This window comes from Dioscorea cayenensis, chromosome 14 (assembly GCF_009730915.1).
Source record: "Dioscorea cayenensis subsp. rotundata cultivar TDr96_F1 chromosome 14, TDr96_F1_v2_PseudoChromosome.rev07_lg8_w22 25.fasta, whole genome shotgun sequence".
Taxonomy (NCBI): domain Eukaryota; kingdom Viridiplantae; phylum Streptophyta; class Magnoliopsida; order Dioscoreales; family Dioscoreaceae; genus Dioscorea; species Dioscorea cayenensis.
Genome location: NC_052484.1, coordinates 14,911,146 through 14,983,234, shown reverse-complemented (window position 1 = coordinate 14,983,234; position 72,089 = coordinate 14,911,146). Strand labels below are relative to the sequence as shown.

The 72,089-nt window shown below is 36.0% G+C and overlaps 4 protein-coding genes across 9 annotated transcripts in view; 2 read left to right on the top strand and 2 right to left on the bottom strand.

Annotated features, from left to right (window-relative positions):
• The window catches only part of LOC120276533 (uncharacterized metal-dependent hydrolase YabD), a 4,034-nt gene extending 723 nt beyond the window's left edge, over positions 1-3,311 (bottom strand). The window contains exons 1-7 of the mRNA XM_039283293.1: positions 3,135-3,311; positions 2,984-3,057; positions 2,827-2,908; positions 2,078-2,128; positions 1,360-1,460; positions 555-708; positions 267-458 (exon numbers count right to left, since the gene is read on the bottom strand). Of these exons, the coding sequence (XP_039139227.1) occupies positions 267-458; positions 555-708; positions 1,360-1,460; positions 2,078-2,128; positions 2,827-2,908; positions 2,984-3,057; positions 3,135-3,269 (789 nt within the window). The 5' untranslated portion in view covers positions 3,270-3,311. The remainder of the gene's footprint in view (positions 1-266; positions 459-554; positions 709-1,359; positions 1,461-2,077; positions 2,129-2,826; positions 2,909-2,983; positions 3,058-3,134) is intronic.
• Positions 3,312-5,912: 2,601 nt separating this feature from the next.
• LOC120275274 (heavy metal-associated isoprenylated plant protein 39-like) lies at positions 5,913-7,457 on the bottom strand. Of its 2 annotated transcripts, none has more exons than XM_039281806.1 (2): positions 7,254-7,457; positions 5,913-6,714 (listed from the first exon to the last, which is right to left on the bottom strand). In XM_039281806.1, the coding sequence occupies exons 1-2, from the start codon at positions 7,257-7,259 to the stop codon at positions 6,121-6,123; spliced, it is 600 nt and encodes a 199-aa protein (XP_039137740.1). In that variant the 5' UTR covers positions 7,260-7,457; the 3' UTR covers positions 5,913-6,120. The 2 variants fall into 2 exon arrangements, with proteins under 2 accessions (XP_039137740.1, XP_039137741.1); XM_039281807.1 differs by lacking the exon at positions 7,254-7,457 and adding an exon at positions 7,037-7,073.
• Positions 7,458-32,334: 24,877 nt separating this feature from the next.
• LOC120275884 (probable polyamine aminopropyl transferase) lies at positions 32,335-69,104 on the top strand. 5 transcript variants are annotated; one of them, XM_039282609.1, is made up of 11 exons: positions 32,335-32,705; positions 34,987-35,039; positions 35,564-35,623; positions 35,740-35,817; positions 37,322-37,451; positions 37,786-37,838; positions 65,840-66,022; positions 66,549-66,866; positions 66,962-67,044; positions 68,388-68,657; positions 68,990-69,104. In XM_039282609.1, the coding sequence occupies exons 1-8, from the start codon at positions 32,381-32,383 to the stop codon at positions 66,693-66,695; spliced, it is 1,029 nt and encodes a 342-aa protein (XP_039138543.1). In that variant the 5' UTR covers positions 32,335-32,380; the 3' UTR covers positions 66,696-66,866; positions 66,962-67,044; positions 68,388-68,657; positions 68,990-69,104. The 5 variants fall into 5 exon arrangements, with proteins under 5 accessions (XP_039138543.1, XP_039138542.1, XP_039138541.1 ...); XM_039282608.1 differs by lacking the exon at positions 68,990-69,104 and having other exon boundaries at positions 66,549-66,758; positions 68,388-68,881; XM_039282607.1 differs by lacking the exon at positions 68,990-69,104 and having other exon boundaries at positions 68,388-68,881.
• A 330-nt stretch (positions 69,105-69,434) lies between these two features.
• Positions 69,435-71,008, top strand: LOC120276473. The gene is made up of 2 exons (XM_039283225.1): positions 69,435-70,276; positions 70,475-71,008. The coding sequence occupies exons 1-2, from the start codon at positions 70,017-70,019 to the stop codon at positions 70,542-70,544; spliced, it is 330 nt and encodes a 109-aa protein (XP_039139159.1). The 5' UTR covers positions 69,435-70,016; the 3' UTR covers positions 70,545-71,008.
• The last annotated feature ends 1,081 nt before the right edge of the window (positions 71,009-72,089 follow it).

The following is a 72,089-nucleotide window of genomic DNA, read 5'->3' as shown; positions in this document are numbered from 1 at the left end:
AATTAATGGAAGATATCAAAATGTTCATAGTGAATATAATTTGTTGAAGCACAATCTCAACTTTATAATTTTAGGAAAAAAGTGAAGATGGTCCTTGAACTAAGAGCTCAAAAATAAAACATAAACAATGAAAAAATTGACCAGTTTTGGTTCTCATTAAAAAAAAAATCAAAGCAAGCATTACCAAAAATGCAAATATATCATAATCATACGCACTGTGACGAATTGAAATAATATATTATGTACAAAAAGTTCGAAAAACCTACAGAGTGAATGTTTGCTGGATGATTCAGTTCTTGGTTTTGCTGATCCGATGACTCTGAACTTTGATTTTCAGACTGTCTTAGCAGCTCCTGCAAAGCAGAAGTATTTTCTTGAACCAATGACACAGAATTTGATTTGAATTTTGGCAATGCATCAGGTGCATCAGACTCGAGCAAAATTCGGTCCAAAGGTACCTAAATGAACATAGTATATTAGAAGCATGTGATGTGAAAGATAAATTGTTCATTATGGAGACAGGATAGAGCCAAATATAAAATAGATTGACTAACCGATCTGATCATTTTCTTTGCCTTCTGCAAACTCATCGATGAAAGGAACCCAGAGAAGGAAAAATAACAACCGAGCTTTGCTAATTCAGGAACCATCTCAGCAGACCCAAGGTATGAATGCATAATCAGTCCTTCCGGAAAAGGGCCTAAACGTCTTGCATTGGAAAAATAAACTACAGTTGGCAAATTACAGTGTAGAACCAATGAATGTGTGCACGAGACAAACACAATTGACCTAGATATTTAAGAATATTTATAGCATCTATGCCATTTTCACAAAGAGATTCTTCATATGAGAAAAGGTAACAGTAGACAGTCCTTTTTTCCCACATTAACACAAATTTTGAGTACTATCCATGTCCAATAAAAGTCATAGGGATTGCAAAAAGATTTTAATCAAACTTCTTAGTTCAATTCTATACACTAGAAGCCGTATGTTTAAAGACTTCAAGAGTGAAGACATTGTTATCCACACAGCAGGTCACTTGATTAGTCTGGCATATTAAACAGGATGTCTCTATGATTCTTGAAAGAACAACTTCTATAAAATAAGTATAAGCGTTCCCACACTCCCAAAATATATCTTTAGAGATATTCTAAAACAAAAGCATCTTTTAGTCTCTTGTTTTCTCCACCGTCATACTAAGCATTCTCTTGTCAATCACATATATAGAATGCAGTAGTTGGTCAGCACTGCCAGTTTCAAAGAATATTCATATGAATTATTTAGAATAAACCCTACACCCTCAACTGATGTTTGTAAAAGAAAAACCATAAATTAAAGAAACAAATGCTGAGACCTTACTTAAGTATTTCTAGAAGGTCACCAAAAGCCCGCACACAATGAACGGAAGCTGGTCTCTTTAACTCCTTGGCGAGTTCAAGCTGCTGCTGGAACACTTCAACCTGGAGCAAGTAATAAACTGAGAACTCCCCTCTATTCACTTCTTGACCTGACGCACAAGTCAGTAAATAAACCAAACAAAGAATTTGAAAGTTGCATGAAATCAATATTCATAAAATGACATTTATAAAAATTTGAAAAATACACAATCTACAATTTAGGCATAGATCTGAGCTCAAGTGTCATGCTCAAGTAAGTGGGATATTATGTTAGAATATCTGTTTTCCTTGATCACAGCCATTATTTCAACTATATGGAAAGAAACAAGTGTGTGCCTGTCTTCTGCCAAGAAAGGAACTCTTAACCCAAAATGTTTGTGAGATTTCTATTTGAATCAATTGAAAGTTGTCAATCAAGATCGAGCAGGCATCACTTAACACTCACAAGTAACTGTCATGTCAATCAGCCATTTCAGTTCTATAAAGCTGTAAGGATGCTAATGATGTCCACCATTTCTAGAGTGTTTTCATGCATTTATCTTGTACTACTCACTTACAGAGCTCTTTTTGGTAGAGAGAACAAGATAGAAAATTATTGAGAAGAGAAAACAAACAAAAGAGTATTGAAGAAGCGACAAAAAATAAGAGGCTGATAATCAAAGCAATGTGTGAAAATGAACCTGCTCCCCGAAATCAATCGTCTTTCCATGAGAACCTTTATCTAAACCAATCTGCAATTATGAGATGAACATGTAATCAGACAGTACAAGCAACTTAGACATACTAATGCAAAGCAAATAACTAGAAGAAGGACGAAAGACTTCCCAAATAACTTTTCATGAATAGTCAAAATCAACACAAATAAGTGCAGAGAAATTTTTCCCCAAAAAAAAGATGTGTACAGAAGCAGAGGAATGTAATTTAAGTTGAACTTCCTTTCACTTCATCCCAAGAACATTGAGTATGAAACATAAGCATCAAAGATCATGAATTCATGATCGCAAAATATAATACATAACCCACAAGAATAGACCATGAGTTTTAATTCTACAAACAGTAACTGATATAACCATAATCAAAAACAGTAATTGATTGTATCTGAAGAGCAGAAATTATCCACCCAATTAAGTCCCAAAACAGTTATCCAAGTTTTAAGTCTCAAGTTTCGACATAAAAGCTTAAACTTTTATATTCAGACCAACATTTGCTTAATTCCCAGATATGGGACAATCAAAACCAACTAAAATCTTTTCAATTAACATTAAAAAAAAAAAGGTTAAATGGCAGGTTATTGCATCCGAAGACCATAAAATTTTCCACCAACTTCCAAATAAATTATCTACATACCAACTTTCATCATACTCCATATCACACACAATAAACATTTGCTTAATTAATTATCAGAAGGAAAAAAAAAAAAGCAGCTCACTTCCCCAACAGCAGCAGATGGTGTACTTGCAAAGAACTCTCTCAAAGAAAAAAACCAATTTGGGGTTCTCTCAGCCACATACCTGCACAAAACCAGAGTCTAAAAACCACAAAACCCCCCCAAAAAAAAAACCAATGAAATTGAACAGATTTCTCACCATGGATGAAGCCCAAAGTTTGGAACAAGACAAGGGTGTTGCTCCGCCATCTCTTTGACAACACGCCAATCATTCTGAACAAAAAGAACGAAATTTTTCATTAATGACTTAACAAAGAAGGGATTGGGATTGGGATTCAGATCTGAGAGACCTCGGAGACGCCATTGATGGCGAAGCGGAGCACGCCAGAGTGGAAGGCATTGCGGATGAGATGTGGAGCGATGGAGTGGATCCTTGGGTCTTGGAGGTGGCAGTGCGCGTCGAAGAGCTTCACTCCGCTGCTCATTGTTCACTCTTTTTTTCCCTTCCTTTTTTTTCACTCTTTTTTTTCTTTTAACTTCTCTAAATATTTTTTTCTACTCTTTCAAACGTACCCTTGAGGACTCTCTACAATAAACTATAACTTTTTAGTCTAACTACTGATTAAATTCAATTATATTATAGTACTTCTAAACCCTAAACTCTACCCATAATAGGGATTAACATAATTAAATTTAATCGGTAGTTTAACTAAAAAGTTACAGTTTAGAGTATAAGGACACAAAAAATACGTTTAAAAAAGTAGAAGGGCTATTTAGAAAATTAAATTTTTATTTTTATGGTAATATGAATAATTAGTCACCACCCCCTGGAGGGCAAATTCACAAACTAATTTTAAATAGATTTTTTTTTTACTAAGGCAACAGACGATGCCCGCCTCAAAGTGGGTATCAACCAAGGGAAATCAATAATACTACCGACCCACGGATTCAAAGGTCTGTCATTCATCATTCTTATAATATTTCACTACACTAACTAGTGGTTGTTGAATAGATTTTTTAAATAACATAAATGTAAAATTGAGATCCACATTATCATCAATGAAATTTTTTTCTTTAAAAACTTCAAATTCAAACCATATCACTGCTAAACTTTCTAAACTATAAAAAATTATAAAACCCTAATTCTAAAATAATAAGATTTTAAACGTAAATACTACAATATATATATATATATATATATATATATATATATATATATATATATATATATATAATTCTAAAATCCTAATCCTAAGCCCTAAACAGCTAAACTTTAAACCCTAAATCCCAAGCTCTAAACAGTAAATCACAAATCCTTGTATGGAAGTGTTTTTAGTTTATTATTTACGAGTTGGGGTTTAGATGATAAAGATGATGGTGTAAATGCCAACTTAGCATCCATGTTATATAGGAGAACTATTCAGAAACTTCTTATGTAAAAATATCATTAATTTTGTTGCAAATATTCCTATTTGGTAATTGAATTATAAAATTTTTTAATGTGTCACTCAACTTAAAAATAACGGTTATTTTTTTATTATCGGTGCCTTTATCGTTAACAACAATAATCCACATCACTTTTATTTCGCCACATCATCAATGTGATGTGGCTAATGAAGTTTTTGTTTAGTGAATTAATAAACTATATATTGTATTAGTATTGTGCTAACATGACAATCTTATTTAAGTGGGTTGATAAACTACAATATTGTTTTGGTATTGTGATTACGAATTGGTGAATGAGAGTTATATGGACTGGCACATCAGCCCACTGTTAATGACGTAAGTGTAGTGACCAAAATAGTAGTAATTCTTAAGTTAGTAAGCCAATTAGCATTTTTTATAATTCTGTGACACAAATAAGAGTACCCAAATAATTAGTTGACTATCTATATATTTTATTTTTATTTCTATTCTGAACAGTTCTTTTATATATATATCCCTTGTAAAACCCAAACTTACACATAAAACCAACCAACCTACATACATACATGCACACAAGCATACATGCATACATACATATAATGAATAAGGTTTAGGTAGTTTGGTGGTGCATTAGGCGAAGAGTTTTATCATTTGATTCACCCTTATTTAATAATTATGATATTAATAATAAAGAATATGGCTTAGTTCGAAACAAAGCAAGAATTGCATCAATGTTTGATGTTTACTTCTTATTCTTCTTTTAAAAAAAAAAAAAAATTCTAAAACTAAACCTTTTCTTTTTGGTTGAAGAATCAATTCTGAGGTCATGAGCATGCATGCTTTAGCCCTTCTCATGCTTATCAACTTCAACTATTTTAGATAACAATGTGTGTGTTTTTTTCTTTTCTATTAGTTTTATTAAATTTTTATTTGAATAATTTAGAATTAATTTTGTTAAATTTCAAAAAAAAAATAATAATAACCAATCAAGATGGCAATGTTGACTTATTTTATGAATTAAAAATCAAAAACTGGCAACTTGGAATTAAAAGGAAAAAAATTGCTTCAATTAGACTTAAAAACATGCTTGACAATTTTGAATGCAATCTCTGCCTAACAAAATGAATTCACCAAACAAAATTTAATCTAAATAAGTACCAAGTTTGACAAAATTGGCATTCATTGAATCAGGAATTCAAAAGAGAAGAAAGGAAGCATCATTCTTCTCCATCTCAAACATCTTCATAAAGTTTTCTAAAAAACAACATCAAAATTTCACTACATTGATTAATTCACTAGAAAAAAAAAATTTGACAAAATTGATTCTAACTAACTTGTAATTCAAAGTAGAACCAAGAAAATATCATCCATCATCATAAATATATTCAGAAATTCTATGATCAGTAACAGAAAACAATAAACACAAGATTCAAAAACTCAGACATCTGCAGAAACTCTTTAGAAACACAAAAAATATATATATATCTAATCATATACACGCGCATCGGAAAAAATTTAATGGAGAAACAGGATTTCTCCAAACATAATTCACTAGCTCAAACATCTTCAGATATACGAAGAAAAAAAATACTCATTGGTAGCTGCAATACACGAACGGAACAAAATCATACGTTTCATATATATATATATATATATCATCAACAAAATGCATCTAAACTGGAATAATTCTTGGGCCATGTAAATATCTTTAGAAATTCTTGACAACTGCATGCTCAAAAAATAACACATATAACTCACAAGCACTTACATCTTCAGAAACTCTTCAGAAATACGAAAAAAAACACAGGTAGCAGAATACACAAACTGTACAAGATCATATCCCTAACACAAAACTCAATATATATAATTATATATATGTGGAAACAGATACATTACTGAATTGGTATAAACTTAACAGATGACACAGGAATTCGGATTTTCTTCGGCACTGTGATGAACATATGAATGTGTCGGCATGTATTGTGCCGGCGGTACGTATTGTGTTGGCGGCATGTATTGATTATAAGAATGCGTTGCTGGCACATATTGATTATGAGAATGCGTCGACATGAATTGATGATAAGCCTTATAAGCATTGACAAGTTCAGAAATCATCTGTTGTTGTTCACTGGGGGGTTCCTTCTTCTCAGGCTCTTCCTTCTTCTTCTCAGCCTCTTCTTTCTTGTTCTCAGGCTCTTCTTTCTTGCTCTCAGCTTCTTCTTTTTTCGGCTCTTCTTTTTTCGGTTCTTCTTTTTTTGGCTCTTCCTTCTTTTCACCCTCTTGTTTTTTCTCTGGTTCTTTCACAGGTCCGATCGATAAGATCTGAGCATTCCATGTCTTCCTTAGCTTGCTAACAACATTAACAGGGTCTACTATTCCTACCACTGTCATTTTTCCTTCTTTCATGTCCATTGTAAGTGAATCAATTCCTGAAAGTGTTGAGACTGCTTTCATGGCTTTTTGTTTTTCTTTATTATCATGTAAATCCAATCTCAACACTATTACCTGCAGATTTATTGGAAAACAGAATCAATTTGTCAATTTTTTCAAGATTAAAAGATGTAATCAGTATATTAGTAAAAATAAGCAGAATGAACCAGAATCAATAATCAATCCTTTGCTTCTTTAATGAAAAACAATCAAGATAAGAACAAGAAAAGAGCAAGTAAATACAATGAAACAATTCACTTTTTAATCAGTTTTTCATGAACAAAATAAACTAAGAAAAGAAAAGAATGGAAATTTACATGATTTAACAACAAATTACAAAAATGAACAACAATCAAGACAAGAAAAAGTTAATGATCTCAATAGAAATCTCTCTAACCTTCATTTCTCTCTTTTTTTTTTCCCAACCTCAAAAAGAATCTGAAAAAACTATAAAATTTTCCATGATTTAAACAATCAATCAATTCATGCTTTGATCATTGGCAAGTTTGAGATCATATCCAAAACAACACAAAAAAGAAACAGAAATTTCTATCATTTAACCACAAAAACAAGTAATGAACTCAAAATGAAACTCAAACAGAAGTCTATCTTACCTTCATTTCTCTCTTCCTAGAACTTGGAAAACAAAAAATAAACTAGAGAAAGAGAGGGAGAAAGAGAGGAAGAGAGAGTCTTAAAAGAAGAAAATAATGGTGATGAAATGAGAGAATGAGGAAAGAAGAGACAGATATAGTGGGCAAACCAATGTGGGATGGACAATATTTGGAATTTTGGAAGTGGGAAAAAAAAATCACATGAAACAAGATGTAATAAAAAATGAAAACAAAGAAAATCAATAAAGAAATGATTATAGTGTATGTGTGTGTGTGTGTGTGTAAATGAATTGAAAAACATTGAGAGGTTGGAATATTTGGTTATAAAATTAAAGTGTGACAAGGATTTAATTTGTCAATAACACGTCAGATTCTTGAATTCTTGATTTTTAAGTACTCAGCCGTCACACCCGACCAACCCATTTGATTGATTATGAATTCAAAAATCTTTGTAACTTTTTAATTGTAATCTATTTATATATATATCATGGGGTCCTTGACCCATTGGTTTTCTAGATTTCATAGGAGTTATAACCTCTAAACCAGTCTCACAAAAATTCGAACTCAAAATCATTACTTAAGTAACTTAAACCTTTTATATTTCTATATTATTATAAAAAAAACAATAATTACTTTTAACTGTAAAATGTGATAAGCCACAAATTTTCAATAATTGAATTGATAGGATTCAAATCCACCACCTTGGATTTGTTTCTCCAAATTTATAATTTTAATAGTTAATTTGGGGATTTTTTTTAAATAAATAAACTGTATTCATTAAGCAAACAACTGAAACAAAACATATATTAAATGTATGCAAGACAAAAAAATAAGAGAACACCACTGATACAAAAACAACAAAAAAAAACATGCAAACAGAAGAAAGAGACAGAGCTACTAGAGATAGTGTAGGTTTACTCCTACCGCCTAAGCTATGAGTCGCTCCTCGATGACTTTTGCTTGCGGGGTGATAAAACTCCATCATTAAATATATATATATATATATTAAATAAAAATAAGCAAATTAAAAAATATATTATATACAAACTAATATATATTATTGAGTGTAATTTAATCTAAAAACTTAAGTTGGTAGGATGAGAGAGTCATGCTTGAAAATTCGAATCTATATTTTTTTAAAATTCATGATATAGATATGACACTTTTAGTCATTCTAATAATCAACAAATAGCGAATAAAAATTAAATCAACCAAGGAAATAAACTACTAGGTAAATAGAAAAACACGGACTCAAAATGAATATATATGGAGATTATTGATATATATATATATATATATATATATATATATATATTATCTTTGAACCACTAACTTCTTAAAGTTATTGGCAACTAGCTTGATCAACATACTGAAAGTTGTATAGGAGACTAGATTTCTCCCAACAGATGTCTTTCCACATACAAAAATTTTAATTTAAAATTAATTATTTAAATGACAAAAAAAATTTATTATTTGGACCGATTTCAATTGCTACATGCTTGTCATAGATCCTCCTATTTTGTTATAGCTCTGATTGAATAACTTAAAGATTGGTTTTAATCGCTTTTACTGATGTGATAACTAACATAATAAAAAATGTGGCATATTTTTTTTTTAGCAACTGAAATAAATAAATTTATTTAATTTAATAATTAAAAGAAATGTCTAATTATTATTAATTTGATAAACTGTGACAAACATGTGAGGGATGTGCATTGGCAAGAATAAACTCAATAATTTCATCTACCTTCATTTTGTATGAGTTTGAAGTTTGATTTTGAATTCTCTTTAAAATAAATATTTTATTAAAAAAAATTTATACCAATAAATCAAAAGACTTGTAATTATAATTAAAATTTTATAAGATGAAATAAATAAATAAATAAATAAATAAAGGTCTCAGTCAGAGGATGCAAAATGGAAGACGTTGTTGGGACAATGACAACAGTTAGAATAATTTTTTATTTTTATATATATTTCTTAAAAAAAACAATAACAGCTCCCATAAGACCACAAATTTTTTCACCTGTCAATGATGTCATGAACACTAACAAAAGGAATTTTTTAGATAGAAACATTAAACCATGCGTACAATTTACGAATTTAAAAGTAAAAATTGTTTTCAAATTTGATTAAACTTTTGAGTTGTTTTGATTCCATTAAATATAGTATCAATTTTATTAATGGTTGTTAAAACATTATTGCAATAATTTATTTGGTATTTATTTGTTTTTAAAAACTCTCGATTCACTAGTTTTAAAAACAAGTTTTTTTTTTTTTACAAAAATGGAAAGGGCTTTATACATTAAAACGTGAGCACGGGCCGAAAATTGATTATCTAATTAACGCGTTCTCATATGTGATATAGAGTTTTGATAGCAAGCTCACATCCACAATTGTGGATCCATTATAACCATTACATCTAGCGTGACTTTGAACTCAAGACTTCTTAAACATATATTATTGGTTTTTTACAATGGAGTTAATATTGTTGGGTTATAAGTTTTTTATAAATAATATTTTATTATATAAATGAGTCTATATAGTTTAATAATATATTGGATTATGATTTTTTTTTTTATTTTAGAAATAATTGGTACATGATTAAATTATAGAAAAATAAAAAATAATTAAATAAAATACTTATTTGATCTCTGGTTGATTATCCCCATGCAACCCCAAATTAATATTTAAATAAATAAATACTTGTCATCCATGGAAGAAAGATTGACCCAAAATTTTTTTTTAATAAAATAAAATAATAAAATTCTAAACAATTTCTCTACACTTTTAATATATTTTTATTTCTTTTCACCTCCATACCCATAATATTTTTATTTTAACTCACATAAACTCATAAAATTAATAAACAATACATTAATATAAATCTTATTTAGATTAACCCAAAAAAATTGATTTAGATAAAACAGTATATATTAAAAATATTGTCTTATTTCTTCAAGTATATTGCTATAATTTGACGTACATATCTTTACTATCATTATCAACAATAACATTAATACCGCATTTATAGATGTCCTATTCTATTGCTTTCTAATCTAGTCATCATTTTATAATTTATATATATCTATGTTGCACGTGCCATAGATAGCATGAATGACAACATAAATGTATAAATAAATATAAATATGCATAATTATTATTAAAATGAAAAATATAAAGAGATGAAGTGATGAAGATGTTAATAATATTCATGATGATTATTATCATTATTATTAAAATGAAAAAAAAAGAAAAAAAAAAGAAGAGGTGATGTGATGGAGATGCTAAAAAAAAAGAAAAGGAGAAAGAAAGAAGAAAGCAAAGGAAGGGATGACATGATGTTGCACGGGTGACCGGCCGGCGCCGGTGAAATGTACGTTAGTGAGTGCAAACAAAAAGTCGGTGGGCCGTGCTTATCTTTCCGTCCCCACAAAAGGACACCGCCTTTTGCCAACCCAAACACTTCAACACCATAAATCTTTCCTTCCGTGATGTGATGTCCAACGCCATATTGCTTTTCATTGTTTTTCTCATTAATTAGGTTTCAAGGGTCCGGTTATTATTATTATTTTTTTTATTTCTCAAATAATTTTAATTTTAATTTTAATTTTAATCCCGTCAATCTGATATGGACTCACCAACTACTTGTTGGTCTATTTGCGTCGGATTACTTGTTTAGAAATGTTTGTGTCCTTATTTGCATGAGTTGAGTGAGAGTACATATGTATTAAGATATTAACTTCATATTTGTGCACATTCTTGACGTGATTTATATATATTATGTTAAAAACAAAAACTCACATTAATTCCAAAATAATAATAATAATAATAATAATAATAGTGGAGGAAAAAATTAGAATAAGTAACACTAATTTGGTCTAGTGGTAATTAACCATGACAGTAGATGGGCATGTGTGGGTTCAAAACATCATGCTTCTGTAGAATACTATTTATTCAATATTAATTATGGCTAGTACATATAATAAAATATTATTTATTTAATGTTGTTAAGCGCACGTGAAAAGTTTTTATTGTTCTTGCATGTTAACTCAATCTATATAGTAAATTTTTAAAGGATAGTTAAATCACCGTAACTGATACATCTCTGTGTTTTTTTATTCCGTTTTTATTAAAAAAAAAAGGGAGAGGTTAGATTAAACAATCCAGTTGGTTGTGCAATATAAATATTGTTTAGAGTTTAAGTAATAAATTATCATGGGAAACTTTGACTTTTTATAAATTGTCTATACAAAATTTTGAGCTTTCTAAAAATCTCTCATTTTGCAATAATCAATTGCTATTGCAATGATCATGGAGGACTCTTTTGTTTTTGTTTTTCTAATTTTTGCTGCTTTCTCACCAACTAAAAAACAAGTGAAATTTCCACTTCAAATTTGCTAAAAAGATAGATGGTTGATAAATCAAGGTTTTTAGCTCAAGTTGTGAGCATGAATCTTGACCGTCTAAGAAACAAAAGATATATAAAATTAGACACGTGGACAAGTCGTGTGCCTAATTGGCAGGGGGTAACAAGTCATTTACAAAGATAAAAGTATATTAAAAAAAACCTCTAATATATATAAAAGATATAAGGATGTAATCACATAAAGCAAAAAATTGTTATACAATTAAAAAAAACAAGCATAATATCCAAAATAAAGACAAAAAAAATAATCAATTTGTTATTCACTTCATCTGGTTACATCTGGTTACATCTATTAAATTTTCTCAAAAATATCATGAGAAAATAAAAAGACAAAAGAATATGAAAAATATGAGTTTTAAGGAGCTCGGGAGACGAAAAGATTTAAGAGCTTGGTGAGATGAAAAGTCTGTCATTAATGGGCATCTACTAATTAATATTTCATAACAAAATTTTTTTTTTTTAACAAACGAAATTCAATTAATCAATCAATCTATGTGGATATATATATATCAGCAAATGAATTAAGAATTTGTTAGGCCAAATAATACCCCCTCCGTTCTTTATTATCTGTCATAGTTAACCGAATCTCACGTACCAAAAATTTTAGCTAATTCACAAAATTTTATAAAGAATTAGTTATCTTTCCAGAATTATCTCTAATTTATATATTCCCATTTTCTCTCATATTTAATTCAAAGAAGAGAATTGAATATAGTGTTAAGGGTAATTTTAGAAAAAAAATAATAAATACTTGTTGATGTTAAAAATAACAGATAAAAAAAACATGGATCTGTGACAGATAAATAGGAATGGAGAAAGTACAAAATTTCCAATTTATTTTATCTTTATCTATTTATTTTCCATTGTTCTGGATAAGTGTTCATCACAACCCTTGACATTTGAGTCCTAGTAAAGTACAAATAATCGGTGCTTCTATCCATATGAGATCAAAGAGATGATTGTGCATATGTTGGAGGCTAACTCTAAAAATTAAGGCTATATTATATCATTGGATGAAAAAACTAGGGCTGATGTGTTGGTGACTGGGCTTCATTGGATTCTCATGCCATTGGCACTATCATTCTCAATGGATCTATATTTGGATCTACCATATAGTTTTTGTTTTAATTCTCATTAATAATTATTAGTGGTATGCACTTGTTTGTTTATGGGTGCCTAATCAGCTTGTTTAGAGCTTTCCAATGTGATTTATCATAAATTAGTACATAGGAGTGTTGCACAACCTTATGATTTGTTAATTAATTGGAGAATTCACCTTTGGTAGTTAGAGTGCAAATAAGAGACTATTTGGCACTTGTTTTCTGTTTCTGATACAGTAATATATATATATATATATATATAATTATTTACAGATAGGGGTTTGTCCGCATGTATGTTTTTCATTTATCAGTTAAAATGAAAAGTTTTTTTAAAACATTTTGATGTGCTAATTTTAAAAAATAAGTTTAAAATTATTTGGTTTGTTTATTTGTTTTCTCTTATTTTTAGAAAAAATTAGGAATGCAAGCATCCTTGTAATTGGGTGTGACAAAAGGCGTTGGTGTCAACATTCAAATCTCACTTGATGTAGTGATGGTAACGGATTCCTAGTTGTGGGTGCGGGCTTACAGCTCAATTCCTGCGTCATTTGGAAATTCGTACAGTTGGATGTTCAATTCTCGACTGTTGCTGGCATACTTTAATAGAACTAGTTATATTTGTCAAAATAAATGAATAAATAAAAATATTGCTAGGAGCCCTTTTGATAAAATTTCTTCCATTTTACTTAGAAACCATTGCTCCTTATTTTAAGGCTTCGTAGCAAATGGCTAATTTTACATATAGAATATCTCTTATTCTTTTATTATTATTATTATTATTATTATTATTATTATTATTATTTTACAAATGCGACAAGCACCAAATTAAAGGATTGATAGATACGGAAGAAGTGCACCAGTATGAGATAAATAACCTCCTAGAGATAAACCCACTGCCATGCAACTCTGGAGGGGAGGACTAGAGGTATTCCTCACATAGGACTCCCACAGGGGATCTAGGTCAATGCGAGTTGGGAGGCTCAAACTCGAGACCTCTCAATCTTACACGGTAGTGACCTCTAGGATAGCCCACAATTTCTATATCTCTTATTTCCTATAGTATAAAATTGCAAACAAAATAGACTTTATTTTTTATAAATCTTACTCCCTCCGTTCCTTTTTATATGTCACAAATCTATGTTTTTTTTTTATATGTCATTTTCTAACATCAAAAAACATTTATTATTTTTTTTCCAAAATTACCATTAACACTCTATTCAATTCTCATCCTGGAATTAAAAATGAGAGAGAAATGTGGAGATATAAATAAGGGGTAATTTTGGAAAGATAACTATTTTTTTATAAAATTTTGTGAAATAACTAAAGTTTTTTGGTGTGTAAGATTCGGTTAATCACGATAGATAAAAAAGAACGGAGGGAGTATTACAAGTCACATATTAAAATTATTTGTGTGATCGGATTACAAAGCATATCCAATAATTAAAAAATTTGGATACTATAGTATATTTTTTAAAAATCATTTACATACCTGATGATAAAAATAAAGATATTTAATTATTTAATTATTATAATGACGAATAAAACATGTATATTTTATAACAAAAGCATTTTGATACGAAATGTTTTAAATAGATGAACTTTGACGTAGTATGAAGCGAAGATATAGACTCCAAATAAACTCGGACCTAGCAGACGTCTAGATTGGCTGGTTTTGCCCTGGGGCCTAACGAGGGTGCCAAGTTTTTACTGAGGATGCTATGTAATGAGCTCAGAATTAGTCTCATATTCGCTGATTGATGAAGAGTCTATGTGCATATATATGGTGAGCAACCCTCTCACAAGGCCAATCTTCGGGGTTCACCATTGTGTGCAACATCACCACTAGTTTCTTAGAAGTCAAGGACTTTATATTGTTCAAGATAGATATTGAAATCTCTACAAAAGAATAGACATTTTATAGTACTTTTTTTTTGTATACAAAAAGTTTGTATTTGAAATTACTTAAGCAGCCGATATATTTACCACTTGGAACAATGCCAATTATTTTATTTTTTATATGACTGCATTTCAAATGAAGATTTTAAACACTTAGTTAAATAATAATTCTTGTAGAGTTGAATTAAGAATTTAAAGAGATTTAAAAATACTCAAACAATGAGTTTTTGAAAATGGTATAACCAAATATTTCATACAAGGCTTTTTTGTTTTTTGTTTTGGTTGGAAATGTGAATAAACCTCATAGATTATAGCAAAAGATATGTACAAAGGTAACAAAAGGTACATTGCTGTCCACTAGTAGTGGAGGAGCTTTAGAAAAAACAAGAACAATTCTACCACGATAGTAGAAGGGAGAAACTACAAATAGGAATACATGTAACACATATAGACAAAAACCGGAAATGCTGAGGAATGCTGAGGGAGAAGAATGGAAGATAGAACATTGCCCTGAGTGGCAAGAAAGCTCTAACTATGGGATTAGCTTGAATTTATATCAATCAATTACTCCCTAGGACCACTCTTGCCACCTTTACGGGCCTTAGGAACTCAAGGCTTCTTTTCATGAAAATGGCCGAGTCTTCCACTCTAGTCATATTTCTTGATAATTCCTCTAAATAAGAGATCACAAGTCTTCTTGTAGAATGTGGATAAATATCTTGAGTGGGTACCATACTATGGTCATTTTTCATTTTTGAGCATCAAACTTCAATTTATATTATCTTGGTCACTCAACTTTAATTTGCATTCACCGAGAGGGTACCAAAAATATTTCGGGGAGAATTTGATGACATGTAACCCGAATTTTCCATGTTAACACCAATTCGTTGTGCCATCTATGTAAGTGGACATGACTTGTCATCAAAAAGGGCCATATGGCCACTCTTATTGATACAATACATGCCATATTAGCCTAATGACCTTGTCAATAAGAACAGCCACGTGACTCTCTTTGATGATGTGACATATCCACCTATGTAGATGATGCGCGAACTGGTGTTGATGTGATAAATCCAGTATATATGTCATCAAATTCTTCTCATTATCCCTTTGGTACCTTCCCAGTGGACACAAATTAAAGTTGAATAACCAAAATGATACAAATTGAAATTCGATGCTCAAAATGAAAATGACCATAGGACGGTACCCACCCAAAAAAATTAACCTTGCAAAATGTATAGCTTTACAATTAAAAAATAGAGATGTGTTTTGAAAGGCAATGGAAAGACTATTGAATTAACTATAGAAACAAATACAAAATAAATTCATATCAAATTGCAAATTCCCAGAGAGCACCTAAAAAATTGTGGTACAAGTCGAGTCTATGGATGTTCCCAAAGAAGTTCCGTGTGCGCTCAACAATAGGGCATATAAGAAAAAGATGGTCAATTGTAGCAGTTGGAAGCATGTTGTACCTCTTACTTATAAGATTATCAAGTGTAAGAATCTTGCTATCCTAGGCCAACTAGTTGAAAATATTAACTTTATTTAGATAATGACACTTCTATATTAGCTAGGTTGGAGAAATTCCATTAGAAGTGAGGTACGTACCACATCTTGGTGTCTTTGCTTACTCTAGGTATCTTGATCCCTGCCTTGATGTTTGACAATGAGAGGACCCAATATTGAACTAGTGGATAAAAAAGTGGAGATGAGGTCCTTGATAATGCTGATTGGGTGATGAGAATTTTGAATGCCTCAAGCTAGAGGTATATAGGTGTGCATCCATTGAGCCAATGATTAAACCAAAATAAGGTTTTGGCACTATCCTTCATGATTGGGATAATGTAGGCTCTGAATACAAATTGATAGCTAAGAATACTAGGCCAGAAAAATTATTTTCTTTTGAGTTGTCTTCGGAAAAGATTCCAAATATGATTATCAAGGAAGTAGTTGAAAAGGATGACTTAGGGCTTGCACTAATTTGCATCTATTGTGATCTTCCACCATCATTTGCTATTTGTCAAGAAAAGAAATTTTGAAATCCACAAGATTAAGAATACCCTAGCCTCCTTGGCCTTTGGATTTGTGTATACGTTTCCAATTTACTAGCCTACACCCAAAGAAAGTCTCTTCGGATCCTATTGATAGTTGTATAGACCCAACTTGGAAGTTTAGAGATAGACATCTAGTAAGTCAGTATGGAGGTGAGAACTAAGTTGAGAAGGAGATCTTGTCTCCTATAGATAGTATTTTGATTTTCCATCTAGATAATCTTAACTTGATCCTCAAGATGAGTTTCTCTTAGTCTTAGTGACTCGGGCATCTCCCAAAATAGGGACACCAAGGTTTGTTTTGGGGAGAAGCCCGCAGAGTAGTTTATACCTGTGCTTTTTTACTGGAGAATATTTGGCTTGATTTTGGAACAAAATTGGCCAACTTGTAATAAGTATGCCCTGAAGTACGCCCATGCTTTGGAGAGCATGAGCCTGCTTGGAGACCCCTGCCCGTGCTGAGTGTTTTCTAAAATTTCAGAGATTTGCACGGGGTGAAGCACACCCGTGCTTTCCTAGCAAAGTCCAGATGTGCCCTTTATTGTAGCATTTTTATTGTAGCAAAGTTACTGTAACAGTGTTGCTATGGCAGTGCATAGGGTGAAACCCACGCTTTGCTTTTCTAGCCTAAATTTAAAGACATTCTGAGCATTTTTGTAAACCCTAACCCTTACCCCTCCTTCCCTCTTCTTTCTTTCTTTTTCTTGGTGATCTCTTGGAGCTAGAAGAGAAGTGCTAGCCTTGTTCTTCCGACCTAGAAGCCAAGATCCATCCATTTTAATTCTTGAATCCTTGTTGTTGGTGGATGAATGATCTAGGGCTTGATTCATGTTCTTTTTGTTGGTTATTACTTTGGAAACTTGTGAATTTGATTTAGGATGTTATAGCTTCCTTGGATTGTTGAGTCCTTGAACCATTGCTTGCTAGGGTTCTTGAGAACTGTACTAGTACTATAGCACCAATTAAACTTGGTTGTTTCTTGGAATTCTTTGGTTTAGAGTGAAGTTGAAACCCTTTGAAATTCATTGGGAACCTTGGCAGTTAGTCTTGAGCCAACCCTAGGATCAAATTAGGGTTTCATGGCATTTATAACCTAGGGTTTCTTTCTTGCTTTCTTTGTGCAATCCTAGTTTTTTTGTTGTGTGTGTGTGTGTGTGTGTGTTTGTTTGTTTGATTAGGTGGTGAAGGCTCATCACGAGGCAAGGAGCCTACGGAGGAGTAGCGCTTGAGGTTTCTCACCTAAGTTGTGAGTGGGGTATATATTGCATAACTCTTTTAGAATATTGATTTGTGAATTTTATATTCTTTAAATTGAAAACTTTCCGTGGTTTTATAGCCGTGTATCGATGTTTCGATGAAATATTGATATGGCTGCTTTATAAGCAAGTGTGTGACTATTTGATGATTATGAGCATGGAAATTTATATATGTTTGTTTATTGCATTGGAAGCAAGGTTTGACACTCTTAAGCATGCAATTCTTGTGAATTTTATTATATGGAATGATGCTTATTCCTGGCATGTGGTTATTATACTGTTTATGGAACTTGGTTTTATATTGTTGTGTTGATATTATTGTTACACCTACGGGTGGTTGATGGTGACGGGGTTGTAACCCACTTGCTGCAGTAGGGGGTTCCCACAGGCCAGCCTTTAGAAACTTCGTGATTCTCATTGAAACCCTAATTTGAAGCATTGTATTATTTATGATGGTTATGGATTTTACTGCATTTATATATGTATGCTGTATGTTAAATCATTTTAGGTTGTGTATTCTTTTTGTAAAAGATTTATTGTGTTGCTTCTTCGGCTTGTTTTGGTAATGTTCGAGAATTGTGCTAACCCACTCACTGAGTGACTTAGATTACTCACCCCCCTCCCCCTCTTTCTTCTTCCCAGATTTTAGTAGCCAGTAGTGTGCCGGCGAAGCGGTGTGTTGGGCTTCCATTGTTTTCTTTCATTCATCTTTAGTTTATGTATGTTATCTTTTGAGCATGTACTTATTGTATTAGCACCTGGATCAACTAGTGTGTTTGAACTATTGTATGCATTGTTTGTATGCTTGTCTAGTTTTTGAAAACTTCATTGTATTTATGACGAGTATGTTCCATTGAACTCTACTTTCCAGTTATTATTGTTACTTCCTCTGTGTATCTGTGTATTCCTATTGTGTACATTCTATTCTGCGTTGCTCATTCTAGGAGTTTTATTAGCCTTGCGATGACTTAATGGTAGAGTGGTGGGGTATCCCTCCTCGAGTTGTCACACGGTTGTTGTGTCTCTCGGCCCGCGGGTCTGAGCGTGACAGAAAGGCCTGGAGTTTGCCCAGATTTCATGGAGTATAGACTGGGTTTTTGAAGGTTGTTGGATAATCCCAATATGCCCTCAAATAGATAAAGAATTAGGGTGCATTTGATACGTAACTAAGTACAGCACAGCTGCACAAGCAGTACAGAAACATAACAAGTAGTTGTGGTACAACACAACTACTTGTATTGTACCTTGTTTGATATCTTATGGACAACACAAAATTTTTTGTACTGTTCTTCGTTTGATTCTATAAGTACTGGACAAAATATTATAAAATTACTTATGATACCCTTTGTACTGTCCTATGTTTGTTTTACAATAAACAACTTCACAAGTAAATTTCAAAGTTTTTCTCAATTTCAATTAACCTAATTATTTTTTTATAATTAATTAACTTATTAAATCATAATTATATTGTTTAATTTTTAAAATATATGCAAAAATATTGTATTGCTAAAAAAATACATGATAAATTCGGTTAATATGTCAATCTACTAAACAATAAAATTTGTTACCCTATAATCTTATTAAATACACTATAATCTATAATCCATATAACCTAATTTATAATTAATAATTTTATTAAATCACAATTGTATTTTTATATTATATACACTAATTTAAAGAAAATCAGCTTCCAAACAATTAATTTTCACATTGTTTGTACTATATAAACAAATTTACAAAATGTCAAGAGATTAAATAATAAAATTTGTAAATATGATCTTAAAAAATTAGAAAATTTAAGACTATATGTAATAATTTGTAAAAAAATTCAATTTGCCAAGCAATAGACTTTATATACAAAAATTAATTTGTAAGATATCAAGGAACAAAACAATAAATTTTCATAAATATTGTTATTTTTATGTGCATCAACATGAAAAAAAATATAATTTAATTTATTTAAGAAAAATGGGGGCAATGTGCATCAACGTGTACCTAATATATATATATATATATATATATATCAATTTTTTGTTCAAAAAAGCAGGGGTATTGTTTTATTTAAAAAAAAAAAGCAACAATGTGTATTGACCTATAAAAAATATATACATAAAGCAGGGCCAATGTGCATTAACCTGTAAAATATTTTCTTATTAGAGGGATATACACGACTATGGCCCCAACTTGGCCTTAACCTACCTTTGTCTTGATCTTAGAAACCAAGTTCCATATTAATATATATATATATATATATATATCAATTCTATTACATGAATTTTTGTAGCTTTTTACAAACAGTGGTTAAATCAAGAATGAACCAAATTCAACAAATAGAATATGTAACAAACTACTATTAATAAAATATAATTACAACATATATAATTGTCAACAACTATAACAAAATAGGCCGCAATGAAACCTATAAAAGTTTGTCAACAACTATACAAAAAACCATAAAATTTCATCATGAAATAGAAGCTTTGAGTAGCCACATCAACTTAAAGACACACATCCATAGATACAAAAACATCAACTTCACAAAAGCTGCTCACCTTTCATACTGTGCAAAGATTATGGTAATCCCATAATTTTTTTCACAAAACTTATCCTTTGGACACCATTCAGCTCCCAAAAATATTTCTCATACTCAGGCTTATGAGAGAACTTGATCATTAAATCAACCTCCTCATCCTCACTCAAACCAAGCTTTTTTACCTCTTTACCTAAGTTTCTTGCCATATGAGGGTCTGGCATTTTTTTTTCACTATAAGTAATATGTCAAATCTTATTGCAGACATATAACTGTCCATATTCTCAATAAACTTGTTTGCAACATCCAACATTTTTTGATGTTTTAGTGGAGGTCTAGAAACATTAGGCCCATTAGATATATGATTCTTTGTAGGTACCGCCAAAGTACTCCCCTCATCAAGCTCTAAATCAGTCTCAATGACATTATTTGTGTCATCATTCAACCCTTCCACAACATATGGAGTTGTCTCGGCTCCTCGCCCATTAGCACGGTCTTTACCAAAAATACTATTAGATTTTATATTTTGGTACTAGTGGGCCCTATATGGGCTTTATATGGGCTTAGGGGTCTTACACCGAAAAGTCTCAAGACTTAGTGGCTCAGCCCCTATATCTATATATAAACTCATTACACTTCTATCATACAACCGATGTGGTACGATATTTCCAACACCCTCCCTTAAGTTCAACTGGAACATTATTTTCCAGTTGAACTTGCTCAGACTTGTACACTAGAGGTATGTTTTTACCAGAACTTGTACACTACTTTGTGTCTCAGAGGCCCTACACACATGGACTTGTACACTACTTATGTCTCAGAGGTCTTACTCACATGGACTTGTGCACCACTTGTGTCTCAAAGGTCCTTTTTTTTAATATATATTGGGCTCTTCTATATTTCTCTGATACCATGTTAGATTTTATATTTTGGTACTAGTAAACCCTATATGGGCTCTTTATGTGTTTAGGGGTCTTACACCAAAAAGTCTCAAGACTTAGTGGCTCAACCCTTATATTTATATATAAACCCATTACACTTCTATCACACAACCGATGTGGTACTATATTTCCAACAAATGCCTTGCAATCTTTCGAATTCTTTAAACTCCTTATTTGCATGATTTCCCACCTTTGGATGTTTCTACATGTTTTAAAAAAATTGTGAATTAGATTACTTGTTGAGAAAACACACACACACACACACACACAGAGTAGCTATCACATAATAAATGCACACTAAATTTAAGAATAATAATAATAATATATGTACCTGTTGCTATTCTATCAAAATCTGCTCACTATCAACTATGATGCACTTTCTTATATCATCCCAACCAAAACCGCTTGTATTCTTCATGTCCACTACTTCATTCAGTTTTATAGACCACCTTTTCATTTTGTTAACTACTTGCTTGACAGTAATGATAATACTAGGGATGCTAATCATCATTCTTTTTGTAGCCTCCCTATGTGTGCCAGTCTTAAATGTCCCATTATTTCCCTTGTAGTCGGCCAATACTAATTCTTCCAAAATTGATAGTAAGGTATTCTCCTCATTCTCTGTCCAATTTCGTCTACATTTTTTCAACAGGCTATTCATCTCAATGTTTCCAGTTCCTTCATTCTCCATTTTGAACTATCTTGAAAAATTAATTTACTTTTTAATGGATTTAAAGTGATAAACACTTTATTATAACATAACAAATATATATAGAACTATTGAACCAAACTTAATATTAAGAAGTATGAGAGTAGGAAAAACCTAGAGAGGAAAGTGATGAATGGTTGCAAACAATAACAAAAAAATGCAAAGCCGTTGGAATGACCCAAAAACATGCCTTTTTCCTGTAATTTATGCATTACAAAATTTTAGAATAAACAATAATCACTAGTAGAAAACATGGCTTTTAAATTTAACAGTAAATATGGCTTTCATATAATCAACTTTGAACTCCATATGATACAATGCAGAATACAAAAAAACAAAATATAAAATTAAGTACAATTATGGATATTGCCAAAAAAGTGTAGCTCAAACACATAAAAAAGAGACTCCAATAATTAAGCAACATTCATTAGAAGGTTAGCACATAACAAAAGTTACAATTATTAGCTGACTCATCCAACACTAGTGTTCAAGCTTACGCCTAAAATCATGCCACATTTCTTATGCAAGGCTATCTCTTTCTTTAGTCCACTCATTACTTGGCTCAACAGTTTCGACTAATGGTTCCTCGCCTATTGGCATCTCATTATCTACAAGTGGAGTGAATTCCTCAAGATCTACCACCACTTTGATACGAATAAAATTGTGTAGTAAACAACATGCTAAAATCATTCAACTTTGTATCCTTATAGGGTAAAATGAAGGACTCCTAAGTATACCCCCCATTGTTTCTTCAAAAGTTCGAAGTATCTCTCTATAACATTTCTTGCTTGAGTATGCTTATAATTAAATAACTCTTCATGATTTTGAGGCGGGCATCTACAGGTGGCCCAATCTAAATATGGTACCACTTATCTCTATACAGGAGAAGAAAACCTTCCCCATTTGTGTAACTACCATCAACAAGATATTATGAACCTAAAAAGGTTAAAATCGATTTAGTATTAGGATTTCCAAAATGTTTAATAACAAACTATACACAATAAATATCAATTATTTACATACCAACTGGGACTTTCAAACAGTTTTGCCTGATTATTGCATCATGTAGTACCCTAGAATCTGAAGCCGATCTTTCCCATCCAGCTAGTACGTAGATAAAAAGCATCTCTTTGGTACAAACTCCTAAGATAGTTGTTGCAAGTCCACCTTTCCTTGTTTGATACCTAGGTCTTTCGGCTGCATTTGGTATTACTGCTATATAAGTACCATCAAACGCACCTAAACATCCCTACAAGTTCATTAGAAAATTATAATTTTATTGACTTACGTTTTATATTTTACATTGCTTAAATAAAATATACCTTGAACCAATTCCATTTGCTTTCACTGCTATTTTCTGAAATTGGTTGTGGCTTGACAAATAATTCATCTTGTAACCTTAAAACAGCAGCTAAGACCCTATAACAATATCTACTAATAGTTTGACCCGATCTAGAGAACCTTACTTGAATACTCCTGTTCTTTGTGTGGTGAGGTAGTATATTTAAAGAAACAATAACTTGCTCTTCAATTGTAACTCTACCAACTTTGTGTGAGGCATTGTATTTCCCCCGAATAAGAAAATATTTTACAGGTTAATGCACATTGGCCCCATTATATATATATATATATATATATATATATATATATATATATATATATATATATATATATATATATATATATATTACAAATTAATACACATTACTGGCTATTTTATTTTTTTAAATAAAACACTACCCCAAATTGATATATTAGGTACACGTTGATTTTGTGTGTGTGTATGTGTTGGTGGTGGTGGTGGAACCACCACCCTCTTTGGCCCCAACCAACCAATGTTATATATATGTTTATATATATTAGAGGGACTCGGGGAGGGAGTTGGAACTTGGAAGCACCACCCTCTCTACTCACACACACACACACACACACTCACTCTCTCTCTCTCTCTCTCTCTCTCTCTCTCTCTCTCTCTTCTATATATATATATATATATATTAAAAAGGGGAAATTTTTTATTAGTCCTTGTAACTTTTTGAATTTCCATTGCAGTCCCTCTGACATTTCAATTTTTCTTGCAATTCCTCTTTTTCAGTTTACTTATTTCTCAATCCTTGCATCAGTTTATTTTATTTAAAAATCCAATTTTACCCCACTTAAAAAATGTACTTCCCATTAATTAAGTATATTTTTTATTTAATATTGTGTGTTTATGTATAACTACATAAATTTTTATTTAATATGTAGGGTTTCTGTTTAATATTTGCTTTTGATATTTAATATCTTAGTTTGTTGTTTATTATTTTGTGTTTTCATTTCAAATTTCTGAAAGGCATTTTTGACAAAAGTACTGAAAAGTAAGTTGTTAGAGGGTGTCAGAAAAAGTAAGGACTTTTTGAGGATATGAAATAGTCCAAGGATTTTTTGATCAGGTAAGAAAGTTAGAGGAATGATATAAACAATTTTCTCTATTAATAATTCATTGGATCTTTATGTTCATTTTTCTAAAAATATTAATTTTTTACAAATTAATACTGATAGTTTAAAAAAAATAGTGTTTGGAACAAAAATAATATTTATTATTTAGAAATTTTATAAATTGGTTTATATAATATAAAAGAAATTTTTTTCAAACAAATTATTGTTTGGCCCTTCATTTATTACAAATTAGTTATATAGAGTAAAAATTAGAAAAAAATTACAAACATTTATTGGTTAAACCCCTGATTTTTATTAGTTAAGATATAACACATAAATATATATTTTTTAAAAATATTTATATAAATATATATTTTTAGAAAATATTTATAAAAAATTATTGTTTGGCCTTTAATTTTTTTTATTTTGTCTTGCATAAAAAAATTATAAATGTATTTTTTTGTGTAACAATTGGATCGGTCAAACAATAATAAATATGTTGTTCAACTAATCTAATTATACTTTTTTAAACTAAAAAACTTTAAATTTTTTTATAAGCACCATTTTATTGTGCTTCTGCTTCCGTCACTGCTTTGATGCACATTGCCCCCGCTTTTCTTAAATAAAAAATATTATATATTTTTTTTTCATGTTGATTCACATAATATAAAACAATTATTTTTTTAGTAAAAATATTTTTGAAAATTTATTGTTTGGTTCCTTGATATCTTACAAATAAATTTTTATATATAAAGTCTATTGCTTGGCAAATTGAAATGTTTTACAAATTAGCACATATAGTCTTAAAAATTTATAATTTTAAAAGATCATATTTACAAATTTTATTATTTAGTCTCTTGACATTTTGTAATTTTGTTTATATAGTAAAAACAATGTGACAATTAATTGTTTGAGACTTGATTTTCTTTAAATTAGTGTATATAATATAAAAATATAATTGTGATTTAATAAGATTATTAATTATAAATTTGGTTATATTGATTATAGATTATAGTATATTTAATAAGATTATAGAGTGACAAATTTTATTATTTAGTTGATTGACATATTAACCGAATTCATCATGTACTTTTAGCAATAAAATATTTTTGTATAGATTTTAAAAATTAAAAAAAATATAATTGTAATTTAATAAGTTGATTAATTATAAAAAAATAATTAGGTTAATGTTGAAATTGAGAAAAACCTTGAAATTTACTTGTAAATTTGTTTATTGTAAAACAAATATAGGACGGTACAAAGCATATCAAAAGTAATTTTACCATATTTTGTCCAGTACTTGTAGAAATCAAACGAAGAACAGTACAAAAAATTTTGTGCTGTCATAAGATATCAAACAAGGTACAGTACAGTAGTTGTGTTGTAAACAACTACTTGTTCTGCTCTATACTTAGTTACGTATCAAACGAACCCTATGAAGATGAGAAAGGGTGATATCGGAGGAAGAGAGTGAGATGCAAGGTTGGGGACTTGAGCGTTGTGGGATGTGAAATACATGATTGTAATCTTTAATCTTTATTAAGGGTAATATAGTCTTTTAGTTGTGTTGTACCACGATAAATTTTTTGTATCAAGCTTTTGGTAATACAAATTTTTTCCTACTTGTGTTGTACTGTGACTTTGTCTTGTGTTGTACACTTAATCTTTTTACAAATCAAACGGGAAACAAGAGAAGTTGCGTTGTCCTGTACCTCAAAATTTTGCGTATCAAACGGACCCTTAGTTTTATAATCCTAAGCTCTTTCTTACCCTCAGTAGTTAGATGATAAGGTTGTTTGCATCTTGGAGGTGGCACATTTTCCAATATCTCCTGAGTGAAAATCTGATGCAGATGGACTTCGGAGTCAAACAAGGCGCGTCAGATAGTCAACAAAATTAACCCGGTTTAGTGACTTTATCATGGAGTAAATTGTGGAGGGCGGTCGTGTCGTGCATGGAAGGAAGATATTTGAGAGTTAGTGCATGGATGGAATTAGTGTATGGGATATGGATGGGATGTGTTTGGGTGTTAGTGTCTGGAAAGAATACTAGAGTTATTTTGTCAGAGGACTGATGAAATCCTCATAATATTACTGGTAAAGTAATGGTATTAGTAAGTGACTTATAACCAGATAACATGTGTCACCTCTGGTTGGAGTTTGTTATGATATTAATGAATGAAAGATGATAGTGGGAGGGGATAGGATTATTCTCCCAACTTTTGCTTACTTTTCTCTCTTCAGTCTCCTTTCTCTCCCTATCCCCTGCTTTTTTCTCACCTCCAACTTCTCTTTTCCAGAACCACCTTTGAGATCTTGGTTAGAGATCAATCGACTGGATATTGTAACGATCATTATAGCGTGCATCATTTGGTGCTTTCATTGAGTCTCGACCACTGATGACGGAAGGTATGACGACGCGCGCTCGAGCTGTTGACGAGTAGTTGACGGCTATAAACGAGCAGCTATGCAGCAATCACTCCATACTTACCAAGATCGATTCATTCTGTAATACTGTCCAGCAGCATTCCAACACTCTGGAGATGATCTAGAAGTCCTTGGCCTCACAACAAGCTGTAATGACGGATATGATGCTCCATACAACCATTGCTTCCACTTCCATAATCACCGACAACATCTCTACGAGCCCCTTTACTTCCAGGACTGATGCACTCTCAAGCCTCACTTTTATTACCCTCATCTCATTTGCCAAAGCTTGAGGTACCTCTGTTTACAGGGGAGAACGTTCTCAATTGGGTTTTCTATATGCATGACCCTGTACTCCAATGGTTCCACTGGATGGATACCACCAACCAGTTGTCAACCTGGGAGGAGTTTATACGACGTATAGAGTTGCGGTTTGGACCATCATCCTTTATGAACTATGAGGCTCAACTCTACAAGCTTAAACAACGTTCCACGATTGATGCCTACCTTGCGGAATTTGAATGTCTTTCTACCAAGGTGTCGGGCTTGACTCTTGATAACTTCTTGAATTGTTTCTAGTCTGGGTTATATGATGACATTCAGCGGGAGTTATATATCTTAAAGCCAGTTGATCTCCATGACGCTATCGGCTTAGCAAAATTGGTAAAAGATAAGTGTAATGCCACGGGATGGCAAGTCGCACTACCACCGGTGAATCGTATCTCTCATCCTCAACAACCACAGAATCAAACAACTAATAGGCCTCCACCCCTGCCAATTAAATGGTTGACATCGACTGAGATGGTTGCTCGGCAAGAGAAGGGACTTTACTTCAACTGCGATGCAAAGTTCACCCTTGGCCATCGTTGCCGACCGCTGCAATTTCTATGCTTATTGGCTGAGGCTGAGGAAGAAGAACATAACGAGAATGGCGACCTCGCATAGATTGTACTCGACAATGAACAAGCACTACCGGTTGATGAGGGATTAGAGTCGGCACCTCGCATCTCCTACAATGCCCTAACCGGACAATTAGTACCATCCACTCTTAAGCTTGCTGGTAAGATTAATGGGAACGAGGTGGTGGTCTTGATTGATGGTGGCTCTACTAATAACATCGTCCAAGCTTGACAGGCTTCCCACCTCTCACTCACAATACAACCATCCCAACACCTTCGGGTTACAGTAGGCAATTGGGAGTCACTTGACTATGTGGGAGTTTGCAAACATGTATCCTTGACGATTGACAAGTCAACCTTTCCAGTTGATCTTCTCCTCGTAACCATCTATAGGGATGGATGTAGTCCTTGCCGTCCAGTGGAAGCTCGGGTTGGGACCAATCACATTCGATTACCATCAACTTTGGATAGAATTCAAGTGGGAAGGTGAAAGCGTCAGGTTTCATGGCATAACACAACCAACCCTTCATTATATGGTTGCATCCAATTTGAGTAATATGAGCGTCCAGGATGAAACATAGTTTTTCCATCTTACTATAGAGAAACACGTGACTAACTTGACTGTAGTCATTGGACAAGAGTCCCCACATCCATTTGTCAGTCGTCTTCAAGAGTAACTTGACCAATTTGATGATATATTTGCTTCACCCGCTAGACTTCCACCACCCTGCACACTTGACCATCATATTCCCCTTATGCCCAGAGCATCGCTGGTGAATGTCTGGCATTATCTCTATCCTCACTTTCAAAAAATTGAGATGGAAAAGTTAGTTGGCGAGATGCTCACTGAGGGGATCATTATAATGAGCACCAGCCCTTTCTCTTCCCCTGTTCTCTTGGTCAAGAAGAAGGATGGTTCGTGGCGCTTCTACGTTGATTATCGGGCGCTCAACGCCATCACCATCAAAGACCTCTTTCCTATTTCCACCATCGACAAGTTGCTTGATGAGCTCACCGGTGCCCAGGTATTTTCTAAACTGAATCTGCGTGCAGGATATCACCAAGTTCGTCTTCATCTACCAGACAGGGAGAAGACGGCGTTCCGAACTCATGAAGGACATTACGAGTTCCTCGTAATGCCTTTCGGGCTCTCCAATGGCCCTCCACCTTCCAAGCTTTAATAAACTCAATATTTTGACCATTCTTACGCAAGAGTGTTCTAGTCTACTTTAATGATATACTCGTCTTTAGTCCCTCTTAGGAACGCCATTTGTACTGCCTCTGGGAAGTATTTACTCTCCTTCGCTCTCACACTTTGTATGCGAAGAGATCTAAATGTCAATTTGGTCATTCTGAAATTGGATACTTAGGTCATCAAATTTTGGCAAACGGTGTCACAGTTGATCCTGAGAAAGTTGCCGATATTCACGTATGGCCTCTTCCAACATCTATACGTGCGCTTCGAGGACTCCTGGGCCTTGCCGGTTACTGTTGGCACTTCATACGAAACTACTCACAAATTGTTGCACCTCTCACCGAGTTATTACGAAAGAACGCATTTGTTTGGCATGATGATGCCACCACTACTTTTCAGAACTTGAAAAACGCCTTGATGCAAACCCCAGTACTTGCTTTACCCGACTTCACAAGGCCATTTGTGGTGCATATTGACGTCTCCGGAACAACATTGGTGCTGTCTTAACCCAACTTGATCACCTAGTTGCATATTTTAGCAAACAGTTTTCGCCACGCATGCAACACTCCTCAGCTTATGCTCGAGAAATGATGCCTATTACAAAAGCCATATGCAAATGGAGGTAGTATCTTCTTGGTTAGTAATTCACTATTAACACCGATCACCAAAGTCTTCAGTCTCTTCACAACCAGATTATTCAAACACCGGAATAATACCGGTGGTTATCTAAACTGCTCGGGTACGAATTTGATATCATATACAAACCAGGTATGCACAACATTCCTGCAAATTCTCTCTCTAGAGTGGATCCTCTATCTCTCCAAGCTTTCACTACCAGTTCCCAACCATTCACTGCACTTTGGGAGGCTCTTCGACATTTCTATAAGACTCATCAACCCATGACTGTGCTCCTTTAAGCTGTGCGTGATCAATCGGCTGCCCATCCTGGATACACAATCCGTGATGATTTGCTTCTTTTCAAAGGTCGCATACTCGTTCCCCCAGAGTTTGCACTATAACCATTATTGTTGCATGAATATCATCAATCTCCTGTGGGGGGACATGCAGGCATTCAACGCACTTTCGCAAGGCTTTCCTTTGTTTTTTATTGGCCAAAGATGCATCGATCAATCCACGACTTCATTGCTCGCTGCGTTCCATGCCAAACATCCAAACCATTTAATCGTGCATCTCAGGAGCTTCTACAACCGCTCCCTATACCGGGCCAAATATAGAACTTCATTGTGCTTGACTTCATCACTCACCTTCAGTGTCATCTGGCAAGAGTACCATCTCATTGTCGTGGATTGACTCTCAAAATACGACCATTTTTAGCACTAGGCCCAACCTTTATAGCTCCTCAAGTAGCTGCTGTCTTTGTTTACAATATAATGCGTTTATATGGCATTCCATCAAACATTCTATCGAATCGAGATCCCATCTTTATAAGCGCCTTCTGGCATGAGCTATTTAAGCTGCACGGAACCGTACTCTCCATGAGTAGTGCTTACCATCCACAATCGGATGGCCAAACAGAGGTTTTGAATTGTTGCTCACAGGACTATCTTCATTGTTTAATCTCTGAGCAACCTTCAAGATAGCTACAGTACTTACCATGGGTGGAGTGGCATTATAACACTTCGTGGCACTCGGCAATCCGAATGTCACCTTATGAAGTTGTGTATGGACGGTTGCCGCCATCACTATTAGATTACCTTTCTGGCTCCTCAACCATTGCTTCAGTAGATTAGCTACTCTCAGCTCGCACCGATCTCCTCCACGATCTCTGGTCTAATCTGTTGCATGCCCAAACTCAGATGCGTAACCAAGCAAATATAGGGCGTTCAGACATCTCATTTTTAGTTGGTGAGTGGGTTTTCATGAAGTTGCAACCCTACCGGCAAACATCTGTTTCTACACACCAACGCACTCACAAACTCTCGTTGCGTTTCTTTGGGCCCTTCCAAATTTCAGAAAAGATTGGTGCCATAGCGTATCGGTTGTCACCATCGACTGCTCGACTCCATGATATTTTCATATATTGAAGCTTAAGCGATGCTATGGGGATTTGACCTCACAACTCTCTCCTTTACCAGCCACTTTTATGAATGATCAACCCATTGTACGACTTGCGGCCGTGCTCGACCGTCGTATAATCTTACAATGAGGATGCCCTCTTTCCCAGCTTCCCATACGTTGGGAACACCAGCCACTCTCAGACACCACCTGGGAACCAACGGACTCTATACGTGTTGAATTCCTGGACTTTCACTTTGAGGACAAGGTGGTCACTCAACAGGGGGCAAATGATGCAGATGGACTTCGGAGTCAAACAAGGCATGTGAAATAGTCAACAAAAAATTAACCCGGTTTAGTGACTTTGTCATGGAGTAAATTATGGAGGGCGGTCATGTCGTGCATGGAAGGAAGATATTTGAGAGTCAGTGCATGGATGGAATTAGTGCATGGGATATGGATGGGATGTGTTTGGGTGTTAGTGCCTAGAAAGAATACCAGTGTTATTATTATCAGAGGACTGATGAAATCCTCATAATATTAGTGGTAAAGTAATGGTATTAGTAAGTGACTTATAACCAAATGACATGTGTCATCTCTGGTTGGAGTTTGTTATGATATTAATGAATGAAAGATGATAGTGGGAGGAGATAGGATTATTCTCCCAGCTTTTGCTTACTTTTCTCTCTTCAGTCTCCTTTCTCTCCCAATCCCCTGCTTTTTTCTCACCTCTAACTTCTCTCTTCCAGAACGACCTTTGAGATTTTGGTTAGAGATCAATCGACTAGATATTGTAACGATTATCATAGCGCACCAGAATCCATATAGAGGATCCCAGAGGTATAGGCATACGGGAACATCAAGCTTAGAACATCGATGACTAACCCAAGAGTGGAAAGAGAGGATCATCCTACATTCCTATTTGACACTGGTTGTACTGGTAATCGCATGAGGAGTCATTTATGTGTATGGATGCTCTGGAGGTACACAGAGATGTTTTTGGTCTTCCAACCTTGAGATATTTTTAGGAGTGAATTATTGCTACCCCTACCAATATTTAAATAAAATAGTATTCTTTTAGGAATAAGTTATTTATTTATTTATTTTAAAAAAAAAAAACACTTGAGCTAATTGTCTTTAATTCTTATTTTTCTTAAAAATAAAATAAAATAAAACTTTTGCTGAAAAGCAAGATAAGATGATACCTTGTGATACTCTGCAGCAGCAACAGCACTACAAGCTCAACTAGCAACCGTCAATGGCGATGCCAATGTCCCTGCAAATCTCCATGAATCCTCCTTCATCTCTCCCTAACCAACATCTCGCTCTCCATTTTTCTTCTCCTCAACCTCACTCCCACCTTCTCCCCTTCATGCGCCGCAAGTCCCGGCCAAGAACTCGTCTCCGACTTCCTTGCACTCCTAGAAGAGCTCTGGAAGAGCCGGCGATGCCTCCGGGGTCGGCAGCGGCGGAGGAGGATGGTGATGCTTCATTTTCGGTGGTCGCGGCCTTGCAGAGCCAGTACAACGAAATCGTGGTCGTTGACACTCCTGAGTCTAGGTTCCTGCTTCTTGATTCCACTCGTATGTTGATTCTCTTTGGTATTTCTTGTTTGTTTTCGTTTGGCATTTCATTGAATGGATTGTGTTCATGGAAACATGTTATTGTAGTTTTGGTTCATGTCTAGTTTTGCTTCATTTTGTAATGCATTGTTTTGTTTGAATTGACACTTGTTCATGGAATGGTTGCTTGGTTTTGTTGATTATTTTGGTTGGCCATTTCAGTGAGTGGAGTATGTTCATCGGTTCATGTTAGCTGCTTTATGGCTTTGAAACATGCATGCTTTTGTTTAAATTGAAATTTGTATGTGCATTCCCATTGGCCTCTTTAGTTGCTTGTTTTCTTTGTTGATTGTTTCAGTTTGGCATTTCATCCAATATGTTGTGTTCATAGGTTCATGTTGGTTGCTTTATAGCTTTGATTCATGTCTTTGGGATGCATACTTTTGTTTAAGTTGATACGCGTATGCTAATTCTGTTTTGCCTTGTCAGTTACTTCATTTATTTATGATTTTGGTTTGGCTTTCCTTTGAATGGGTTGCACTAAGTGTTGGTTGCTTTATAGCTTTAATTCATGTCTCAATTTAATTCATTCTGCTACCACTGTAATGTTTACTTCTTGTTAAATCTGTAGAATTTCTCCTGGTTTAAGTTGGCAATTGTATGCCAGTTCCCTTTGGCCTTGTTATTTGCTTGTTTTCATTGGTAATTTTAGTTTGGCATTTCATTGAATGGATATGTTCATGGCATCCTTTTACTTGCTTTATAATTTTATTAACTCCTCATTTCAGTTTATTCTGTTAAAGTGGAAAGTATACTTTTGTTTAACTTTTCATACATTCTAAAGCATTATGTTTATAAAGTCCTGTTGTTTGTCTGCAGCTTTTATTTACAAATAATTATGTGTCAATTCAAGGTGTTACTGTAGAATGTAGACTTTTGTTTAATCTGCAAAATTTTGTTTTTGCATCTTTTTAATGTAATTATTATCTAAATTTGGTTTACAATGAAAAGTCAACATTGAAAATTATCATTTCATTTTTTATGAACTACTGTGAAAATTTTCCATCGGAATGACTGATGTTGTTGGTCAATTGTTATACTTTACACCAGTCCAAGATTAGCCCATTTTCAGACCTATCAAATTGATTCTAGCATAAGTCAATAGAATAAAGGAATTTGTTGTTTTGATGGCCTACCATAGATTTTGTGTCTCTAAGTGATGTTGGTGCTATATAATTTCAAAGGATTTGAAATTCTTTGTGCTTTTCATGGTGTAGGCCATGGTGATTTTAATTTGGAACACCAACCTGATTTTGACCCCGAAAGGACTCAATTGTGAATATTTTTAGATGGATCCCATTGAAATAATTGAATATAGCTATTTTGTTTGACATTTTGAGGCAAATTTGAGATCAAAGAATTTGATGAGGTGTTCATTGAATTTCAGTTTCTGAGAAGCTCACCTTGAAAGTTGGCTTTAGCAAGTCACAGCAGATATATTGGACTGTGGGTACCTTGCAAGTCCAGTAAATAGGATATTGAAAAGTGTAGCGAAGGGCTTGATCACTATTGATGATAAAAAAAATGAAAAGTGAATAATTTACTTACTAAACCTCTGTGTCAAAATGTTTAATGTCTTAAGTAAATACTGCAGTATTTACTTAAGACATGTATTAATTTATAAAATTGCATGTGAGAAGTTTTAGCTAGTATGGCAATGAATAACATGCAATGCGTTGGAAGCTGTTCTAATGGTTGCATGCAGGAATTTGTGGGGAGAAAGTTCTGCAGATAGTGACATTTAGGTGTCACCTGGATTATTTATTTATTTATTTATTTATTGTTTAAACACCACACCAATGAAAGAATTGAAAATTTCATTTTGTCTTCAATGACAGTGAGATGTTATAAATATTCAAGATAAATACTTTATTAATTCTTTTAAGGTAGCACTTAATGTTTTTCCTTGTTGAAGTTGGTGTGTTTTAAGGGATGAAGAGACATGAACTTGTGAAAAAAGCCAGTAGATGGAGAACTTCAGCTCCCTTCTAATCATCCTTGACGATTGTGAAAGATCATGTCGCTAGTCAATAAACTGGCTTCTGTGAATGTTACTTTGCTCCAATATGTTGTTAGATTATAACCTCTTATCAAAATAACATGTCCACGGTTGTAGACAAACTTTTACTGAACACCATGAAAACATCTTCAGACTATCTACCAGAAATTATTCTGATTAATGATGCTTACTGTGGCATATTTTGACCTGTCAGTTCTAAATCATTCTTCCTTTTCTTTGCAGAAAATATTCATAGTCTGCTAAACAAAGAACAGAAGTGGACTGGTTCATACTGGGTAGGGTATAGTTCACGCTCTTTCATTTTAGATAGTAGTATCAAAATAGAACTGTAAATGGTGCTCGTAACAATATCCTGGCACCTTACTTTAAGAAGAATCTAGGTCACATTCTTCTCAACTCAACTGTTAGATTGGGTTTCGGCTAATGTTTGATGAATAATTCATCCAATATTAGCATGAAGACTATTCTTTCGAGATTTCTTTTCAAGAGTTTGAGAAGAATGAGTCCAGGAATATCTTACTGAAAATTCTGTTAGTCAAAATTTAAGGCTTTAAGTTGACGGTAGCTATATCTGGAAGCGCTTGTGCTTTAGCTTTACAATGAGCCACAATCAATCTGCAGTTTTTGTTGTATTTTGATAGTTTCAATTGTGGACAGATATCTTATTTAAAATTCTTTGTATGGTGTTGTTTATGCTTATTATTACCATTACTTTCGACTCTTTGTTTGGGTATATTGGGGTTTTATAGTGGATTACAGAACATAACTTGTATTCCTCTTTGGCAATTGTGCCATGTAGGACGAGTTTGTGAGTCTTCCAGCTATAGTTCCGCCTGGTCCAATTGCAATCTTTGGTTTGGTAATCTACTGCTTATATATTAGTTTTTCTTTTTGTTTTGCTTATGTATGTAATCATTATTTGTGCCTGAAAATTATAAACATGGGTGTAAGCTTTCTAAAATGCATATTTCTCAGGGTGGTGGAACTGCTGCTCAATTGATGCTTCAGTCTTGGCCTTCACTGCAACTTGAAAGCTGGGAGATTGATGGCATAGTAAAGATACTGCTTATTGGTTTTCTATTTTTATTTTCTTGGGTTATATTTAGAAGTTCAATAAATCATTAAATTTCTTAACCTTTCAATGTTTTTTAACTGAATGTAAATATGGACCTGAGGTTCCCTTCCTTTCACATCTAAAATATGTTTCTTTTTTCTTGTTTCTAAAATTGAATATTCAATCAGAAATATATTTCAGGCTGTAAAACTAAGTAGAAATATCATAAAATTTGCAAATATATTGATGGTTGTATTATGTATGTAAAGTAAAAAACTCTGATTGGAACTTAGAAGGATAGTTTTACTTGTTGACATTTGATAAATGGAAATAACAAGATAACTATTTAACAGTCACACAGCCTATTGAAAAAGGGAGCATGGATACAATGATACAAACCTTAATTGCACACTTGAGACAACAAATACTACAAACATTTTTCCTCACAATATCAAAATTTGTGTCTGAGCAATTGAAAGAAAGCAGATGCCTTTTCTATCTTTTCCTAGTTCTCAATAAATGCATTTTTAAAGGATCAACAATAGCTAACATCACCTTGCTACTTCTCAACCACACTCACACATGGTTTTTAAAAGAAATTACATGAAAATATTATGGCTATAAGGGAGGCTCAGAGTTTGTTATCCTTTTGAACTCAATCAACATTTGGCTTGGGTTCAGACTGTCCAAAATTCAAGTTGACTGACCTCAAGGTAGATGTCAATTTTGAAATTTAAATTGTTAATAAAGCATAGGTCACCTGGTTTCAATTTGGGATGTTCAAATGAAGTTAGTTAAATGAAGGATATTTCTTATTGCAACATACAAAGGCAAAGCCAAAATGATTTGCTGTTGTTAGTGGTTAGGTTTCAGTTTGAGACCAGTTAGGAGTTGAGACAGTTACAAAATTGAGCTAATTTTGATTGGAGGTTCTTAGCTTGTTCGTGAATGTTTGGCTTGAGTATAAGGCAATTAACCCACAACTTTAATTGAGAGAGGTTTCACCAATTGTATTGATTCTTGAATTTAGACAAGCTTGTCCTTAAACCCCAGACCTTTCCAAACTAGAGCTTAACCGATAGAATTTCATGCCAAACTAAGCAAGATTGTTCATCAGCTTGATTATAGATGTAGACAACATATTCTAAAGCCTTACAATTATGATACTTGTCATATTTAGGATAAGATCTATGTGTGTTCCATTAGTTATTGCTTTCTTCTAGAAGTGGATGGTAATATAAATATGAGCTCCTACCATATCTTATGTTCATTAATTGAATTTTGACAAAATCCATGAGTGAAGACCTAAATTCTGCATTTGTTGAGACCTTTTTCTGTGTGGCATTTATATTTGTGAAGGTTGATGGATCCATTGGTCCAAAACATTTTTCAAATAGCCAAACATGTGCATCATTGTTCATGCTACTTATAGGTTTATGAATGAGTATTTATAACAAGCAAGCTCCCTTGATATTTATCTAAGGACTACTTTACCAAATGCAGTTGATTGATATAGCAAGGGAGTACTTTGGTCTGTCTGGTTTAGAGAGACCCACAGAAGCTGGTGGTTTTCTTTCTGTTCACATTGGTGATGCACTTTCTCAATCTGCTACAGTTCCTGGAGGATTCGCTGGTAAAACATTTAATTCCTGTCTGCATGCATGCCGTGCCATTCAATTTTTTTTTTACTTTTTTCAGGAATTAGATAATTCTATATTTCTCCAAATACATCCTTTCTTGGTTTTGTTAACCATTAGATGCCTTTTGTTGGTTCATTAAATTGAATCACAATCTTCAGATTCTGACTGTTTTACATCAGTGCATTTTCCCAACTGAAATAGGATATACTTATTATTTTGATTAGTATGCAAAGCACCACCTACTGCTATTTGCTGTCTATATATATATATATATATATTTCTATGAATAAATTTTCTTGGAATGACAGTGGGCGTGCAATAATGCAGGCATCATTGTGGATTTATTTTGTGATGGGAAGATCTTACCACAATTGAAAGAGGTATGCTTTACTGCCCTCATTCTCTCTCCCTTCAAGTGTTTAGTTTATGCTCAAAGTCATGTTCAATTAGGCTATCTCCTATAACAGTTTTCTTGTTATTGTTAATCTAACTGTAAAAGCAAAGTAGTATATGCTAAGTTGTGTGTGTGTATATATATATATTTATATTTGACTATTCTAGTCCTTAATGATGCTTTGGTGTTCAGAATACAGAATACATAACTTGGTTGCACACTAGTGTCTGAGATTGTCTAATTGAAGGTCAACATCAATTGCTCTCATATACATCATTTATAGTGTTTACTAGCCACACATTACTATAAGTCCTATAGGAACAATCAGTTCTTGATTACTTGAGATTTTTGCTTGTTCAATGTAAAATCACATCAAAAATTTTGGCAGCATAAGAAACATGGTATTTTCCAAAATGCACATTGGTTTTCCCTATTGCCACTTTTCACAGTGTTCATTATGCAATTATCTTTTAACCCATTCAATTAAAAAATAAATAAATAGAATAAAACTATTCTCATATGTTTCTGAATGTGTGTATTTGTGCCATTCAAGAGTGTATGCAATTTTAGACGCCTAATTTCCTGTCATGAAGATAAAATCACGCCAACCATATTCTATTATAAATTTTAAATTGAATTTTCATTACATCCAAGTTGATGTATGCCATTTAAATTTTCTGCAGACAAAGATCAGTTGTTATGGACGTTTGTTATTTTTATTCATTGAATGGTGTTAAGCCACAAGTCATAGTGTCAAAATAATCATTTTTTTTACCAACACCTAGTGTTATTAAGGCGTTCGCCTAGGCCCCCAGGCGCAGCGCTAAACTTCCTTAATGCATCTGAGGGTCTAAGGCAAGGCGCTTTTAGTCAGGCGAGGCTTTTTTGCGCCTTTTTTTGAAGCCCAAGGTGCAAAAAAGGCGCGCCTAATTGAAAAATTGTTGGTTTTCTATCGTTTAAAAGAGCCACAGTTTACTAGGCATGGGTATTTGAAAAGTCTCTAAGTCTATTATAAGAATAGAATCTAATAACTAAACAATAAATATTTCACTATTTTATACAGATCCTCATAGATGGCTATGATTTTGAACAAGGAAAAGAAGATGAAAACATGAATTTAGAGTTTGACATTAATGATGATGATTATTAGCTGCTTATGATTTTAGGAATAAAATTCTGACTTTAGATTGGAGGATTTAAATAAAAGTTGGCGCCCAGATTCTCTCGAAGATTTGAATTAAATACTGGTCCCTCATTATAATAAAATAATAAAAAAACAATGAGGGAATCAGTGGAGTGGCATCCAAGGAGTGTTATACCTTGTCCTGATTTAGACCTCGGGCCTATTTAGATTTTTATGCTTGCATTAGGGGTAAAATGGTCATTTAGTAGTAGTGGCATTTTTGCATGTTTGCATAGTAGCTTTTATGTTAAAAATAGGGGGCAATTCCGTCATTTGGATCCATTTTCTATGATTTTTCTGTTAAGAGGGCAATTAGGTCATTTCCTATATTATAAAAAAAAAAGAAAAGATAATGAATGAGAGAAACAAAACCTGGAAGCTTCTTCATCTTCATGCTTTCTCCTTGCTCCTTGTTCGGCCGATCCTAACCCTTGAAGAAAACAATTTTTCTGGCGAGAATTTCCGGCGAACTTAAATACCAAAATCATTCCTCCCTCACTCCCGAATCCGGTAAGCCTTAGATTCAATGTTTTTGTTGTGTATTTCTCCCGTATTTCATTGTTTTTAGAAATGTATAAAAACTTTAAATTCTTCATGGATTTGGTGATTTATAGGCTTAAATTGAAGCCAATGATTTATGATTCATGTATGTGAATGTTGTTGAAGAAAATTTTTGATTTAGAGTTGTAAATTGGGAGAAAACCATAGTATAAGGTTCGGTTTTGCTGTAGCAACTTCGAAGTTACTGTAGCACCGAAATTTTTGAGCCTTTTATGGTATTTCTTTGGTCCACATTGAAGCTCTTCTTACCCTGAACTCATTGGAACTAGGTTTATTCCATTATGAAGTCGTTTGGATCCAAAATGACGATGTTTTGCCCTAAAACCCTAAGGTTTCGTATTAGACATGTATAATTGTATTTTCATGTATTTTCTTTTGGCCATCATTCTTATGTTCATTAGAATCTGGATTCCCTGCTTGTATTTAGGTGGCGAAGCATCCTCTAAGGGGAAGGAACTTGCCGAACAGTGAGCGCGTCTCAGGACGAGACGACTGGTTCTGTGAGTGGTTAAATTTCTAGTCACGCCCCGAACCTAACCGGGCACGTGGCAATCGCCACGACGACAAGAGGTTTGTCCCACAACGGCCCCATCTTCAGGTCGCCGTAAGGCTCAATATAAATCTGTTATCACAATTACATAACTAGATGACAAAATAATAATAAAATATCACAATAGGATTCCCTGATACTAGGGACCCTAAACACAAGTAGCATCAACAACAGTACAAACCAGGGTTTCAGATACAACCAGAGAATACAAATACATGAATCACATATAAAGGTCAAGTCTAGTGGATCCATAAGTTTTACATGCATACTATAACAAACCTAAACAAGAAGTACAGATAAATCACCCTACTGCTGCACAGCACAACTCTGTCCAACGTCGCAGTCTGAAAAGATAAAAGAAAGGGAGTGGTGAGTAACAGAGGTTACCCAGTGAGTGGTGTCAGCATGGATGTAATAGAGTGATAAAGTATTTCAGATAGTAATTCCACATGAATAGTAACATATAAAATCCATTCCAAGTATTCAACATATTAACAAATGACACAAGGTTCATCAAAAACAAATAACATTTTAAAACACAACGAACATAGCTCCAAAACACAGGCTGGCCTAAAACAATTCCCACGCTAATCGTGGCCGCGACTAGCTATGGGACCACCAAGGAGTTTTTTTAAAACTTTTTAAAAATTTTAAAAGAAAAATTGCCTTTCCTTGGTGTTGTCCACTGAGATCCCAGTGTGGTGACCCCAGGTTTCTCACATAAAAGAACCCCTGTCAATGGCTCCGCGCACCTCTTGACCAGGGTAAACCAGGGTTAACCACGCCGCCTCCCATCAGGCCGGACTGTGGAACCTCACATTGCAGTGTCGGACTAAAGTCCGCAGTCACCATCAAAACTGAATGCCACAATATAATTCTTTCCAATTTCCAATTCAAAGAATCCATCACACAATGTTTAAACCAGGAAGTGTACATCAAACCATGTTCCATTTGCATATAAATACGGAAATATACATCAAACCATATTCCATTTGCATATAAATACGGAAATGCAAGTAAACATGTTCCTTTCAAAATAAATAGGTATAAGCATTCTAGGTTTAACCATTTCAAGTAAATTCGTACTCAAAATATATATCAAGGAAACCAATTTATCATCAAATTTATGTGATAAAACACATGAAGAAATACTTTAGTACTCTTATTAAATCTATGCAATTATAAATTTAACCACTCACAGAACCAGTCGTCTCGTCCTGAGACGCGCTCACTGTTCGGCGAGTTCCTTCCCCTTAGAGGATGCTTCGCCACCTAAATACAAGCAGAGAATCCAGATTCTAATGAACATAAGAATGATGGCCAAAAGAAAATGCAAGAAAATACAATTATACATATCTAATACGAAACCTTAGGGTTTTAGGGCAAAACATCGTCATTTTGGATCCAAACGACTTCATAATGGAATAAACCTAATTCCAATGAGTTCAGGGTAAGAAGAGCTTCAATGTGGACCAAAGAAATACCATAAAAGGCTCAAAAATTTCGGTGCTACAGTAACTTCGAAGTTGCTACAGTGAAACCGAACCTTATACTATGGTTTTCTCCCAATTTACAACTTTAAATCAAAAATTTTCTTCAACAACATTCTCATACATGAATCATAAATCATTGGCTTCAATTTAAGCCAATAAATCACCAAATCCATGAAGAATTTAAAGTTTTTATACATTTCTAAAAACAAGGAAATACGGGAGAAATACACAACAAAAACATTGAATCTAAGGCTTACCGGATTCGGGAGTGAGGGAGGAATGATTTTGGTATTTAAGTTCGCCGGAAATTCTCGCCAGAAAAATTGTTTTCTTCTAGGGTTAGGATCGGCCGAACAAGGAGCAAGGAGAAAGCATGAAGATGAAGAAGCTTCCAGGTTTTGTTTCTCTCATTCATTATCTTTTCTTTTTTTTTTTTTATAATATAGGAAATGACCTAATTGCCCTCTTAACAGAAAAATCATAGAAAATGGATCCAAATGACGGAATTGCCCCCTATTTTTAACATAAAAGCTACTATGCAAACATGCGAAAATGTCACTACTACTAAATGACCATTTTACCCCTAATACAAGCATAAAAATCTAAATAGACCCGAGGTCTAAATCAGGACAGGGTATAACACTCTACCCTCCTAAAAAAAAAATTTTGTCCTCAAAATTTTAGCTTACCCAACTCACTGAATAATTGAGGATATTTCTTTCTCATGAACCGTTCAGGTTCCCAAGTCAACTCCTCAATTTGATCACTTTTCCAAAGAACTTTTACAACTGGCACCACTTTTCCCCGAAGCATTTTTTCTAGCCGATCAAGGATACGAACAGGCCTCACTTCAAAAGTCAAATCTTCTCGAAGTTCAACTGGAGGTGTTTCAAGTGCATGCGACGGATCTGGTACATACTTCTTCATTAACGAAACGTGAAAAACATTATGGATTTTCTCTAACTCTGGTGGTAACCGTAATCTATAAGCTACTGGCCCAATTCTTTCAAGTATCAAGAATGGTCCAATATAGCGAGGATTTAACTTTCCCCTACTACGGAACCGAATTACTCCCTTCCAAGGTGATATCTTCAGGAAAACTCTGTTACCAACTTGGAACTCTAAATCTCTCCTCCTGTTGTCAGCATAGCTCTTTTGCCGGTCTTGGGCTATTTTTAACCTGTCTTGAATTACCTTCACTTTTTCTGTGGTTACCTCAATTAGTTCCACATTTTGCAACTTTCTTTCACTAACTTCATTCCAATAGAGGGGTGTTCGACACTTACGCCCATATAAAGCTTCATAAGGAGCCATATCAATACTTGCATGGAAGCTATTATTATAAGCAAATTCCACAAGAGGTAAGTGCTTGTCCCAACTTCCTTGGAAATCAAGAACACAAGCCCTCAGCATATCCTCAAGTGTCTGGATCTTACGCTCTAATTGGCCATCTGTCTGAGGATGATAAGCCGTACTGAATCTCAAAGTTGTCCCAAGAGCCTAATAAAACTTAGGCCAAAATTGAGATGTAAATCTCGGGTCACGATCAGACACAATTGAAACAAGTACTCCGTGGAGTTTAACAATTTCGCTTATAAATAGCTTTGCTAACCTTTCTAAAGAGTATTTGGTATGAATGGCCAGAAAATGGGCTGATTTTGTCAAACGGTCCACAATGACCCACACAACATCATGCCCCTGAAGAGTACGCGGTAGCCCAACCACGAAATCCATAGTAATATGCTCCCACTTCCACTCTGGAATAGGCAAAGGTTGTAATAGTCCCGCTGGCTGTTGATGTTCTGCCTTTACTTGTTGACAAACTAAGCATCTTGCTACAAATTCTGCGATCTCACGCTTCATTCCAGACCACCAATAATTTTCCCTGATCGTACGATACATCTTAGTGCTGCCTGGGTGTATAGCATAGGCTGAGGAGTGAGCTTTTTCTAAAATAGCACTTCTGAGTCCTGCATCCCTTGGGATACAAACTCTTCCCTGAAATACCAGAATACCATCACTGCGAAGCCCAAAATCGCTAGGTTCACCTTTTTCCAGTCTCTGTATTTCCTTCATTAACTCTTCATCTGTTCTCTGAGATTTCTGAATCTGCTCTAGTAATGATGGTCTCACCACAAAATTTGACAACAAAACTCCCTTTGGCTCGATCTTAAGTCTCACATCCATGTCTCGAAGAGCTGCAAGTTGAGATCGATAAGATGTTGTAGCAGAAGCTAAAGAAGTGGAAGTTTTCCTACTTAGAGCATCTGCTACCACAATGGCCTTCCCTGGATGGTAGTCAATCACCAAATCATAATCCTTGATCAATTCTAACCATCTTCGTTGCCTCAAGTTCAACTCCTTCTGAGTAAACAAATACTTTAAACTCTTATGATCAGTGTAAATCAAGCATTTCTCTCCATCGCCAAATCTTCAGGGAAAAAACCACTACTGCTAGCTCCAAATCATGGGTAGGGTAATTCAACTCGTGCTTCTTCAATTGTCGCGAAGCATAAGCTAGTACCTTCCCATCTTGCATTAATACACAGCCAAGACCCTGTCGTGAATCATCGCTGAACACTACAAACTCTTTGCCACTAGTGGGCAGAGTGAGCACTGGCGCTGAAGTCAGGCGGTTCTTCAATTCTTGGAAGCTGTTCTCACACTTCTCATCCCAAACAAACTTTACATCCTTTCAAGTCAACTGTGACAAAGGTGCAGCAATCTGAGAAAACCCTTCCACAAAACGCCGATAATAACCCGCCAAACCAAGAAAACTTCGAACTTCAGACACATTCTTTGGTTGTTCCCAATCAATGATTGCTTCAACTTTCTTTCGATCTATACTGATTCCTTCTCCAGATACCACATGTCCTAGGAAGACCACTTCATGCAACCAAAACTCACACTTTGAGAATTTAGCATACAACTTCTTTTCTCGAAGGATCTGCAATACTGTACGTAAATGTTGCGCATGCTCTTCTTCAGTTGCTGAGTAGATCAAAATGTCATCGATAAAGACAATTACAAACTTGTCGAGATAAGGTCTGAAGAGTCTGTTCATTAGATCCATAAAAGCAACTGGGGCATTAGTCAGACCGAAAGGCATGACCAGAAATTCATAATGCCCGTATCGTGTGCGAAATGCTATCTTCGGCATATCACTTTCCTTGATCTTCAACTGATGGTAACCAAACCGGAGATCAATCTTCGAAAACACTTTTGCACCACGCAACTGATCAAATAAATCATCGATTCTGGGTAAAGGATACTTGTTCTTGATAGTCACCTTGTTCAACTGCCGATAGTCTATACACAATCTGAAGGAACCATCCTTCTTCTTCACAAAGAGAACTGGAGCACCCCAGGGTGACACACTCGGGCGTATAAATCCCTTATCAACCAAATCCTGCAACTGTATTTTCAGCTCTTTAAGTTCTGTTGGTGCCATGCGATACAGAGGAATGGAGATTGGAGCAGTTCCTGGTAGCAAATCAATAGCAAACTCAAACTCTCGATTTGGAGGCAATCCATGCAATTCCTCAGGAAATACATCCTCGAACTCCTGAACAATAGGAACATCCCTGAGGTTTTGTTCAACAATTCTTGTATCTACTATGTGAGCCAAGTATACCTCACATCCCTTGCGTACAAGTTTCCTTGCTTCCACAGAAGATATCACACATCTCGAAAGAACCTTCCTTTCACCCTCAAACACAATATTCGGTCCATGAGAGGTATGCAAAATTACTTCCTTCCTGAAGCAGTCAATGGAAGCCTTATGCTTATTCAACCAGTCCATACCAAGTATGGCATCAAAATCTCGCATCTCCAAAGGAATCAGATCTGCCTCAAAATCTACACCCTTCACTTTGATAGGACATCCCTGAAAAACTACCTCCCTGATAATCTCTTCACCCAGAGGTGTTTGGATCAGAAGTTCACAGTCTAATGGGGAGGCTATCCTATCGGCTTGACATGAAAATGCAGTGCTAACAAAAGATCTCTCTGACCCTGACCAATTTATTTACAAGAGAAAGTATAAGGCTTTGTCGGGGGGAAGACTGATAGGAAGAAAAGCATAAAGAGGAAGGATAATAATTATAGAAACCTCTGAGGTGAATGTAAGAAATCAACATAATGGAGAAAGAGGAGATCTTCGCAATGTATTTATTGTTCAAGAGATACGGTCCAAGTACGCTTCTTAATTGTATGCACGGGATCTGTCTCGCCGAGGCTATTGAAGACAACCTGCAGTCATGGTTGGACTACGCCAACGCATTACAAAAACAGGAAGAAATAGTAAACCGTATGCTCTGAGTAACAGCAACCTTAGGTAAGCAAGATGCAGACGTCGCCGAAGCATATACAGCTGTGGAGAATGGTGCGATTAAAAAAAAAAAAGATAACATCGGTACGTCAAAGGGAGTAATACAAATAGGGTGGTAAACCACACTGGGAAGATCCAAGGAAGATGAGGCATCAGGAATTATGTAGGCCTAAGTAACATAATGGCCAATAAATAATTATAAAGTTGAAATATGAGAGCATTATGTATTGTAATGATGAAGCAATATAATAATGTAATAATAATGTTGTAGATATGGTATATGTAAGAAAAATACGCAGGAGTGAGCAACGTTGGTGATGGAAAAATAAATAGAAAAAAAACAGACAATCCAAGTTAATATAAATTATACTGAACATAAGCTGAATTTTGTACAACAACCCGAATGACAGAATCAATGGAAATAATATCGAAACTTCGTAAAAACCATATTACATGACAACGAAACAAATGAAGAAAACTAGCGCTCAAAGGTTGGAGGTCTGTCTAGATGGTGAAAAACACCCAACACTTGTGTAACCCCAAGGACCTACAATTTGGAATACCTCTTGATGAACTTTTGGTAGTAGTTGGCAAGCCCAAGGAACGATCTCAACTCTGTGACTTTAGATGATGCCGGCCAGTCTAGGATTGCCTTGACCTTCCTTTGGTCCATGCAGGCCTACCCTTGCGCCATTAAGTGCTCCAGGAACTTGATACTACGCTGTGCAAACTTGCAATTCTCCAACTTGATAAAAAGCTGGTGCTTCCGCAACCTGCAAAACACCTTCTTCAAGAAGAACCGGAGGATTTACTTCCTTGTCAAGTGAAAGGGCTTCCCGGACTCGGAGGCAAGTTGGGAGAAAGATGTTGAGACTTATTATATGTTTATATATTTTTCAGGTTTTTCAAGGGCCTATGGGCAAATAGATAACTATGAAATAGTTCAGGGTTGTTTTTATGAGAGTGAGGTTTAAGGCTCTATATAAGCCCGAAAATTTATCAATGAGAATGAACCAAATTAAAAACAATATTGTATCAGAGAGAAATCTAGCAAAACCCTAACAGTACCGCCGCCGCTACAGTACCGCCGGCCATTTTTTCTCTACTCGGCCACCACCTTTTTCTTTTTCGGTCAATTGAAGTTTGCCTAAGTGGGGGTGGGCCGATACCCCACCGATCCCGAATAAGGGGTTGAGATGGGTTTGAAATAACAGGATTACACAAAGAGGAGCTCTCCAAAAGTCTTACTATATTGGTGTAAATGTGTACAATATATAGGAGCTGAATATTACACGGATGGCTGCACCCGTCCGTACTTCCACATGTCATCTTATGATTGGAGGATTCAAATAAAAGTTGGCACCCAGAATCTCCAAGATTTGAATTAAATACCGGTCCCACATTATAATAAAATAATCAAAAAACAATGAGGTAATTAGTGGAGTGGCATCCAAGGAACTGCAACGATGACTGGTGGGCCCTATAACCAATTTATTTACAAGAAAAAGTACAAGGCTTTGTCGGGGGGGGAGACTGATAGCATAGAGAGGAAGAATAATAATCATATAAACCTCTGAGTTGAACCCAAGAAATCAACATAATGGAGAAAAAAGAGATCTTCACAATGTATTTATTGTTCAAGAGATACGGTCCAAATACGCTTCTTAATTGTATGCACGGGATCTGTCTTGCTGAGGCTATTGAAGACAACCCGCAGTCATGGTTGGACTATGACAACGCATTACAAAAACAGGAAGAAGCAGTAAACCGTATGCTCCGAGTAGCAGCAACTTTAGGTAAGCAAGATGCAGACGTCGCTGAAACATATACAACTGTGGAGAATCGTACGATTAAAAAAAAAAGAAATAGATAACATCGGTATGTCAAAGAGAGCAATACAAACAGGGTGGTAAACCACAGCGGGAAGATCCAAGGAAGATGAGGCATCAGGAATTATGCATGCCGAATAACATAATGGCGAATAAATAATTATAAAGTTGAAATATGAGAGTATTATGTATTGTTATGCATTGTAATAATGAAGTAGTATATGTAAGAAAAACATGCAGAAGTGCGCATTGTTGGTGATAGAAAAATAAACATAAAAAAAAAGACAACCCTGATGCCTCAAGTATGAGACACGCAGGAGTGCGCATTGTATGTGTAAGAAAAACACGCAGGATAGCGACAAATGGAGTCATCCATTGAAGACCGGACAGTCGAGCTGTACGGTCGGCCATGACACTCAAGTATGAGACGCATGACCGAAAGCAAGTGTGGCGACGCGCTGCCAACGCGCCCCCGACATTACTCGTGCGAGCAAACGTTTACGGGCGGAGACTGTCAAGTGCAGCACCGAGCAAGATCCGGTAGGTCGACATGATGACCAAGATCTAGATGCACCGGTGGACAGTAATTCCTGGACCTAGAATACTCACATGTCGCACTGTAGACAGTGGGAGACATTGTAGCTAGTAGAAAACCAAGTAGGAAACACGTAGTGACGGCGGATCTCGGCGAACTTAAACGGCATCGTTTGGTAGCCGTTGGAATGGGATCCGATTCGTTTGCTAGCCTTTGGAGAGGAATTCATAGGAATGCGTTCGTTGGTTAGTCCTTCGATGAGGATCAAGCCTTGGTGCCCTTTAGTTGAATGGGCCTATATATACTCACATTCTCCTTTATAATGATCATCAAGTTCTTTTCTTCAAGACTTCTCCCCTTAAAGAGTCCTAGAGGTGCTCTAGGAAAGGAGACCTTGAGAGATCTTGAGTCTTGGCTTGGGTTGTAAACACTCTTCCAACTAATAGAGAGTTTTCCCCTTTTCTCTCTCATATTCCGTCTCCTCTTTGTTCTTTCTTCTCTTCTTGGCTGTTCCTTGGGAATTCTTAAGGAAAGGTTGACTTGTGTCAAGTAAGTGCCGCACTGGTTAGAACTTTGAAAGGCAACCCCCTGTCAACTTGCGTCGAGCAAGTGCCACACGGGTTAGAACTCCGAAATGTATTCCCGTGTCAAGTGCTTGCTCGACGCAAGTCAGCCTTCGCTCAAGAATTCCCAAGAGACAGCCAAGAAAAGAAGAAAGAACAAAAAGAAGACGGAATATGAGAGCGAAAAGGGGAAAACTCTTTATTAGTTTTAAGAATGTTTACAACCCAAGCCAAGACTCAAGATCTCTCAAGGCTTGCCTTCCTAGAACACCCTTTAGGACCTTCAAAGGAGGAGAACTCTTAAAAAAAAGAACTTGATGAGGAGAACTTGATGATCATTACAAAGGAGAATGGGAGCCTATATAGGCTCATTCCACTAAGAGGGTATCCAAGGCTTGATCCTCATCCAAGCACTAGCCAACGAACGCATTCCCATGAATTCCTCTCCAAAGGCTATCAAACGAACCGGATCCCTTTCCAACGGTTACCAAACAATGCTGTTCATGTTCGCCGGGACCCATCGTCACTGCATGCTCCCCACTTGGTTTCCCACTAGCTACAATATATCTTCCACTATCTACATTGCCGGCATGTAAGTATTTCGGGTCCAAGAATTACTGTCCATCCACGAGCCTGGCTCTCGGCCATCCTGTCGACCTGCCGGTTCTCGCTCGGTGCCGCACTTGACAGTCTCCACCGGTATGCGTCTGCTCGCATGGGTAATGATCAGGGGCATACTGGCCCGCGCGCCTTTCTGAGTCTTGGCCTTAATTGTGTGGGTCGCCACACTCACTTTCGGTCATACGTCTCATATCCGAGTGCCATGGCCAACCATACAGCCCGATTGTCCGGTCTTCAAGGGATGACTCCATCTATCGCCATCCTCGGCTAAGCGGCTGGGCCACACCCGTGCCAAGGATGGGTGCCGCATTACCCCGTTATAAACCTTCCCTACCTGAAGAATCCGACATCCTCGTCAGAGGGGAATTAAGGAAGTCCTGATAAGCTTCTCAAACTGCCATAGTGTTGTCTTTTATTGTTTTTAATTTGGTTCATTCTCATTGATAAATTTTTGGGCTTATATAGAGCCTTAAACCTCACTCTTATAAAAACAACCCTGGACTATTTCATAGTTACCTATTTGCACATAGGCCCTGAAAAACCTGAAAATATATAAACATATAATAAATCTCAACACTCCCCCTCAAGATGGGCGAAAGATATCCACTATGCCCATCTTATCACATCCTCTAGCTAAGTCTGACGAATTGAGCCCTTTCATTAGACAATCTGCTGACTGGCCTTTGGTTGAAACATGGCCTAATTCCAGTAATCCACTATTCAACTTCTCTTTGATGAAGAACCTATCGATCTCGATATGCTTGGTCCTATCATGTTGGACTGGGTTGTTGGCAATGCTTATGGCTAACTTGTTGTCACACCACTTCATTCTGACTCCTTGATCCAGCTTCAACTCCACCAACATACCTTTTAGCCATAACAACTCTGCAACTCCCAAAGCCATAGCAATGTACTCTACTTTCGCTGTCGATCTTGCCACCAAAGACTGCTTCTTACTCTTCCAAGAGACCAAGTTGCCTCCTACAAAGATGCAGTAACCCAAGGTGGATCTCCTATCATCGGAACAGCTAGCCCAATCAGAGTCACAATAGCCCTCAATGCTCACATGACCATTCTTCCTGAATATCAGCCCCTTTCCAGGGGTACTTTTCAAATACCTCAGGATCTGGTACATTGCATCCATATGACCCTTCCTCGGGTTATGCATGTAGCGACTCACCACGCTCACTGCAAAAGAGATATCAGGACGCGTGTGACTCAGATAGATCAACTTGCCTACCAATCTCTGGTATCTCTCGCGATCAACTGGTTACTTCTTTTGAGAGAGAACCATTCCCTCCGCTCCTCGAGCTATCTCAATCCCAAGGAAATATCGAAGCAAACCAAGATCCTTCACATCAAATTCTTTTCCTAGTCTCACCTTGAGTTCAGTAACTCAACCCCTATTTCGTCGAAAGAAGACAGTGTGGTCATCGTTGATCTGCTTGGTATCTCATACCTATCATAGCTCTGCTGAACCTATCGAACCAAGCTCGAGGGAACTGCTTTAGGCCATAAAGAGATTTCTTCAACCTGCAGACCAAGCCCACTGTCTGGTCTGTGCCAAATCCTGGTGGTATACCCATGTACATCTCCTCCACTAAATCCCAATAAAGAAATGCATTCTTTACATCTAGCTGATATACCTTCCACCCACCATTCACTACTAGCGAGACCAACATCCGGACGGTGCTCATCTTCGCTACAGGTGCAAAGGTTTCATCATAGTCGATGCTATAGGTCTAGCTGTACCCTTTTGCCACCAAGTGTGCCTTGTAGCGCTCAACCTGCCCGTCTGGATTCTGCTTCACAGTAAAGACCCACTTGCATCTAACTGCCCTTTTTCCGGATGGTAGTGATACTAACTCCCATGTGCGATTTTTGTCAAGAGCCCTTAGTTTTTCCTACATAGTTGCCTTCCACTTTGGGTCCTCCTTTGCTACCTGCCAACACTTCAGTATAGAGACAATGTCCAAAGATACAATGAATGCTCCATATGTGGATGATAAATTAGAGTATTGAATAGACTGGCTAATATTATGTGGAAACCCAAAACGATCAGGAGGATTTCCTGCATTGCTGCAAGAAGTCCTCCTTAATGTCACGAGAGAAAAAGAGAGGAATCATATCACCTAGGTTTGTGGTGGTTGATGTAGGTATCTCAGGAGTTGGAGAAGGCCGAGACAAGGAACTTGGCACGAGTGGTACTGTAGGCATAGGTACATTCACCTTTCTCCTCCTTTGGTACTCTCAGCTCCCCATGAGCCTATTTTTCTCTTCTTTCCTCTCCTGCCACCTCTATTTCAGCCTCTTCTTCCATCTCATCCTCAGTCGATTCTTTCCTCAAAACAGGATCCGATCCCATCTCTAACTGAATCAGCTTTTCTCTCTCACTTTTCTCCCCCTCGCCCTATTTCTCCACTATCTGGCAAATCACCAAAGGGTGAGGTTACTCTCAAGAGGTAGTATGGCTTAGACTCGCGAAAAGTCACATCCATACTTACAAACAATCGCCTTTCTCTTGGGCTCCAACAGACATACCCTTTTTGAGTGGCTGAGTAGCCTACGAAAACACATTTCATTGCTCTAGGATCTAACTTCCCCACTGTTAGTCTATTGTCTCTCACAAAACACACATCCAAACACTTTCAAGGGAAGAACTCCTCCATTATCACCCTTCAACATCTCACAGAGAGACTTCCAATCCAATATTTTCGAGGGCATCATGTTAATCAGCTAAGCAGCTGTCAAGACCGCTTACCCCCATAGATAATTTGGGGCATTCATCGATATCATCATACACCGGGCTACCTCTAGAAAGTGTCTGTTTTTCCGTTCTGCTACCCCGTTCTGTGCCGGTGTATATGAACAAGTAGTATGATGATGTATCCCCTGTGTAGACAAGTACTCCCTAAATGCTCGTTAGTATACTCTGTCCTACTATCGGATATCAATACCTTAACCACAACGCCATATTAAGTTTGTATTGCCTTGTGAAAGTCTTTAAAACAAGCAAGTACATCATTCTTATTTTTCATCAAATACAACCAAGTAACACGAGAAAAACAATCAATGAAAGTCACAAAATATCTATAACCATTGATTGTATTTGCCGGACAAGGCCCCACACATCAGAGTGAAAAAGATAAAAAACCCCAGAACTCTTATTCCCATAGCTATGATAAGAACTTATGGTATGTTTTCCTAACTCACAAGCATCATAAACTAACTTTTCTTTATTTGTCATTTCATACAATGAAAGGTACAACTGACTCAAAACAAGCAATGAAATGTGTCCCATACGCCGATGATGCAGTAGAAGCACCTCCTCTACAGTCATCCCAGACACTCCTACTCCTGCCCCCTCTACCAAAGATGTCAACGCTGAATCCATCCCCTCTGTCCATGTACCATAATCCTCTATGCCACGTGCCAGTCCCAAGTCTCCAACATGTCCCCTTCTCTGTGAAGTTCACCTTGGGAATATCAAAAGAAACAACACAATTTAGTTGGAGGATAATAGCACTGATAGACAATAGATTTACTAGAAATGAATGAGCATATAATACATTGGACAAGGTCACTAAATCGGTATATTTAACCGTACCCTTACCAACCACAGGCTGGGCTGTGCCATCCGCTGTTTGGATGCCTTCTGGAGGGGTCAAGTGAGTGAAAGAAGTGAACTCACTAGACGCCCGTCACATGTTGAGATGCGCCAGAATCTATGATCCATTCTAGTGATCTAGTGGGAGATATAGAGGCAAAAGCATGTGCAGTACCTATGGCACAATGAGCAAAAGTAGAAAGATTACCCCTGGAGTCAGATGTGGATATCTCATCTGTCATGCTCTTCTTTCCCCCATGTTCTGCCATTCTCTGCTTCCTTTTTAACATCTCGAAGAGCTCATGCTCCTCCTCAGTAAGACTTGACTTTTCCTCTACTTGTGGATCTATCATTAGATGTGCTCGGTAACCTCCACCTCTGCCTCCTCTATGGCCCCCACGTCTACAACCAAGACCTCCAAATTGTCCTCGCCCACCTGTCTCTCTCTCTCCTTAGGTGGCTTTGGACAAGCTTTACTCAGGTAGCCCACTTCTCCACAGTTGTAGCACCTACAGGTCTCCCCCTGCGCACCTGTGATACATGAGCTCAAGGTAACCAAAGCTGATCAAACACCTGGAAGTCCACTCGACTCAGAGTGTAGCCTCATGCAACTTTCCTCTTGTATCATAACAGAGATAGCCTCATCCAATGAAGGGATCTTTATTTGGGCTAGAAGGACTGATTTCCTCTGATCAAAGGCCAAGTTTAGATGAGCCAGGAACAGCATAGTCCTCATCTGTGCATTGAACTCTTTGCTCTTGCACCCTGGATCACTGGAGCTTGATATAGGTGAGAAATGATCAAGATCTTGCCACAGCTGTTCCAGCTCCATGGAGTACTCCTGAATTGATCTATCACCCTGCACCACCGCCTCTATGTCGCGCTGGATCTGGAACACCCTCATGTGGTTCTCAGCCCCAGCATAGGTCCTTTTCAGCTTCACCCAAATATCCTCTATCTTTCGAATACCATCCACTGATGAAGCAACCTTTGGAACCATCCTCCTCGGCGCTTCCACTTGTTGGCTCAACTTGACTCCTGTCAGATATCATCTAGCCTTTTCCCCACTAGAGCAGCCTCAATCCGACGCAACAAACTCAGATACGTGGCTGGTCCATCAAGCTTCAGATCTATAGGATGGAGATTTAGCCTCATAGGCTGTGGATATATTGGTGTCGATTCCTCATCTTGCCGACCCAACACCAAAAGCAAGGTTTTGAGCTCCATTTCATTCAGTTTTTTCATAATATCCTCCATCGATCAATCTCAAGTATCAAAGTCTAGATCACACAGATCTCACGTGACTTCCTTCCTCCTCTTAACTTGACCCAATCTCAATCTTTTTCACCCACAAGATCAAGATCCATTTCATTCAACCTTTCTTTCGTTTCTTGACACAATCTTGGTCCTTTAAGACGTTTATTCCTTATCCGCGGTGTTCCCTGGCAAAAGAGATTACTCTGCAACAACTACTGGATATATATGTTCCCAGTAATAAGAAATTCATACGTGTCCGCATCTGCATGTAGGTCGTTTGCATCATCACTCGCCTTCCATCCCAACATGCAGATTATGAAATCTAGTTCCGATATGAAAGCGTACATTGAAAAAAGAGGTGATTACATAGACTGGGGTGTGTTTCATATTGATGGCAGATCTTCACAGGATGGCAGACATGATTTATCAAGTATCTATGCGGATGCCTAAAACGCTGAAATGGTGGAAAATGCTTTACAGATTATCAGGGAGAAGGATCCCCGGGCATTGCTGTTACAATATCACAATATTAAATCGAATATCGAGTGTATTTTTGCCAGGCATTTGGTTCCTTACCGTTTGGTTTGGGATTATTCAACCTTCAAGGTTGCTGCGGGTATTCAAGCATGGTTAGAATGAAACTTTCAAATGAATAGCGCTGCGCGGCCCGATGAAAATAATATAGTACACATGAAACTTGGCATTCATAGGCCCACTAGTCTTATCCTTGAAGGACCTAATCATACCGGTAAGATGGTTTAAGTTTTTCCTATTGCCACTTTTCACAGTTTTCATTATGCAATATCTTTTAACCCATTCTATTAAAAAATAAATAAATAAAATAAAACTATTCTCATATAAATATTCCGAATGTGTGTGTTTGTGCCATTCAAGAGTGCAATTTTAGGCGCCTAATATCCTGTCATGAAGATAAAATCACACCAGCCAAATTCAATTATAAATTATAAATTAAATTTTCATTACACCCAAAGTTGATGTATGCCATTTAAATTTTCTGCAGACAAAGATCACTTGTTATGGAGGTTTGTAATTTTTATTCATTGGATGGTGTTAAGCCACAAGTCATAGTGCCAAAATAAGCATTTTTTTTTGCCAATACCCAGTGTTGTTAAGGCGTGCACCTAGGTCCTCAGGCGTAGTGCTAAACCTCCTTAGCACCTTTGAGGGTCAAAATAATCGAACTGCTCAAAACTTTGTGCTAAAAAAATAGAAAACATAGTTCCTCCCATCTAAGTTTTCCGAGGTACAATGGAGATTCTTAACTAAAAAATCATGAGACGAAGACATGACGACGAAGAGACAAATCCTTCAGTAACGAGACAAGGGCATCGCTGGTGAGGGCTGAGGAACATCATCAGGTGTCCATAGACCAACGGGAATGGGGAGATTTTTAACTAAAGAATTATGAGACAGACATGACGACAAAGGGACAAATCTTTTAGCAATGAGATAAGGGCATCACTGGTGAGAGTTGAAGACATCACCAAGTGCCAATAGAACAATGGGAACAGTGAGAGATGAGCAACATCTAGTGGTAGAGGTGGCGGCGGCGGGTTGAAGGCTAGGATTTGGAGTGGCGCTGGCAAGGTTTAAAAAGGCGAAAGGCGTACTTGAGGCGTTTTGCTCTTATGAGGCGAGGCGTAAGCCTCGAGGCGATCCGAGGCGTAAGCCTCGACAAAAACTTGAAAAATATAAATAATAATTCATAATATAGACTAAATAATCATAAAATTCATAATAAAATAATTCATTGTCTTTAGTTTTTCATATTTTTTTTTAACTTAAACTTACTTCATAGTTGATTTAATTACTAAAATAATTCATTAGTGATTGATGATCATCTTTTATTAATTTAAAAAATATTAAAAAAATTGTTTTATTTATGTGCAAGAGAGTTTGTTTTGATTTCCTATCTTTGATTTCATAATTATTTATAAAACATGTTATAAAAAATACTTTTAAATAACTTGTAGATAATGAATAAAGAATAATGGTTAATGTATATTAATTATTAGTGTTAAATTAATATTTAAATTATAAACATATTAAATATTTTTATAATTTTTATTATCATCTTTGATATATTATTAATATATATATTATATAATTAATTTTTTTAGAATAATCTAATTAATGAATAATGATTTGATGATTATAATTTATAAGTTTGTAAAAACCCTAGCCTCCACCGTCCATTGATAATGATAATGATTGATATTATTTAAATTATAAATATTTTTAATATTTTTTATTAACATCTTTGATATATTATTATATAATTAATTTTTATTTTCAAATAATCTCAACCGTTGATAATGGTTTGATGATAAGTTTGTAAACCCTAACCCACGTCGCCACCATCATCACCCGCTCAAAGACGCGCCCGCTCAAAGACGCCCCCGTCGCCACCATCATCACCCGCTCAAAGACGCTCCCGCTCAAAGACGCCAGGCTCGCAACCTCAGTGTCCGCATCCTGTCCGACCTCCGCAACAACCATCCCCTTCGGCCCTTAGTTCTTAGCCATTTTTTTGTTACTTCTTGAGGGGCATACGCCTCTTGAGCCTCGAGGCGACGAGCCTCGAGGCGGAGCACCTCACCCAATTGAGGCGTAAGCTTCGCCACCGGCCATGGAAGCGTATGCCTCGAGGCAAGCCGTCACCGCCTCGCCTTGAGGCGTACGCCTCAATCGCCTTTTTAAACCATGGGCGCTGGTGGCGGCAGCTAGAGTTTAATCCAGTGCACTGGTACCATGTGAAGATAGGAAAAATATTTTGTATATTCATTAGGAAATGAGTACAAGTATATATATAGAGAAATATTAGGGGTTTTGTGGTATGGGCCAAATATGGTCCATTAACCAATTTAAACTCTAACATAACTCTAACATAAGGGTTAGCAAAAACATAGGAATAAAGGATAAAATTGTTGAATCATTAACTTCACAGGTGAAGAGCATGATTTAAACAAGCAAAATTAACAAACTTATTTTGGAACAACGAAAGTAACCCAAAGGGATGCAATTGAAATTGTGAGAATATAAAAAATAATTTTGATATCAATCAGGAAAAGAGTATAAGGGTATATATAGAGAAATATTAGGGTTTTGTGATATGGGCCTAATATGGCCCATTAACCAATCTAAACTCTAACACTCCCCCTCAAGTTGGAGCATATGTATCGAACATGCCCAGCTTGTTACATAGATTACTAAAGACTTTAACACTTAAACCCTTGGTGAAGATATCCGCCAGTTACTCAGATGACTGGGTGTATGGTGTAAAGATAACTCCTTTTAATACTATATCACGAACATAGTGACAATCAACCTCCACATGCTTGGTACGCTCATGGAATGTTGGATTGTTTGCAATAAAGATGGCGGCCTGATTATCACACAACATCTGCATTGGTATCGTGACGGGCAATCCTAACTCAGATAGAAGAGACTGCACCTCAACCATCTCACAAGTTGTCTGTGCCATTGATTTGTACTTTGCTTCGGCACTCGATCTTGAAACCACATTATGTTTCTTGCTTCGCCAAGTTAACCAAGTTTCCACCAACATACATACAGAAACTTGACATAGATTTTCTGTCTCCTCTATCACCAGCATAACCCGAGTCAGAATAGACTGCAATGTCTAGATGACCATGATTCTTATAGAGAAGACTTTTGCCGGGAGCTCCTTTAACATATGCAAACACCCTCAGAGCACCCTGCCAGTGAACTTCCCGTGGCTCATGCATAAATAGACTCAAGAGTTCAACTGCGTAAGCTATATCAGGACGAGTAACTGTTAGATAAATGAGTTTGCCAATCAAATATCTTTCTTGTTTACGATTCTTTTTCTTTAATGTAGACAAGAAGAATAAGAATCGTAGACAGGAAGGATATTTAGTATATATAGCCCTGAAGAGAAAGACATGAGTAAAGAAGATGGAGAAAGAAGAGATAATGGCAGTTTATTTATTATTCCTCAAATACGGCCAACCGCTCTGATTAAATGCATCCACGGCATATGTATTGCGGAAGCTATAAAACCCTGCACCTCTGCTGGAGTAAGTCAACGCACTGCACAAACATGAAGAAGCTGTGTACCGTATGCTACGCGTAGCCGTAACAACCAGTAAAGAACATGAAGATGTTAGCCAAGCTTATACTGTTATTGAACCTGGTGGCATTAAGAAAAAACTGAAAGTTGAGGACCTCGTTAAGTAGGTACCTCAAAAAGAGCCGTAACAACCAGCTAGTGAGCGGTACATCCTATATATGTAATGTACGTATCTAGTATGTCATATGTATCTGAGTATTGTACGTAGAGAGATAAAAGATTTCTCCTATGTGACCCAACTATAGATATAAATTAAAAAATACATATGGCCCTGTTATATTATATTGTAGTCGATCAAGATAGACATACATTATATGTATAAACAGAAAAGAACAATTGTTATAAGACACTAATACAGGTTGAACTGAACATGGGCCGAATTATCTATAGACAAGATATAACGATCAAAACGGTCCACGAAATGTTGAACAGTCTGAATTATAGAATTAATTGATATTACACCGAAATCACTCAAGAAATTTAAACATTACACCTGAAAATATGTAGAAAATTCTCAGTTCTAGGTCTTAAGATAGTCCATATTCGGAAGTATAGCCAGCATTTGTGAACCCCAAGAGCTCGCCTCAGATTGTAGTTGAATTGAATCTCCATTGTTATACGGTCCCAGTTGTTGTAGAAGGGTCTGTCTATGTGCTCAATTACCCGGAAATACAGGGGATTATGTAGCTCCCAGAAAAAAAATCCCTGTATTTGCTTGTGTCTCAGTAATGATCTCCCCCGTCCGGTTATCCATGAGTAAGCAATTAAATCAAACAAGAAGAAGCGCTACGTAGAAGTTGTTGAAGGAAAACCGTCACAGTCACCGCTGTTGACAGTCGTGCAAACAGGATCGGTCAGGAATTCAAAATCAGCATTTTTTAACGTCCACTCACGGAGAGCGATGTTTTTGAACTTTTCAAGATATTCCTTATAACTCGAATCATGACCTGGGCTACATAGAACAATAGACGGGATGCCACCTTTAATTCTAACTGGTTTGCTGTATTTACAGTTTGTCTGCCAATCCCTTTGAGCACCAATTAGTTCCCGCCAATGTTTCATACGTAAATAGCTAGGTACCACATCATCAATGACATTGTATAACAAATCCTGGCGAAACATGGCATGGTTGAAATCCAAATGACCACAGAGTTATGCTTACCTAGGGAACGGGTCCAGGCAGTCTTCCCGATGCGGCTTGGCCTTTTATGATGAGGCTTGTCGGCCTTAAACAATCCTCCTTACGTATTATTATACCTCCCTCCGGCTGCACAGCGTCATTAATCTGAAAATTATACTCAATCCATTCCTGTATACGTGGCGTAATCCTGAACTTTGAATAATCCCAATAAAAGATGTAAGGATCTGACGGTTCTTCAAATATACACTCATAATTAGGTTTAATATTATGGTATTGTAAAGTAAATGCTCTGGGATCCTTTTCCCGACTAATCTGTAAAGTAGCTTCTGTTGAACTAGAGTTCAGTGCATCGGCATAGACAGTTGACAAATCATGTCTTCCGTCCCTAGAAGATTTTCCGTCAACCTGGAACTTACCCCAGTCCACGTAGTTACCCCCTTTCTCGATATATGCCTTCACATTCGAGCTTGACTTTGCACATTGTATATTGGGATGGAACAGAGAAGAACTATATGAACGAAAATCAAATAATCTAGGATTTGTTGCCTGTGCTCGGCCTTCAAGTTGTATTAAAATGTGTAAATACGGGCTGCCATCTTCATGTAGTTCTCTAGCAACGCTAATGAATTTCCTGTTGCTCGGAAGTGATACGGCCAACAGTTGATCCAGTGCTGCTTCCTTGGTCAAAGTACAACGAGGATATGTCAGGAAAATATTCTTGGCATTAAAATGAAATCTCCTTGCCTATGATGGCATATCAATAAATAATGGGTTTACACACTTGTGAATAGTGCAGGGCAAGAAGATATTCTATTGGTATAAAGGTGTGTACAATTTATAAGGAAGTCCCCTTTGGCCATCCGCTAATATATATTGCATTTGCCGGCTATACATACACATTTATCCTTGTTATATCAACTTCTTCTTCGGCTTGATTGTTGAAATTTAGCAATCTCGTTCTCTTATTTCGACATGGACTCCCAGTTGTTATCACTTACATCCGAATATCATGTTTCGAAGAGGTAAGAGTACAGATTGCCCAATGACTTACATCCTATTCAGCTTTTATTTCCTAAGTTGGTGGAGATAGCTTGGGCTAAACTTACTGGTCATTGTTTAAAGATAGATTACTACAAGATTGAGTATAACCCGCAAGTGCCTTTTAACGCAACTGGGTTAGTCGTTGTAGAAATATATGATGAACGTATGGAAATGGGACATACGTTGCAGGCTGAGTTTCGTTTTCCAATTGATTACCCTATTGATTTGCATTATTATTCATCGTCTTATTTTTCTGTAAATAATCCTATACCGTGGCGGGCGTATTTTCGCGTTGAAGATTCCAATATCAAGATGGGTTTAAATTTCACCAAAATGAAGGGTTTATTGAAGTTTATATGCTCCTTCCGCATCTTTGCTCTTTTCTTGTCTGTTGAGTTGATCCCCATAAATTACTAGGATGCACGTCTGCTTCCACAATGGTAGATGGCAATGGATGAGGAAATGGAAGCCTTGAGATCTCGTGGTACATAGGAGCTCGTGCCTCGCCCTACTAATGCCAACGTCGTCACTTGCCGATGGGTTTTCTCTGTCAAGCACAAAGCTGATGGTACAGTTGATCGCTACAAAGCTTGGTTGGTGGCCCGTGGTTTTACTTAGACTGATGGTGTTAATTATGCTGAGACTTTTTCACCGGTTGTTCATGTAAATTCCATTGGCATTCTACTATCGGTAGCTATGAATCGATTATGGACACTCTGTCAACTTGATGTAAAGAATGCCTTTCTCTATGGAGACTTAGTTGAGACAGTGTTTATGGGGCAACCTCTGGGGTATGTTGCTCAGGGGGAGAATCTAGTTTGCCAGCTCAAGAAAGCGATGTATGGTCTGAAACAGAATCCTCATGTATGGTTTGAAAAGTTTAGTGTAATTGTAGTTGTAGATGGTTTTTGCAAGTGCAATGTGGATCACTCTGTGTTCTATACACACTTCATTTTGATGTGTTGTACTTGCGGTATATGTCGATGGCATCTTGTTGACGGGTAGCGATCATCAGGGCATTCAGAGAACTAAGGAGCATTTAATGAAGCATTTCATTACACGAGACATGGGACGACCTAGATACTTCCTTGGTATTGAGTTTGCATATGCTAGAGTACAGATGACGCTTTCATAGCGGAAGTATGTGTTGGACTTACTTGAGGAGACTGGTTTATTCGGTTGTAAACTAGAGAGTACGCCTATTGAGCAGTCACCATCCTTCTGGGAGACATCTTCCCCATCTCTCAAAGATCCATATCTATACAGACGTCTGATTGGCAAGCTCATTTATCTAATAGTTACTCGTCCTGATATATCTTACACAGTTGGACTCCTGAGTCAGTTTATGCATGAGGCACGAGAAATTCACTGGTAGGGTGCTCTGAGGGTGCTTGCATATGTTAAAGGAGCTCCTGGTAAAGGTCTTCTCTACAAAAATCATGGTCACCTGGACATTGCAGCCTATTTAGACTCAGGTTATGCTAGCAATAGAGGAGACAGAAAGTCTACGTCGGGTTTCTGTACGTTTGTTGGTAGAAACTTGGTTACTTGGCGAAGCAAGAAACAAAATGTGGTTTCAAGAGCGAGTGCCGAAGCAAAGTACAGATCAATGGCATAAACAGTTTGTGAGATGGTTTGGGTGCAGTCTCTTCAATCTGAATTAGGATTCTCCATCACGATACCTACGCAGATGTTGTGTGATTATTAGGCTGCCATCTTCATTGTAAACAACCCAACATTCCATGAGCGTACCAAGCATGTTGAGGTTGATTGTCACTATGTTCGTGATATGGTATTAAAGAGAGTCATCTCTAGTACACCCAATCGTCTGAGCAACTGGCAGATATCTTCACCAAGGGTTTAAGTGTTAAAGTCTTTAGTAATCTATGTAACAAGTTAGGCATGTTCGATATATATGCTCCAGCTTGAGGGGGAGTGTTAGAGTTTAGATTTGTTAATGGGGCATTTGGGCCCATACCACAAAACCCTAATATTTCTCTATATATATCCTTGTACTCTTTTCCTGATTGATATTCAAATTATTTTTCCTATTCTCACAGCAACCAGAGAATTTGTTCTCAAGAAACCAAGGGAGAACTTGAGCCAAATCTAAACACTTCGGATGCTAGAATATAAACATTTGACTTATTAGGGGACTAGAAAAACTAATGTTTTATAAATTAAAGGAGTTGTTGAGTCAAAACTAAATGCTCGTGTGTTTAATATAAAAGCTTCGGGTTAAGATATATACATTGGCTTAGTATGAAGACAAAAAACCTGTGCTTGAAATATTACGGGAGAATTTTGTTTGAAAATAATTCAAATTTGCAATTGGTCAGTATCTTGGACTTTGTCATAGTTGTTTGGATTTGCTATTTTTTCTGTTTTAAATTATATATTATAGATTAGCTATGTATAGCCTATTTAAAGACATCCTAAATTATTATTTTGTATGTGAAGTCCACAATAAATTTTTTCTTAAAGAACCCTATGCGTTTCATTATTATTTTGTTATTCTTCTTTTCCTCAAAACTTCAACATGGTATATTGGTATCCGAGCTTTATAGATCTTAAAGGACCATCAAGATAGAACATCAGCATGGCTAGTAGTAATATGCCTGCTCTTTCACCCCTAGTTTTCAATGGTGAAAACTATCAAGTTTTGGCTGTTAAGATGAAAGTTTATTTGAAAAGTCTTGGTTTGTGGCAGTCAGTTAAAGATGAGAGGAACATGCAATGTTTGGGAGACAATCCGACACTCAGTCAAATCAGTGCTCATGTAGAAAAAGAAGCAAAAGCTCCAAGAGTCTCATCCTTTATTCGTGCTATTGTTTCAGAATCGATTTTTACGAGAATCATGACTTGTGAAACAGCTAAGGAAGCTTGGAATGTGCTGAAGTAAATATATTGAGGCAATGGTAGAACAAGACAAATGCAAGTGCCAAATCTCAAAAGAGATTTTGAGATTCTACATATGAAGGAAAAGGAAATCACACAAAAGTATTATGATAGATTGACAATAGTGGTAAAAAAAATTAGGCTGCTAGGATAAGAGCTACGTGATAGTAGAGTCTTGGAAAAGGTGTTTGTAAGTTTGCCTGAATGATTTGAGGCAAAAATTTCATCTTTGGAAGATTCAAGAGACATTAGTCAAGTAACTTTGTTAGAACTAATTAATGTTTTGCAAACTTAGAAACAAAGAAGAAGTATGAGAAAAGAAGGAGCAGAACAGATAGTTGAGGGATTTTAGCCAAATAGAGAGGAATTTTCACTCAAATTTTAGCCAAATCTAAATGCTTAGGTGTTCAAATATAAGCATTGACATGCTAGGTAACCTAAAAACTTGTGCTTCAAAAAACAGAGGAGGTCTTGCGCTGAAACTAAACTCTTTAAGTGTTCAAATATAAACACATGCGATTAAGAAAAAAACACATAGCAGGAAAGTGGAAAACTTGTGATGACCAAACAAATGATGCACTTTGGCGAAACAAACAACTGGGCAATAAAATAAAATGTGAACGTTTTCCACACAAATTTTAAACACTTCCTCTGAATAAAAAAGAGAGAATAAGAAAATCAGAGACAAATTGCTGTATCATCAATGATGGGACCTGGCTGAATTTTTCCCTCCAAAATTTTCATAGGGGCAACTCGTTGATTACATACTTGTAAAAAAAAAATTCAGCGACCTACACGGCAGGATGCCCGTCCTTAGGACCTGTTTGTCATTTTCCCTTCAAATAATTTTGTTTGGGTCACAGCACAAAATAGGTATGGCACATAAAGTAAGTTGCAGGCAATTTCTACTGTTAGATCTCTACATGTGGATCAGGGGATTTCGTTTCATTTTTGAGCCCTGCATGATCTTTTTAATGTTGTAGCATTATAATTATGTTGTTTACACCAACTTGAATTACAGATAAATTCCAGCAAACTGTTACTTTTGAGTTTCTATACATGTCAACAGTTTTAATTTTCTTAATCAGCAGATAGAATTCTTATAGTCCAACCTGGCCTAGAAATTTGCAGTTGCATTGCCGTGGTGGGATATTAGATTCTCCTTATATTTATATGTATAATTTTTATTAAAAGGTTTATATATAAACCTGCCAATTTTGCACATGTAATTATTCTATAGATGAGGTAGTAGTCCTCCCAATACCAATCTCATATTTATGGACATTGCTTGTTTGTTAGAACTTTTGTACCTATAATAACAGGATAAAACTTTGTAATAATACTCTTCTCTTTCACTTATTTTTCAAGAAGTAGTCACGTTTATTGAATTGGAATTGAGGCAATCATACTTACGTCTGAGAAAGTAAAACCTTTGTTATACTTATTCTGCAACTTGGTGAATCAATAAGCTATTGCCATGTGGAGAGCTGGCTCAAAGTTTGTGTAGCCATTTTCTTTTGCTGGTGATAAAACCCAAGGACAAGGTAGTAAATGCACAGGCAACATCAGCTCCAATGAGGAAGATGGAACTCTTGATCAAGAAATAAAGAATTTATATATATATAGCTGTTGACATCTACTGATAGAATAATTTGCCATGATTGAGATGATCATATGCATTAAAGATGAGGCACCTTGAGGAGAGGAGTTTCCTTTTGTGTTGAAAGGCCATAAAGGAGGAGCTTGTAGCAGAAGGTGATATGCATGGCAGCTGTGAGGGAATTGGAAAAGTTGGCCATATTGGTGGACACCCCTTGATTGAAATGATTTGTAGTACTTCATGTTTAGCTCTTTATAGATAACATCCATATCTCCTCTAATTGTTTTCTATTACATATGTTTTCTATTTTGCCGACCAAGGATTTGTCATTTATTACTGCTTCAGTTCATATGCTTTTTTAATGTTGTCACTCGTTGGCCTAAAGTGGTGGCTGTTGTTCATTTTGGCCGCTATGGTAAATAATGTCCATGTTGTCCCTAGAATTGGATGAATTTGTTCATTATGCTCCACCTGTCCATCATGATTCACACAAATGTTCCCCGGTTATTTCAATCCTACATATTTATCACTTCTTTCATATTTGTTTATTTTTTCTTTTCTTTTCTTTTTTCCATGTTCTTCCCTCTATTATTGTTTGTGTTCATGCTGTGAGGAGCTAATTCCCTTTGGAATTTTATGAAAGGTTTCTACATGGTTGGATATAAATAAGAAGTTGATGCCCAATGGCCGAATTATGGTGAACTGTGGTGGGGCTCATGCGGAAGTATCTAATGGTGGTGAGAGGCCAACAAATACTAGTGTTTCAAATGGTTCCTGGTTGCAAAATTCTACCATTAAAGCATTGTGCCAAGCCTTTCCCAATGAGGTAGATGAATTGTTATTTTCTGTTCATCGATCTCATTTTGTCTTTTTTTCAATTGCTAGTGCTTTTTCCAGCTGCTTTTAAGACTTGGATTTCTGCTCCATTTATTTTTTGCAACTTGTTGGTTTCTTGAATCGTGTCTGAGCATGAATTTGCTTTATATGAGATTTTCTTATTCAAATACTGCTTTTTACTTTTTTTTTTTTTAACCATGATTGATTATTGTTAGATGTAATGCAAATGTAAGAATAAGACTGAAAGTAAGACCCTAAAAGTATGTTGTTTGTATATCACCTATAAATTAAACAAACAGCTTTTCAACTGAATTGCATAGGAATGTAATTTCTAAAATGATTGCTGTTTGCTGATAAATGTGTCACAGTTATCTTTTTGCTTACCATGCATACACAATTAACTTTTTCTGTCAAATAATTCATGGAAAGTTTCTCATGATGCAATCAAAATATAAATTTAGTTCCTCAAAAGGAAAAATAGCATAAATCATGATATCCGGATTCGTATTTTGCAGTTAAGCTGGAAAAGGATGGCGGAACAAGAGAGTGAAAATTATTTAGCACTTACAGGACCACCACCAGATTTGAATACTTGGTCAGCTGTCTTACCAAGCCCATTAAGTTCGAATGTGAAGCATTGGAAACCTTGTAAACTTGCTTGATACATTGCTACCGAACCGAAGATGTGTTCATCACGCATTATTGTCGTCATTCTTCAAAGCTTGGTATTATTATTGGCATCTTCTTATCAGAATTTTCACAAAATATTTAATTTTTGCTGGAATGAAAGAACTGGGAGCATATTCATATTGTTTTTTCTGATGTTTCCAAGAGTGAGTCACTTTTTGAGGCCAGTATTACATGATATACTTTGCTGTACTTTTAAATTTTTATTTATTTATTTTACACTTTGAAATGGTGGAAACAGGAATATCAATGGTGATAATCCAGAGTTGGAGGGATTGACTCTTTCTCAATAGGAATCAACATCTCAAGTTAAAAATGGTTCTGGTAAATATTTATTTATGCCAAGTACTTCATTGTTTGAGTTTTTACAATTTAATAAATGCTTTATTTTCCCTGTAAAATCATATGGTTAAACTTTTTTTTTTCAAGGTAAATGTTTGTTTAGGGTGAACCCTAGAAAGTGGGTAAAATGATCTCAATTCTTCTTTTTTGGATATAATTAGTCTGATTGTTAGGAAGTCCAATTCTGATTTAATAATTTTTGGAGACTAATTTTTTTTTTAATAAAAGATTTTTTCTGTAATGTTTATTTTTATCATTGTAATTCAGAAATATTTATATTTATATTTATTTTTTTTTGGATGGATGTGGAAAAACCATAAACCCTCAACCATTAAGTTGGGAGGTGTTTAAACTCATAATTTTGAGTTTAGGAGAAAAATAAAATACCATTTTCTGATTGTATGTAATGTATATCATCTGAGCGTTTTTTTTTTTAAAAATCTTTTAAAGAGTCATAGTGATACTGCAAATGATGTCATATAACCATTGACAATATAAAAACAAATAAAAAGTAGATATATCAATATTTTTGTGAATTATATACTATTTGTGTGTTGTCTATTAAAAATATATTAAGTGAACAAAAATTTAAAATATAAAGATGGAATTAAATGTAGGTTAAAATTAATAAAATTACCTAAAAGTCCTTGTGAAGTTTCAAACTTCCACTGCAGTCCCTCTGACAATTTCATTTTTCATTAGATCCCTCCTTTTTTAAGGTAAGTTCTCTTTAGCCCTTCCCGTTACTTCTGTCAGTTAAGTGGAGGTAAATTGACTCAATTGCCGATGTGCCCATGTGAGAAGGGAAAAAAAAAAACAAAAAGTTTCCCTCCAAGTCACGTCACATTTAATGTAAAGTATGGCCATATCTTCCAATGGCTTCTTTGTCAGAGAAGAGAACATATTTCACTCCTTATTGTTGCCATTGTTTTTGAACTTCTTCTTGTTTATCTTGGTTTGGTTGCCGAAGCTTCAAGTTCGTCTTCCATCTAGAAGATAGTTAGTAGGTTGAAGTGAAGATATTTACACGCAAGTTATTGTTGTTGTTGTTGTTCTTCTTCTTCTTCTTCTTCTTCTTCTTGTTATTCTTCTTCATCTTGTTCATGTTCTTCTCCTTCATTTTCTTCATCTTCTTAACCTACTTCTTCTTCATCTTGTTAACCTTCTTCTTGTCTTTATCTTGTCTTTTTCTTCTTCTTCTTCTTCTTCTTTTTCTTCGTCGTGTTATTTTCCATGCTCTTGCGTCTGTAATATAACAAGCTCCTTCATTTTTGTCATTTTTCTGTGTTTGTAAATTCTTACAAGTTTTTTGCAATTTCATGTAGGCGTCATTAAAAATAAAAACATTTTCCGCCGTGGCGCGATACAAAGGTGAAGGACGTGCGCTTCAATTCACCGTTTTAAGTTCATGGGAGTCAGTTATGGGTGAGATATGTGCACGCTGGGCCGTAGATGTTTTAAAAGTGAAAGTGAAGTTCGTAACGCCTGACGCATACAGAACGCTTTGTCCAATTGAGTCTGACGCCGATTTTGAACGCATGTGTCGTATATATCAGAGTTTCAACAAATTTGTCGTAGACATCATCATCGAGGATGTGAGTGTCTCTGCAGATGGAAACTCGGCCTCCTTGATCCTATCGTAATACTGCAATCACTTATTTCACTGGTTACTTATTTTTTATGTGTTCCTGTGTTCTATAGGATGGTACTGTGAATGTCAAATATTTCATGTGTATTAATATATGGTACTGTATTAAGAATGACTTTCGGTGTATAATATCTGTTTCCTGTGTATAATATCTGTTTTCTGTGTATAATATTTGTTTCCTATGTATAATATATGTTTCCTGTGTATAATATCTTTTTCTTGTGTAACATCTATGTTTCCTGTGTATTATTATTGATTGTGTGTATTTTTTTAATACAGAGGGTCGTTGTCAGACAGCGTCAACCCCAATGGCGATAGTTTTCTATCCCAATATAATTCTTCTGGGACGCTCAGTATTACCGGGTTTATCGATACACATGATGGTATCACTTTACAAGTAGGCTAATGGTTAGAGAATGCAGACCACTTTAAAGATTGCCTGCGAAGCTATGTTATAAGGAAAAATTTTGACTTTACATTTATAAAAAATGACAAACTTCGGGTGACTGTAAGGTGCGCTGTTGAGGAATGCCAATGGCGAGTGCATGCTTCTAAAGAGGGAATTCATGACGCGTTCCGGCTGAAGACAATGCAAGAAACTCACATTTGTGGTGGAGGAATTGGTACTACAACACATCTAAAAGCAAGCAAAAAGTGGATTTCCGAATGTGTCATACATAAATTAAAAGAAACACCATTATACAGAGCGGTTGACATACAGAAAGACATTGCGTGACCACGGTGTTCGTCTTCCATACAAGCGTGCTTGGATGGGGAAGGAAGTTGCTAGGTCAGTGATTCATGTTAGTGAGGTTAGTAGCTATGATTTGCTTTTATGGTATGCAGATAAAGTATTCGAGACAAATCCCGGTAGCGTTGTTACCATTGACAAAGAAGGCGAGCGATTTAAGCGTGCTTTTTTTTTTCATTCGGGGCTTGTTTATTGGGGTTCAAGCATGGGTGCAGGCCATTACTTTTTATTGATGGAACCCATTTGTTAGCCAAGTATGGCGGGGTTCTGCTAGGGGCAACAGTGAAAGATGGCAATGATGGTCTATTCCATGTAGCATTTGCTATCGTCGACAATGAAACTGATGAAAACTGGACTTGGTTTCTCGCTACTCTTGGGGAGGCCTTATATGGTCAAGATACCTACGATAAAATTATTACATTTATATCAGATCGATCGAAGGGCCTGGTCAATGCCTTCGCGCGAGTCTTCCCCTCATCAACACATGGTTATTGCCTATGTCATTTGGAGGCGAACTTCATAAAGTCTAACTCTAGCCTTGGTAAATCTTTGCGAATGCAATACTGGGCAGTAATCGTGAAAATTGCGTACGCATACACTTCGAAAGAGTTCGATGATGCAGTTCGTGAACTTACATGTCTATCGGCCAACGCACACTCTTGGTTGATGAATAAGTCCGACGTTGATCATTGGTCGAATTTTTTATTTAAAGGAATGCGATGGTGCGAGATGTATTCCAACTTGGCAAAATCCTTCAATGCTTGGATTAAAGAGGCATGGTATGTGCCAGTAACAAGCATGGTTGATTCTATCAGGTTAGCTGCCCACTGTGTATGGTTATGTGTTTGCATGTAAGATACGAGCGTTTCTGTGTGGTATATAGGTTTCCTGTGTATAGTTTTATGTTAACCGTGTATATATTTATGTTTATGTGTATAAATTTTACTTTACCGTGTAGAAATAGATATTTATGTTTATACATATTAATTTCCTATGTAACTGTCTTTTTACAGGTTTAAACTTATGAATATGTTAGCCAAAAGACGAGAACAATCCAACAGGTGGGATATACTTATGTCCTGAAATATGGAAAAGAGTTGAGCAAATCGTTGATGATAGTCGTTTACTTAGAGTAGGGCGGTCTATCGGAGACACATAAGAAGTCATTGACAATAACAGCAACACAGTCAGCCTCCAGTCTCATCAGTATTCATGTAGGAGGTAGGAAGTACATGGCCTACCGTGCAAGCATGCATGTGTCGCGATTATGCAAACAGACACGAATGTCCATTCTTATATTGATGATTACTTCACAGTGGAATGGTATCGTCGGGCGTATGCGAATTCAATATCCCCTGTTCCTGACAGTGGCAAACCATCTGACGACAACCGTCAACTACGACTTAGGCTACCAATATCAAAGAAACGGCCAGGCCGTCTAAGGAGGAAGAGAATAGAGTCACAAGCCTTTGATGTCCGTCAATTACATTGTAGCCGGTGTCACGAAAGTGGTCATAATCGGCGATCATGTAATGCAGATATAGTGGACTGACCATGCTAAACCTAACGGTAGCGTATGATATTTGATTTTTCTTTCGCATGCTCGTTAGCATGACCTTTTTAATTTTTTTCCTTTACCTGTTTTATTACTTCTGTTTGTGTGTGTAAACCTCAATTTCTGTGTATATATACATTTTGTTGTGTATGAAATATATTTTGCCGTGTAGTACAGCTATAATATATGGCTATTTCGTATGTATGATATGTAATTGCATAACGAAATTTTCAATTACAAACAAGCATAGTCATTACAAACGCAAGAATTCACATGTAATCATAACTGTTCATGTTTGTTTCCTGTACCTTATATAATTTTCAACATCGTCAGCCACAGCATTTTCAGACTCATGCGCAGTTACAACTGGATAATTGTTTAGGTCAACGACTGCCTCGGTTTTCAATGTCTAGCCATTCCCCTGGTTCTCATTTTCCTGCCTCACTTCATGAGGGGTAGCATCTTCAGTAGTGGATTCATTCTCATCTTTGTCACATTCGGTGGTCTTCTCACCGTGGTCGTTCTTCTCCCTAGCGGCGGCCAAGACACCTTCTGTGTGTTTCTCACCTTCGTTGTCCTCCCCAGTAGCCTTCTTGTCACCTTCTTTTTCTTTGTCACCTTCTTTGTCCTCCCCGGCGGCTTCCTTATCTCATTCGTTTTCCCAGGCGGCATCCTTCTCACATTCTATTTCCTTGTCACCCTGGCCGTCCTTCTCCCCGGCGGACTCCTCACATTCCATTTACTTCTCACCTTGGCTGTCTTTCTCCCCGGTGGCCTCTTTTTGACCTTCGGCGTCAGTTTTCATACTAGTGCTTGATATTATTTTTCTCTTCATCGCGTCGAGTAGTATACGGGTGACATAGCGGAGATGGAGGATTTGAACGTCCGACTGTGAAATAGACAATTCTTCCCCGTTTAGAAGATGTTCTATATATCGCATGCAAAACATTGGACAATCAACGGTGCCGAGTGCCTGCTAGGGGCAGTCCCCCACATGCTTAAGTGGGAAGTGTTGAAATGGATTACTGGGTGTGTTGACCTCGATGCATAGTTCAAAGAGATCCCACTGAACA

Excerpts from the sequence above, each read along its gene's own strand:
- LOC120275884 (XM_039282609.1), top strand. The coding sequence starts at position 32,381 with ATGGCGATGCCAATGTCCCTGCAAATCTCCATGAATCCTCCTTCATCT. Across the intron at positions 32,706-34,986 it reads CCTGCTTCTTGATTCCACTC|AAAATATTCATAGTCTGCTA; the intron begins GTATGTTGATTC and ends TTTTCTTTGCAG. Across the intron at positions 35,624-35,739 it reads CAATTGCAATCTTTGGTTTG|GGTGGTGGAACTGCTGCTCA; the intron begins GTAATCTACTGC and ends CATATTTCTCAG.
- LOC120276473 (XM_039283225.1), top strand. The coding sequence starts at position 70,017 with ATGCAATACTGGGCAGTAATCGTGAAAATTGCGTACGCATACACTTCG. Across the intron at positions 70,277-70,474 it reads AGCATGGTTGATTCTATCAG|GTTTAAACTTATGAATATGT; the intron begins GTTAGCTGCCCA and ends GTCTTTTTACAG.